The sequence below is a fragment of the Neomonachus schauinslandi genome, chromosome 7, assembly GCF_002201575.2.
Source record: "Neomonachus schauinslandi chromosome 7, ASM220157v2, whole genome shotgun sequence".
In the NCBI taxonomy this organism is placed as follows: Eukaryota; Metazoa; Chordata; class Mammalia; order Carnivora; family Phocidae; genus Neomonachus; species Neomonachus schauinslandi.
Genome location: NC_058409.1, coordinates 85,987,431 through 86,055,100, shown reverse-complemented (window position 1 = coordinate 86,055,100; position 67,670 = coordinate 85,987,431). Strand labels below are relative to the sequence as shown.

Here is a 67,670-nt window from a genome sequence, read left to right as displayed (position 1 = left end):
ACGGGGCCCCACCCGGCTCCTTCCCCGGGAGCCGCACTCGGCATCCGGCTCCAGGCCGCATCCCCGCAGCAGGCCGCCACAGCTCTGAGCTGAGTCTGTGAGCATCTGCGCTTCATCTTGATTTACTTTGTGCATCTGCTAGCAAGATGTGTCCAAAGGTACCAGAAAAGCCTACATGAGGTTATTTTTTGGGTCTGGGAACGCTCAAATTTTCTTCCACATAAATTAACAGTATTTGCTTCTTCACCACGCCGTTTTGGCTTGTGAAAGTTTTCACAGGAACGCTCTACTTTCAGAGAGCTGGGGAAACCTGTAGCACTCCTGCTTGCTTGAGCCCCTCTGAGCAGCACTTTGGTCATCGGTGAAGAGGATCTTGGCTAATGTAAAATGAGGCTAATATAGCATCCTGTTTATTAAGATGCTAAGGATCCAAAGGACTCCTGAGGGGAGAGCCCCCAGGCCTAAGAGTTCCTCCGTAGTACTCTTCCACGCCGACGGGGTCAGATTCGCCCTCCCCCCGCCCCCCACCAGCCCCACTCACGCCTGTGATCTTCTTCTTGCACTTGGCACAGCTGGGTGCATAGCGCACATCATAGCAGGGTGGGCAGAAGATGGCACCCTTCTCCTCAAAGAAACCGCCCTCTTCCAGGACCTTCCCACACTGGCTGCACACAAATTCCTCGGGGTGGTATGCATGGCCCAGCGCAACCAGGTAGCGGCCCCTGAGGGGGAGGCGAGGGCAGTGAGAGGGAGTGCACGCCTGTCCTGTGTAACGTTAGTGGTCACCTACTCTGAGGCCTGGAAGGGAAATTCATGCTCCCCGTTGTCCAGATAAAGGAGAAACAGGCTTGGGAGGTGACCCGAGTGATGACACAGTGATGAAGCTGCACCGCTCTGACGACAAGAAATTGTGACAGGCCGTGTTGGGAGGAGGAAGAGGGTTACGCTGGCTGGGGGCTGCTGACCTGGGCCCAATGAGACAAACCAGAGGAACTGGGGCCCTGGGGGCGGGAGGCCCAGAGTGCCCACGGGCTCTGAAGACCAGTGGGTACCTGAGCCGACCCTGGTCCCCACCTTGTCCCACTTGCCTGGTCCATCTGGCCTGGGGAGGGGCCTGCAGGTCCCACATAAATGTCTGAAGGGGTTCTTCGCAGAGCCTAAGAGCTGACAGGAGTCAAGAGCAGCGCAGGACCAGGGCTGAGAACTACCAAGGTTCTAAGGAGCCAGCACGCTGACTCTGGGGGCGCTGTGTGACCCTGCTGGGCCCCAGGGAACAGGGCAGGGAGGGAGGGGCCTCGGGCCTGTCTGTCCTGAGAGCAGAGGTTTGGCAGAGACCAAGTGAACAGGAGGGAGAGCAGAGGGGCTGGGAGGGGCAGGCCCTTCCCTGACCAGAGAGCGGCCTTTCTAGGGGTGCAGCGCGAGTGTGTTGTTGGCACTTCCTCCATGTCAGCAGGGCAAACGCTGATAGAGGCTGACGTGGGGTGCAGTGGGGGAAGGGATGCAGGATGCAGAATCTGAGGACCTAGGCCAGGTCCCTGCCCCCACCGCTACTGGGAACTGAATCCTCATCCTCCCACAGTGACAGCTAGATGAGTGGGGAGACAGTCAGGGGCGCAAAGGTCGGAAAGATGCCTGGGCCAGGCTTTAGGACGGGGAAGGCCAGAGTAGGAAAAGGAACAGGGCCACCCACCGGATGACCTTGTGGCAATGGTGGCACACGGGAGTCTTGCCATTGTTGCCACTGCCTGCTCCTGTGGCCCCTCCAGCGGCCGCCTGCACGATGGAGGTGCGGTTCTGCAGAGGCGTGGGCGTGGCTGGCTGGCTGTGCCGGGTCAGCACCGTGCTCGTCTTGTCCGGGGCGTAGCGCTCAGCAAATGCGGGGTCCACAGCCCAAGGTGGGCGGCTAGTGGGACTGGGGGTGGTAGGGCCTGCCGGGGCTAAGAAAAGTGGCTCCAGGGAGGTGCCCAGGACCCCAAAGGTCAGGGGGTTGAGCCTGGGGCAGCTTGGAGCAACCCCCCCCCCGGCATGCCCCTGGAGGCTACCCACCCTTCCCCAGGCCCAAGCCCACTCTCTCTCTCACCAGGCCAGGGTTCCTGGGGTGTAGCTGAGGCTGGGGCTGGGGCTTCTGTCCTGGGCACCTGGCTGCAAGATCTGCCATTCAAGGCCCTGTATGGTTGAGGCTCCTGGCGTGGCCCCACCCCCCAACCTTCTTGGTCCTGCTGTCCCCATGGGAGATGCCTGGGTGCATGAGAGCTGCTGGGCTGGACTCCAGGTCCCACGGGGGTAGGTATGGGTAGGGCAGCAGCTTCTCCTAGCCAGGTTCCAGCTGGCAGGTCTGTTGTACAGGGCTGGGAGGTGGAGCAGGACTCTCTCCCTTCTGGGGCAGTTCTCGGGGCTTCCTCATCCCAGAGATCTAGCTCTGATGGCAGGGCCCGCTTTGGCAGGTACCACCCCTCATTGAGACCCAGACTGGCATGGCCCACACTGGGTCTGAACCATCTAACACCCCCACACCCAAACCACAAACCAACCCCACAAAGATAGAAGGCAGAGGCAGAGGAAGCAGAGCTGAGAATGTTTATTTCCATGCTTGAGCCAGCACAGACCTGGCAGAGAGTAATACCACAGGGCAAAGAGGGAAGGCAGTGTCAGACAAGGCCAGCCCCTCTGCCAGGCCAGCAGGAGGCTCAGTCCAGGGGCAGGAAAGGAGGGGGTGAGGTAGGCGGAAGCTGCAGCGACCAAGTGGGGGGAGTTGCCCTGGGTGGGAGGAACAGAAAGAGAGAGGCAGAGAGGGCAGCCGGCCGGTGAGGGCCGAGCTACGACTGCACGTTGAGCACGTGGGCAGAGCGCTGGTGGTGCCAGTCCCGGAGGCGGGTGTAGCGTGGGCTCTGCAGCTCCAGGACATACTTTTCCCTGGGGGGCAGAGAGAGAAGGAGGAGGAAGTAGAAGGAAGGAGAGTTGCAAGGGAGGAAGGGAGGGAGGACGGAAGGGAGGAAGGAAGGAAAGAAGGAAGGAAAATGGAGAGCCCTGGCGAGGGACCCTGAGGAGCAGACACAGGGCGGTGGCTGGAATGGGCAAGGCAGGAGGTGAGAAAGAGGGGCTACGGCCCGTCCTTTTACCTTGACTTCTTCAGGTGCTCCTCATCCGGGTCTTGCACTGAGAGGGCAGAGGCAGGCATTGACCAAGAGAAGACCGAGGGCCACCCCAGCCCTGAGCCCCGGCAGAAGGTCACAGGGCACCAGAGCAGGCTCCCAGCAGAGCCCAGGCCCAGGCTGGGAGCCAGCAGGAGAGTCCGCCCTGCCCTGGGCTGGCACTTACTGAACTCGGTGCCCGTGAGGTGGGCAAGGATGCGGAAGGAACGGGACTGGCCTGTCCCGGGCCGAGGCCGCCAGTCCTCCGTGTCCTCCATCAGCCGCTGCTTGCTGGCGTCTGGGACCAGCGGCCGGAGGGGCTGTCTGTGGGGAGGGTGTGGCTCAGAACCTCATGCGGGGGGTGGGCAGTGGGGGCAGCCCCTCCCGGGAGTGGTGCATGTGGGTTATGGTGCTGGGAGAGTGGGGCAGGGCAAGGCCAGGGCCCTGCTGGGTGGTGGGGGGGAGGGTAGCTAAGTGAGAGGAAAGGAGGGCAGCTAGGGTGGGGAGGGGCCACCGCCCAGAATGCCAAAAAGAAGGAAGAAAGGGACAGGCAGAGGGGGCTCACTGACTTGTCAGGGGTCTGCACCTGTGAAGGAAATAGACAGATGGGACAGATAAAGGGACAAAGGGACAGACACAAGGAAGAAGAAAAATGGCAAGGGGTCAGAGTAGCCAGAGGCAAGGCTGCACTGAGTATCTAGGACTCAGTCGCCCGACACCACACCCCAACCCCGGGCCACCAGTTGGGGGGCGCTGCCTGGCTCAGAGCGCCCAGGTAGCGCAGCGCCTGGGCAAGAGCCACACCCTCGGAGGGGCCCAGTGCCCACAGCCCCGCCCCGGCCGCCAGGGGTCGCTGCCGCACGGTTCCAGCCAGGCTGGGGCGCAATGCAGACTGAGCAGCAGTGCGCTGCGAGGGCGTGGGGCCTCAGACAGATGGCGTGGGCGCAGGCAGTGGGTAGGCAGGACCGACGTACCCATTCTGCTGCAGGGCGCTGTCAGCGGGCAGGGGCGCCCCGAAGGGCCGGGCCGTCTTGTTGAGGGAGGCGCTGGGTGCAAAGGTGTACCGCGGGGGGTCCGCGGCGGGGGCCAGGGCCTGGGCGGAGACAGAGCCGGGCAGGGCAGGCAGGGGCGGGGACGCTGGGCCGGAGGGGGGTGCCCCCCTGGCGTGGAGAGGACAGCGGTGCTCCAGCCCCACACCCACACATCTGGCCGGAGGCATGGGGCGGGGGTGGGGTGGGGTGGGGGGGAACTCAGGTTTCAAGGGGCCCGTGTGGGAGGGATGATCTCAGCCCACGCGGGCCAAAGGGCAGACAAGCGCGGCTGGTAGCACAGGCCAGCGGAAGGCAGCGGACAGACAGGCAGACATGCGTGGTGCCCAGACCGTGCGGCAGCTCCCAGCCCAACTCCCAGTTTCCCAGACTCCCCCAGCTCTGGCGCCCACCCTCTGTTTCCGGCCAGGGATAGGGGTATCAAGGCTCCTTGCTGCGGGGGAGGGCTAGTCAGCTCAGCAGTCTAGTCCCACCCCTCCCACCGCCCAGATGTCACGTTCAGATGTCCTAGGCCTACCTTCTGCGGTTTGCTCTGAGCCGGCTGGGCCCTGGAGGAGAAGGAGAAGGGGTAATAGCAGGCCAGGCCTGGGGGTGCCCCACCCGCCAGGCAGGCCAGGGCCCTTGTACCTGCTGAGACCCAGGCTGAGGCGCTCCCCACAGGCACGAATCTTGTTCTGGGCTTCAATGTGAGTGAGGCCCCCGGCATTCTCTCCATCGATGCTCAGCACCCAGTCACCCACAGCCACACCGGCCTGTGCAGCTTTGCCTCCAGGAGTGAGCTGTGGAGAGATGGAAGGTCACGGCCGCCCAAGCCTCTGCAGACCAAACCGAGGCCAACATTAGTCAACCCTGCTTAAGCTGCCCTACTTCTCGAACCCAGAGGCCTCTTCATTCAATGTATTTCTGGGCAGCTGTGGAACACTAAAACAATCTGGGCGGGTGGGGTTCACCTGAACTTCACAAACACCTGAATCACCCTATTTATTTAGTCATTTGTTCACCTCCATGACCCCCCTCCCCACGGTGCAGAACTGCTGTGACATCACCAAGCAGCCACCTGCAGGTTAAGCCCCAAGCTTCTCAGCTCCAACCACAGCCTTTGAGCCCCCTGCCAGCCTCCTGCCCAGGCTGTTTCACCCACCGCTGGCTTCTGCCTATGGCCACTTCCTCCAGGACACCGCCAGGTGCTCCTACTGACCTCTTACACTCCCAGCACCCTGTCCTGGGGCCAGCTACAGGGATCTGCTAGGACCCTCTGAGAGCCAGGAATAGGCCCCCGGCATCTCCAGGTTCCCCGTGAAGTGACTGAAGGGGGCCCGAGGCATCAGTGTAAATGAGTGTCACCCCAAAGCCTTCAATTGCCACATTACCCTCTCCCCCAGTCCTTTGGGCTCTGCCCTGGGAATCCCTGGTTCCTGTGGCAAATGAGGGGTAATAGTGGGCTGGCAGTAATGGTCACCACCAGCATGAACTGAGACTGTCATGAAGGAACCAGGACTTGGCCTTAAGGTTAGGAGGGGCCATCAGCCCTTTGAAAGTCCCAGTGGGGTACTTCCCAGAGCCGTGATAGAGGTAAGCCTGACAAACCCCACTGGGCGCTCCCAGCCTTCTAGCCCCTCAGAAAGGGGTGACACAGCTGTTGTGGGTCTAAGCCCACAGAGCTGCCTGGGCATCTGGCAAGGGGCCTGGCATTAAGTACACTTCCATGGGGGAAGTGCTGGAAGGCCAATTCACATCCAGAGGTTGGGGGGTAGGACTGCAAGGTACTGGCTGCCCGTGGCCTCAGGAGACTCCTCAGGTGCGCTGATGCACAGACGAAGTTGGGGCAGGGAGAGGGGAGGTGGGAGGTTCTAGAGAGATCTCCAGAAGGCAGAGACACCAGATGCAGCCCTGAGGCAAGAAGGGAGAGCTGGCTCCATTTCATGCTTGGGAGGTTAGAAGGGCAGGACAGCTGGGTGCCTCCTTCTTCATCTGCTACATGGTAAGAAGAGTAGCTGACATTTACTGAGCACCTAGTACTGTCACATGCTAATATTGAATCTTCCAACAACCTGCGGAGTGGAGTCTGAGATTATATGCATTTTACACACGGGGAAAAAAAAGAGTTCATGTAACTTGCCTCAAACTGCTCAGCTGGTAAGAGGCAAGGCCAGGTCTGACCCTGACCCTAAGGCTCCACTACATGAGGCTACCTGTGCTGAGTGTTGGGACCCAACTCAGAGGTCATCCTACCTCGAACAACTCCCTAAACCCCTGGCTGGGTCTGGGGCCTAGATCTCCTCTCTAGCTTTTAGTTCAATCCAACAACCCCTTATAATGAGCATACAGAAGTGACACCCTTGAAAGGAAGTGACTTACTCAAGGTCATGGTGAGTCAGTAGAAGGGAAACCTGGTCCAGCCACTCCCTACCCACACAAGCTGGCTCCTGGGAGGTGTGGGCTAAGCCTGAGGTAGAGGTCGTGGGGGTGGGCAGGAGCAGGTGGCTCCCAGGGAGGGGTGGGGATTTGGGGACTACTTCCTTTCCTGAGCAAGGAGGTCAGGAAGCACAAGAGGGAGAGAGGAATGGTCAGAGAGGTGGAGAGGGAAGCTGGAGAAAACCCTGCATGTGGGGTGGGGGGCTGGAGAGAGAAGCAAGGAGGCCTGAGGAGTCAAGAAGGGGGAAAGCTAGAGAGCTGGACACTGCATAGGGTGGGGGTGAGTCAGCCTGAGGACTCCAATAGGCAGCCCAACCCCCAAGTCTCAGACATTACCTCATCTCCCAGGCCTGGGCCCACAGCCAGCCCTAGCCCCTCCCTCCTCCCTGGGGTCAGGGGAGAGGGAGGGGCTGACCCAACTCAGAAAAGACCACCCCACCCGCCCACCCACCAGGGCCTAGGTCCAACTCCAGTGCTGGGCTCAGCCTGTGGCCCCACCCACAGCGAGGGCTGCTGACAAGGGAGCTCAGACCCAGAGTGCCCCCAACAGGCCACATCTTAAAGTCCATCCCTCAGGCTATTATGTTGCCCATCCCCTCCAATGAAGAAACTGAGTCTCAGAGTCCAGCCAAGGCCTACAGCTCCCAGCCACACTGGCTAGCACTTTCGCAGAGAGGGGAACATAGAATACACTTTCAGGGCTAGCAAGGCTTGACAACTGTAGGGGTGGGTTTTTTGTAGTAGGCGGACCTAAGCTACCCAGCTAGCAGGGCAGTTTCCAGGGGAACCCCATGGAAAGGTCCCTGGAAAGAACAGTGACCAACCACCCGCCCTGTCCACCAAGCCCAACTCCTGTAGACAGACTTGGCCTTGGGGCCCCTCTCAGGCTGGGCAGTGCCTGGACAACCTGGCCCCCTCCAGGCTGTGCTTGCTTTGGGCTTCCTGCCAACAGCTGCCTGCCCGGTGGGCGCCTGGGTGGGCCTCTCTGGACAGGCGGATGTGCGGGCAGGAAGTCCCCGCCCCCTCCTGACCCCCTGGCCACAGACACCAGTCCCAGGGCTGGCCTCATTCTCTCTGGGCACCCTCTTTGTGTCCCACAACTGACCCTACAGTTGGAGCCATGTCCTCGTGGTCACCAGCTGAGGGGCCCACCAATGGCATTTAGGCGTTCAGGCCTCAACCAGCTTTTTTCAGCTCTGTGGACTCTAGTCACCAGCTGGCCATCCCAGCATGGGGTTGCATTCTTGGGCTTATAAGGCAATCCCCCTGCCACAGGGAGGAGCCAGCCCCCAGCTCCGCCCCTACCAGAGCAGGCCTTCAGGAGCTGAAGTTAGAACCTTAGAGGCCCAACCCACACCCCTGCTCTGGGTCAGAGGCCACTGCATCCTGAATAGGACCAATGGATGAAGATGGAGAAACCTCACAGAGGCTGGAAAGTGCCCCCACTCCCCACCAAACTGCAGACTATCCCAGTGCCTGAATTCAAATCCCTGCTTTGCCAAGGAATCGCTGTAAAGGCCCCTCTACCTCTCCGAGCCCTGAGTTCCCTCATCTGGAAAAACAGGATGACAATTGCTATTCCCTGGGTGGCAAGGAGGCTGAAGTGAGATCCTGCAGTCAAGAATGCCCTGGCTGGGGCTTGGCTCCAAGCGTTGCTCCTTCAAGCAGCTTAGATACTTCCCAGAGACCTCAGGCTCCCCTCCTGCAGAATGGGCATCCCCCTGGGGCCTCAGAGGTGGCCCCAGGAGCTTTGTGGAATGGCATCAAAGTACAGGGCAGTGCTGGGGAACTGTGGGTGCTCCTCTCCCAGTACCCACCTAGTTGGGAGTCTTTGTGGCAGGTGCCCACCACATCTCTAGACCTAGATACCTCCTGCTCTATTGAACCTGGCTCACTCCTGCTCAGACTCCTCCCATCACCCACCAGACACCTGAACACCCAAAGACTCCTGGGGGAGCCCCTCCCCCAAAGATGGCTCACCCTGGAGATGGAGAGGGGTACATTGAAGTCCTTGCCCCCCTGTAGCCGAAAGCCCCAAGGTGCGGGCCCCTCCAGCACCACCTTGAAGGACTCCATGGTGCCTGCTCCTGGGAGGAAAGAAAAGTTGAGTGGACAGCATAGTGGGTGTGCACGCAGGCCCAGCTCCGGACACCAGCCTTGGACTGGTGCCAGGCAGGCAGGAGCAGCCGCTAAACACAGCCAGGGCACCCGTAGGCGGGCACCTTGTCAGGTGTGCCTGGGTTTCTGCCTAGCAGACCTCATTCTGGAAAGGCAGGGGCAACCCCCCTCCCCCAGGGACTGGGAAGATGAGGGGTTCCCCTCATTTAATCTTGAGGTTCTTTTCATTCAGAAATGGGCCGCAGGGCTAATTTGACATGGTCTCCCCCCAAGCCAGCCTTAAGCCTCGCACAGACCGCGGGTGAGTCAGGGGCCGGCGCTCCTCTCCCCCGCCCCCAGGTCCCGACAGGCAGGCCGCGCTGAAGCCTGCTCGGACTATATAAGGCGTGTAAGCTGACACTGCGGAGCCAGCGGAGGGAGCACACGGGGGCTCGGGACGCGAGGGGGAGGGGTGGAAAGGGAGGCGGCTGGAGCGGGTCCTAGCCATTCCCGGACGGGTGGAGGCTGATGAGGACTCCTTTGGGCGCTGGGGGAGACCGGGCGGGGCCATGGCCCCTATGGAAATCGGTGAGGGCTTGGACCCCGAAGCATGGCCAGGTAGGGGATTCATTCTGGAGCCCAGCTGGGGTGGTGCCTCCCACACAGGCCTAGGACCATCCCGACGTGACTCAGTTTCCCCCGTCCCCCGCCCGGGCCCCATGCATTGGCAGAGTCCCGGGCGCAGGAAGCAGCGCAGGCGCCAATCGGCCCTGCCGCAGCCGGCTTCGCCGCAGGAAGGCGGGGGCGGGGGCGGAGGCAGGGGCCCAGACTCGCAAGAGGAAGCGCAGCGCTGGCCCCGACCCCGGTGCCCTCCGTGGTACCCAGCAGGCTCTTGCCCTCAGCCTGGCCCAGCCCGAGACGCCCCGCGCGGTCGCCAGTACCTGCTCGGCCCCGCCGAGGCGCTGCCCGGTGGCTGGCCACACAGAGCCGCGTTGGGATCGGCCACCCGTGTTCTGACCCCGCCCCCGCGGCCGCCGTCCGCTTTGAGCCCGCGGAAGGGGGCGGAGCCAGAGGCCACGCCCCGAGAAAGTCACGCCCGCGAGCGGCTTCTCTACGACTGGGAAGCCCTACCCAATCCTTCCGCCCCGCCCAATCACGAAGTCCCGTTTTGCTTGGAGCTCGAAGGCCTGGCCTGCCCGGGACCCCTTGGTGGGGCGGAGCCTGGGCGGGGTCTGGGCAGGGTCTGCGCTGCCGGTCGCCTGGTCTAGGAGCCAGCTAGCAGCTCGCCCAGCCCCTTGCCGCCTCCCTCTGGCCCAGCCGAAAGAAAGCTGCCTTCGAAACCAAACAGACCTGGACATCTTGAATCTCAGTTTCCTCCTCGGAAAAATGGGACAATAATACTCGCCTTGCAGGTCCATCGTAAGGATAGGCATTGTTTGGCGTAAGGTGCAAGCCATCGGCGTCTCCAGACTTTCTAAATCGGAGGGACTTGCGGGTGTGGAACACCTCAAGGTGGGGTCAGTTGAGGTAGGGACAGGGGATCTTGAAGCTAGGTTTGTAGAACCCTCTACAAAAGGCAGAAAATAATGGCAGGGGCAGACAGAGTTGCAGGGGGCCCCTGGCCTGGCTCTGAGCCTGACCCCAGGCGGTCAACAGCCCTCTGCCCTGTAACGACTCCACACTGTTAAAATGGCCTGTTGCCTGGTACCCCACTCCAGAGAGGGCAGCGCAGGCAGTGGGGATGTAACAGGGTGACTCTAGCAGGGGTGTCAGAACCCCCACTTTGTCCCTAGTGGTCATCCCGGGCAGCTAGCACAGATGGCAGGGGAAATTGAGCAGAAGCAGCAGTGTTCGGCTGAGGGAATAGGCATCTACCCCTCAGCTCCTTCTAGGGCATGGCTGAGGCTGTTCTCCACCCCCACCCCCTGCCCTCATCACATTTCCCTCTTGTTGTGCATTATTTCCCTGACTACACGGACTGCTGTAAGAGTTACCTTTAAAGAAATCCTCTCTTGACCCCACCTCCCCTTCAACTATTGCTCTTCTACTCTTTTTAAAATAGATTTTGCGGGGCGCCTGGGTGGCTCAGTTGGTTGAGCGACTGCCTTCGGCTCAGGTCATGATCCTGGAGTCCCCGGATCAAGTCCCGCATCAGGCTCCCTGCTCGGCAGGGAGTCTGCTTCTCTCTCTGACCTTCCCCCTCTCATGCTCTCTCTCTCTCATTCTCTCTCTCTCAAATAAATAAATTAAAAAAAAATCTTTAAAAAAATAAAATAAAATAAAAGATTTTGCTTATTTATTTGAAAGAGAGAGAGAGCATGAGCAGGGGGAAGGGGGAGAGGAAGAAGCAGACTCCCTGCTGAGCAGACTCCCCGGATGCAGGACTTGATCCCAGGAGCCCGGGCTCATGACCTGAGCCAAAGGAAGATGCTCAACCGACTGAGCCACCCAGGCATCCCCTATTCTACTCCTTTTGAGAGTAAAATTTCTCAAATGAGTTGTCTGTAGTCCTGTCTGCACTTGCTTTCCTCCTGCTCTCTCTTGAACTCACTCTAGTCAGGCCGTTGTTTCCACCAGTCCTCTGAATTATTTCCCTCTTCTCAGGGTCTCCAGTGACCTCCAAATTATCAAGTCAATGGTGATTTGTCAGCTTTCCTTTTGCCCTGCCTGGGAGTAGCACTGGTCCAGGTGCCTTCTCCCTTGCCCCTTGCTTCCTACCTCCTCCTGCCACTGGCTATTCCTTCTCTACCTCCTTTGGCAGCTCCTCATCTGCCTCCCAACATGGCCATGAAATGTTCCCGACTACATTCATTTGCCGGGACCCCATCTTGTCCTGTGACTATCAATAACACCTATATGCCAAGGACGCCCAGGTTATATGTCCAGTCCTGACCTTCCCCCCACCCCACATTCCAGACTCTAATATCCAACATCCTACCCAGGCTCTGTTTGGAGGTCTACTAGATATCTCAGCTCATCACATCCCAATTTAAACTTGTGATTTTCCACCTCCCTAACTTCTTCCTCACCTTAGTAAATGGTATCACCATTCATCCACCTGACTCAGTAAAAACTATGACGTTATCCTTCCTTTCTCTGTTATACCTTAAATTCTGCAAATTCCACCTTCAGAATATGTTCCATATCTGGTCACCAGCCAGCCATTCGTCTTGTGTCTGGACACCTTAACAGTCTCCTAACAGATCTTCCTGCTTCCACCCTTACCTAATCTAGAGTCTCCATGAAGCAGCTGTGATATTTTTTAAGCAGAAATCACACCACATCACCCTCAGCTTTTGGCATTCCAGTGGGCTCATGTTACGCTTGAAATAAAACTAAGGTCCTTAAGATGTACATGACATTAATAAGCTGAGTCTACGTCCCACTGCTCCCTTCCTTGCTCACTCTACTCCAGCCACTCCAGCCTCCTCACTGTTCCTGCAACGCATCTAGCATATTCCTGCCTCAGGGACTTTGCACTTGTAGCTCCTTCTGCTTGGAACAATTTCCCCTGCTACCTAAACAACAGGCTCTCTCACTTTGTTCAGATCTCTGTTGTGCTGTTGCCTCCTCCAAGGGGCCTTCCCTGATCACTGTATCTAAAACAATAGCTCCTTGACATGTCACTTGCATTGGGCACTTAGTCCCTTACGCTGCTTTATTTTTCCCCATAGCACTTACCACCATCTGACATTATATTAGGTGCTTGTTTCTTCATTGCTCTTTGTCCTCATTAGAATGTCAATCCCATTAGAGCAGGGATTTGTCTGTCTCATGCACCATTTCCCCAGTGTCTGTACACAGGGGATGTGAATGAAGAGATGAAGGAAGGATTGAGAAGGTGAAACAGCAAATGAGTAAGAGAACAAGTGGCGGCCTGGGGGTCCTGGCAGTCCTCCAGCAGAGGACACCAGGGTCCCATTCCTTGGCTTGTGCAAGGTTCAGGCCTGGATGAAGCCACTAATGTTCCCTGCAAAGGCAGCCCAAGGGGAGGGACAGGCCCCAGGCTAGGACACAGTGCCCCCTAGTGTCCAGAACATGTGCAGCTCCAGGGCGAGGCCCGAGAATCCTGGAGATTTGCAAAGACTTTCTCTTTTATAGACTGGTTGGAATCTCACAAAAACTGACATAGAGCAAAGAGGCTTAGATTTGTAATAAAAAAGCATGCCAGAACAGAGACCCAGAGTTCTAGGTTCCAGTTCTGGCCATGACCCTAATTCTCTAGGTAACCTTCAGTGTCCTGGGATTTGCTGAGCTGTCAAGGGCTGGTTTGCCACTGTGGGGTGGAGGGGTCCTTGCTGCAGCCAGTCGGACTGGGGAGCCTCTTGGCCTCAGCTTGCTTTATGGCCGGCAGCCTGATCGATCATGGGAAGACTTTCCCTGTCACAGGGAAGACATCACCCCCTCCCATAAGCGGGGCTGAAACCTACCTCCCCTTGCCTCTAACATCCTTCCAGGCTTTTCTCTCTGTGGCCAGCACTGCACAGAACCCCCCTGTCCACAACCTCCTTTCACACATTGCATCTGGAGATGTCTTTCAGACATCCAGGAGTGTGGTGTGCAGTTGGATTCTTAAATCTGGAGTTCAGGGGGACAGGTCTGTGCTGAGATGTACGTTTGGGAGTCGTGAGCATTTAGATGGTCTATGAGATCTGGAGACAGAATTGGCTCACTTATGGCAGTGGTTCTCCACCTTGGACTCCCACAGAAATCATCTGGGAAATTGAAAAACTGGACATTGGTGCCCACTAGACTGATGAAATCTCAGCCCCTGGGTGTAGGACAAGGCGTAGGCACTTTTAAAAAGGCTCCAGGTGATTCCGTGTGCAGCCAGGGTTGAGCTACACTGTGTCTGAGGCCAGAGCCCCAGGCAGAACTCTGGCAGACGAGGTGCCGGCCGAGGCTGGGAAGGAGAGATCTGTGACAAGGGAGGAGAACCAAGTGAAAATGGTGTTTTAAGGAGAGATGTCAGATCCTGCTGAGAAGCTGGGGAGACCAGGTTGCTTTTGTTTTGGGGAACAAGAGGTTGGTGACCCTAATAAGAGTGATATAATGGATCAGTGGGGCCCACGGGGAGACTTGAGTTGGCTAAAGGGAGAATAGGAGAAAGTGGAAATGAAAGTAATCAACAACACTTTTGAGGAGTTTCACCATGAAGGGGAAAAGGGAACGGGGAGGTGGCTGAAGCCGAATGTGAGGTCAAAGGTTTCCTTTAAAGATGTGAAATTATGGAGCGTGTTTGCATGTGGCTGGAAAGGATGATGGCGATGGTGGAATTCCTGGGTGAGGAGAGAGGATGGCTCAGTTTGCCAGGCTGGGAGGGGACGGGGGCTGGGGTCAGAGCACGCGGGTTGGGGAGCAGAGACTTTCGTCATCGCAGGGCAGGACGGAAATGGTGTGGCTGCTGGTGCGCTTGCCAGTGAAGTGCTGGGAGGTTGAGGGGCTTCGCTGCTGTCAGCTGCCATCTGTCCAGGATATCTTTGAGATGAGAAGGAGTGGGGATGGAGAGGAGAAGGTGAGAAGGTCTTGGGATGGAGGAGCTCTCCGGAGAGCCTGTCTATCTGAGCTTTGAGATCACATCGTGAGAGAATGTGGTCAGCCTGGTTGTGTGAATTTCTCTGGCCACGGGCAGCTGTCGGGGGACAGGCATGGAGGGGAGTTGGGTTCACCCGAGGCTGGGCATTTTGCCAGACAAATAAGATGGAAGAAGAGAGGAGCACAAGGGGGTTGCTCCATTGGCGGAGCAAAGAATCGAAGTTGGACAAGGATGGCGTTGTGGGGAGCGACTGCACAGATGGTGAGGAAAAGGGTCCTGTAGGCCAGTGTGGTTGGAGAGGAGCTTTATGGGCCATGCCAGAGGAAGTGGGCTGGAAGGAGAAAAGGAGGTGGCCAGAGGTGGATGCTTGGAAATAAGATTGCGAAGAGGGAGCATCACTGTCATGAAGAGGCGCAGGATGTGCCAATGGCATGGGCGGGGGAGGCAGAGTTGAGGTCAAGGGGCTGGGGGCAAGATTCTTGGGGGCATGATGCTTTTGTGCAGGGAGGCCTCAGGCATGGTGACAGGAGTAGCGTGAGGGCACCAAAGTCTTCAAGACACTTGTTTATCTCCCTCTGGAACATGAGATCCTTGAGAACGGAACCTCACTGAATTATGGGGCGCCTGGGTGGCTCGGTCGGTTAAGCCTCCGACTCTTGATTATGGCTCAGGTCATGATCTCAGGGTTGTGAGAATCAAGCCCCATGTTGGGGCTCCGTGCTGAGCATGGAGCCTGCTTAGGATTCTCTCTCTCCCTCACCCGCCCACCCCACACTCTCTCCAAAAAAAAAAGGAAAACAAAAACAAAAGGACCTCACTGTCTTGAACATGGCGGTGTCCCCAGTGCCTGGCACAGAGTAGGCAGGCAGTAAAACTCTAAGGCATGAATGCATGCCTGGTAGGTAATTTGACCTTTGTCCTCGACAGTTGAGGAGACTGAGGCCCAAGGTTCCCAGAAGTGTCTGCACATTTTGGAGTCTTATTGGGGAGCAGGTGTTTTGGTTGTGCAAATCTTTGAAGTCCCTTCCACCTGCCCTTCCCCCACCCCCCCCACCTATTACCTCCTCCCCAGCTCAGGCTACTTGGTCTCCAGTTGGGCTCCCTCAAATTTGTTTTCCGCACTGCTCCTTCTATAATCTGACTGTGTCTCTCTGCTGAGGATGAGACCAAGCTCACTGCAGGATGGTCAGGCCTCTCATGCTTGGCCACCAACTCCCTGTCAGCCCCATGCTTTTCCCTTTATCTCTGGGCCAGTGCAGACGCACCCTCAGCCTGGAAAGACCGGGGGCTTGCTGTCCACCTGGTAAGGCTCCGCCTGTCCTTCACGCTTAACTCAGAGGGCACCTCACGCATGGGCAAGCCCAATTTCTCCTCCTGCCTTACTGTCCCTGTCATTTTTGTTGCACAGGACTGACTACATGGGCCCTAATTATCTGCATCCCACCCATCTGCTCAAGTGGACTGGAGCCCACGGGTTGCAGAGGTCAAGTGCAGGCTAGGTGTGTCCCCGGCACCCAGCACAGGGTGCTGGTGTTTGCTTCAGGGCACGTGAGTGAGGGTCTGTGTGTCTGTGTGGCTCGGTGAGCACCACTGCCAAGAGCTGAAGGGAGGAACTGTACACTATGCGCTACAAGGTGGGACCAGGAGCAGAGCTGGGAGGTTTTATTACCAGCAAACCTGTACACTGTACACGGCGGGGGAGGGGGGACCGGTGGGGCACAGGAGGGGTCCTCCCCAGCCTGCCTGCCTTACCCCTGCAGGCCAGAGTGGATGCAGGGCTGTGTCCCAGATGTCCATTGTTGGCCCCGGCCCAGGAACAGCAGAGCACCTGTCTTTCCTCCTGCCACAGAGCCACGCAGGGCTTTCAGGGCCGGTCACAGGGGACTGGGCCCTTCTTCCGCTCACGGCTCAGCAGAGTCACCAGCTTGGCCTTGAAGCCCGTGTGAGCACTGGGGCGGCCAGAGCTCCCAGCTTCATCACTGTCGCCCAGCTCTAGTTCCAGCAGCCGCCGGTACTGGGCCTCGAGGCTGCTGTCGTGGGCAGGGCCCGGCCCGCCCAGGTCCTCGCTGTTGTGGTAGATGGGGCTGGCCAGGGGGCTGCGGCAGCTGGGACCCTCCTGCTCGGGGTCCCTATCCCTGGGCAGCACGGGGCCTGCCTCCAGCAGGCATAGGTTCTCATAGAGGTGCTCGGCATTGCCTGGGGGCCCACTGGCCCGCTTGCACACGGATGCGTAGAGCCCAGACACCGGCTCATCGTGGGGCACCGGGCTCAGCAGTGGGGGCAGGCTCTGAGGGCCGGGCTCAGCCAGGCGTGCCCTCCAGCAGCTGGGCGGCTCCAGCCCTGGGGGCACCACCCGCAGCTCTCCTGGCGGGTCCAGTGAGGGCAGGGAGGTGGCCCGAGGCAGGGGACAGGGCCGGGGCCCAGCCTGCTCTGGCAGCCGTTCCTGCTGGCGGGCAATGGCAGCGGCCACGGCCCTGCACAGGTCGAGGGCTCGGGGGCTGCTGAAGGCGAAGAGACCCTCGCCCGAGTCACAGCGGCGTCCGGCTTCAAAGGAGAACACGTCCTGGACACGGGGTTAGGGGGTGGTATGGGTGGGTTCGCGGCGGAGGGACCTGGGCTCCTGTCCACCTGCCACCCTTCCCAGCAGGGCACTCCTTGCACCTCACCTTGTCAGAGCCGAACTTGCGCAGGAAGCGGTAGGGCCAGGTGTAGAGGGCCTGGGGGCTGGAGGGTTCCCGCAGCTGGATGGTGTCTTGGCTTAGCACTAGGAGGTAGGGCCCCTTCAGCTGGCAGCGGGTGGCAGCCTCGGTCCTCTGCACCACCACTGGAAACTCGCCCACTGCAGGCAGGAGGGTGGCGAGGGCATCAGGGATAGCCTGCCTGGGTCCCCCAAAGGTCCCAGCCCTGGGTGGAGGATGGCTGAGGCTGCCCCTGCCCCTCCCTGGCTCACCTTCTTGCCAGGAGGAGTAGATGGAATTCTCCTCCATGGGGACCAGGCCCCTCTTGGAAGCTTCCACCTCCCCTGGTCCTGAGGAATACTCCCCTATGCCCTGGAGAATGAAAAGCAGTCAGAAGTTAGAGCCTTCCCCCCACTCCTCTTTCTACATCCTCTCCCTGGGGCCAGTAACCCAGGACTCCAGGCCAAGCAGGAACATCCAGGGACTGGGGTGCCATTTCCAGTTCTGCCCCCGACACACTGCACGACCCTGGGAACCCCTCTGTTTCCCCACCTGCAGCCCCCACGTGCCCCCTTAAGGGTGCCGAGAGTTGTAAAGTAGCGGCACACAAGAGGAGGTCCCCATTGCACTTGCACTTGGCCAGGGACTGGGCCTCCTGTGTGTGTCCCTAACAGCTTGGAGTGATAAAGGGGCAAGAGCTTTAGGGGTGGGACACGCAAGTGAATTGGCTTCTCCATCCTTCTCCAGGCCTCTTTCACCATCTCCCCTCACATCCTCTGAGCTCTGTCAGCACCTCCAGCACAACCACCTTGGCCCACGGTGGCATGGCCGGGGTCACATGCGACAGCTTCCTCACTGGTCTCCTTGTTCCTGTTCATTTCCTTTTTTTTTTTTTTTAACTTAAAATATTGTGGTGGGGATGCCTGCATGGCTTAGTCAGTTAAACGTCTGCCATCGGCTCAGGTCATGATCCCAGGGTCCTGGGATAGAGTCCCACATTGGGCTCCCTGCTCAACAGGGAGCCTGCTTCTCCCTTTCCCTCTGCCCCTCTCTGCTCATGCTCTCTCCCTCTCTCTCTGTCAAATAAATAAATAAAATCTTTTAAAAAATAAAATATTGTGGTAGAATACACAACATAAAATTTACCATTTCACCATTTTAAAGTGTATAATTCAGTGGTTTTAGTATAGTCATAAGGTTGTGTAATGGTCACCTTTATCTAGTTCCAGAATTTTTCTTTTTTAAAGATTTTATTTATTTGACAGAGAGAGACACAGAGAGAGAGGGAACACAAGCAGGGGGAGTGGGAGGGGGAGAAGCAGGCTTCCCGCCAAGCAGGGAGCCCGATGCGGAGCTCGATCCCAGGAACCTGGGATCATGACCTGAGCCGAAGGCAGACGCTTAACGACTGAGCCACCCAGGCGCCCCTAGTTCCAGAATTTTTCATCATTCCACATGGAAACCCATTAGCAGTTACTACCCACTGCCCCTTCCCCAGCCCCTGGCAACTGCTAAGCTGCTTTCTGTCCCTATAGATTTGCCTATTCTGGGTGTTTCACGTAAATAGACTGATACTAATGTGTGGTCTTTTGTGTCTGGCTCCTTTTACTTAGCATGATGTTCTCCAGGTTCATTTATTGTGTTAGCATGCATCACTACCTCATTTTTTTTTTTTTAATAGTCAGGTTATACTCTGTTGTATGTATAGACTACATTGGGTGTAACCATCAGTTAACAGACATTGGGGTTGTCTGCACCTTTGAGCTATTGTGAATATTGCTGCCCTGAGCATTCTCATACAAGTTCTGTTTGAACACCTGTTTCAATTCTCTTGGGTATACACCTACTAGTGCAATTGCTGGGTCATATGGCAAATCTATGTTTAAGTTTTTGAGGAACTGCTAGGCTCATTTCCTTTTGGTCCATCATAGACCCTGTGAAGCTTTAAAGCTCTCAGTCCCTGGCTCCCCAAAGAACCCCCCTCTCAAAGGCATCTCCTCTCACTCAGAATAAAGCCCCGAACTCTGCATGTGGCCCAGAGTAGTTTCAGGTGGCTCCCACCAAACTCTCCACCTTTGCCTCCTCCTGGGCTCCCTCCCACTCCTTACTCTCCAGCCACAATGGCCTTTCTGCCCCTTTAACACACCAAACTTCCCCTGCCACAGGGCCTTTGCCCATGCTGCCCCCTCTGTTCAGGACACTCCTCAGACCTCAGTGTCTGGGTCACTCTTGCCTCAGATCTTTGCCTGGTGGGCTCTTATTTGTCCTTGAGGACTTGGCTCACTGTCCCTTCCTATCTAACATCCCGCCATTCATGCCTGGTCCCACCAGCCTTTCATTTTCCCCACAGCATGAATGGCCATCTGAGATTCGTTCTGTGGACTTCGAGGCTATTCCCCCGAAGGCTCACAGGTGCTTGGCAGGTACTTGCTGAGTGACAGGATGGGAGTGAGCATGGAGATGAACAAGGTCAGGGGTCAGGTGGCCCACCTCTTGCCCCTTATGCTCACCTGGAAGGCCAGCTGGCAGATGGGGCCCATCCATTCCTGGCGATCCTGTGCGGCCAGCAGGTGGCTTCGCTCTGTGGTGGTGAGCAGGAAGGCACCAGTGTCCTTGGGGCAGCTCTCACCGTCAGCCGGCAGCACAGACACGCAGTCAGCCAGGCGGATGATCCGCCGTTCCCCACGCCGGCTGGGGCCTGCAGACCTGTCACATGCTGGCCCCAGGCCACCATCCCGGACCTCCCAGCTCTCCAGCCGTGCCACACCTGATGGGCTTCCTGCATACAGCAGACCCCATACCTTCCGCCAGGACTTCTGTGGGAGATGAGGATAGGGGAAAAGACCCTTGGGTGGCAGTTCTCCCTGTAGCTCAGCTCAGCACACACTGCTCAGCAAGTGCTCCTGGCCACCCTGGCTGGCCTCTGCTTCCCCCAGATCCGCAGGCCCCAGAGAAGGGGGCCCTGCCAAGGCCAGCCCAGCAGGGGGGAAGAGTCTGTGCTGGCAGGCGGTCAGCTGTGGGTTCAAGTCCATCCCACCAATTGCCTAACTGTGACCCCTATGAGCACTAGTGTCCTCATATCGCAAAAGCCCTGAGAACGCAAGGTTGGGGCTTCTATTAGATCATGTCCCTGACGTGGTTGAAGCAGACCACCTGACGCTACGATTGTATTGGTGCCCCCTACGCCCTCTCCCCAAAGAAAAGGTCACTCGGGCCATGGGACCAGGGCTGAGCAGGAGGGAGGCCTCGGTCTCATGATGGCAAGGAAGGAAACATGCAAATAGTGTAAAGCAAAGGAAACAGACTGTTTATCTGCCTTGGCAGCAGCTGCAGCTGAGCTGTGAGGGTGAAGGGCCTGCTGCCTGGGGAGAAAGGCAAAGCCCCCAGCTGTGTCCTGTAACAGGGCTAGGAGGAGCTGAGCCCTCCTCTGCAGGCTGGTGCTTCTCCGACTCAGCCCCGGCCTTGTCCACAGGAGCCTGGGTGCCTCTACTACACAGGGCGGAAGGCTGTTGGGTTAGCCAGCCTCTCAGCTCTGCCCTGCCCCAAGGTTTGGATTCTTAGATCCTCCCCGCGCTTGGCTTCCCCATCCGCAAACAGGACAGGCTCTCCAAAAGGCCCACTCAAGCTGAGAATGGGGCTCTGCTCTACTCCCCAACACCTTGGTTGGGTTCCCCACCCTGACTCCTTCCCCATTCTCCCAGGTCCCGGTGGGCTGAGGCTGCCACCTACTGTCCTGGACAAGCTGCCTGGCAGCCAGGGTCCCCACCTTGCCGAACTTGATGTGCTGCTGATAGAGGATGCCGTCCTTGATGGGAGTCTCCCGAGGCTCCATGGCCGCTGCCAGGCCCCGGGACTGCCACTCCGAGGGCCTGATGAGACTGGTGACAGGCCGGAGGGGAACTCCTCACACTTCCCCTTCTGGCCACTTCCCCCTCCCTCTGTCCAGAGAGGCAGCTGCAGAGCTGGGGGAGGGGCGCCCGTCTTCAGTAAAGGAGCTAGGATAGGGGTGGGGACATCACATATTTCTTCCTTGGGGTCCAGCTGGCCCAAGGCGCCCACGTGTGCCTGGCGGGGGCCTCAGACCCCCGGAGGGCGGCTGACCTCTGCCTGCACCTGGGTCAGCTGGCTGTGAGTCATAAGCTCCGACCTCTCCTCTGAGCAGGACAGTCGCACACCCTGGCACCTGACGTTCCCGCGGCCCTGTCCCTGTCCCAGGACCTCCTCTAGCCAGATTGGCCTGCTCCTTGCTTTCCCCACTCTTGAGCCCTGGTTGGTACCCTCTCAGTGCCGCTCTGCTGGCCTTTATCCTGGAAATATTTCTAATATTCACCTGCTCCCCTGTCTTCACAGTCCCTGTCCATTACCAGCCTCTCATCTCCCCTTTGAACCACTGCCTGACAGGGCTCATTGTGGTCCTTTCCACCAACCCCAAACCAACCCCTCTGACTACCCCCTGCCCGGGGGTGTAGCCTGGGCTCCTCAGCCCTACACTCAAGGTGCCCTGTCCTGGCCTCCACCTCCCCTTGGCCCAGTGCCTCCCAGGAACCCCTTACCACTGTGCCACTTGATAGCTGGGCTGCCTCTTCCCCTGGGGAGGCCCCCCTTGAGCACCCCACGCCGAGCACAAGGGCCCCACCAGTGAGCCCGTCCTCACAGCATGGCCCAGTCATGTGAGCGTGAGTGGCATGCCCCCATTGGGTCCCTGGAGAGATCACATGCTTTTTTTAAACTTTTCTTCTTGCTAGGCATTTTTTTTGGGGGGGGGGGCCTCACCTTGCTGGAGGCTACTACTGGGGCTCTGAGTGTGTGTCTGAATTCTGGGAACAGCCTCCTGTCACTCATTCAATGCCACCTTTAGGCAGGCATGTGTAACCAGGCTGAGCAATACTCTTTAGGGTCGCATATGGGGTGTGGGCAGAAGTCTTTTCCATGGGCCTCTCCACCCGGCTTTGTGTCCCTTGCAGCCTGGGCAGCCCCAAGCTCCGGCAGCCGGACAGTCTGTTCTTTGCATTCTCATTGCCATTTCAATGATGAGGAAATCGAGGCTCAGAAATATTAAGTAACTTGCCCAAGGCCAAACACCAAGTGACAAACATGACTTGAGCAACTGCTGTCCTGCTGGGATAAGCATGTGGTCTTGCACATGAAATGCCGGGCCCCGAGGACTTGCTGCCCATCCCTTGCCAGACGTGGAGATCCTGCGCCATCTGCCACCCCCGTTATTCCCATCTCCTGTCTCTCCCACTTACCTATGAGCCTCCCAGCAGGCGTCTGCCTGAATTGCCTGGATCCTGAGCCCAACAGACACCCAGGCACAGAGTGAGATCAGTGAGTGCTAGCTGCCTGAGTGGTGGTCCTGTGGCGTCTGCTGCCCCCTCAGCGAGGTGGACAGAGGGTTCCCCACTGGGAGTCTGTGCGGGCAGGCAAGTGGGCAGGGGGCCTGAGGCAGGAAGTCACCTCCCAAGGGGCTCCGGGAGCTTCATACAACTGACAGGAAGAGGGAGGCTGGGGCAAGTTTGGAGATTATAAGAGCCAACCAGAGACCAGAAAACCCAGCCATTTCCCCCGGGGCCCACCAATGCGGTCTCTCCCTGAGCCACAAATCCAGCTAGCCCAGAGGAGCTACCCAAAGCTCCCAGCAGAGGGCCCCAGGTACGTGGCTCTCTCCACAACCAAAACCCAGCCGGCCGTGTTGGCAGTAGCGGTGGGAGATGCCAGTTCCCCCGCCTTAGAGGGGCTACGGAGGTCAGAGGGTGAGGCCTGTCCAGGAAGCAGAGATCAGGGAAGGCGAAACACAGAGGCAGGGCTGGGCTGAGACCAGGGAGGTTTGTGCTTTAATGACAGCTGGGGTAAAGGGGAACAAAAATAGTAATTCTGGGGGACACAGGGAGCAGGCAGCCAGGCCCAGCCTGGCCCAGCCCAGGCCAGCTGGGCCAAAGATGCTGGCTTTTTGTCCAGGGGGCTGGTGTGTGTAGGAGGTGGCTGGAGACTGAGGTCTCTTGGAGACAAGGGATGACAGAGGGCTCAGAAGTCCATGGAACTGTGGGCCAGGTAGTCCTTGCGGCCGATGTTGCTAACCTGCTTGGTCTGCATAGCCTCGAGTTTGGGGCAGTCAGTGATTCGATGGCCCAAGCCCCCACAGAATGCACAGCCACGCTCTCCTGGGGGCATGGGGGTGAGAGTCAGCAAGACTGCAGGACCAGGCTCCACACCCCAGACCCTGGCTTCCCATTAGAGCCCTCCCTCAAGTCCTCTGATGTGCGGCAAATACTTGTTTTGTGGTGCCCTCGTCATGTTCCCCTGCCCCCCGCCCGCACCGCCCCGGGGTCTCCTGGCCAGCGGTCACCTCCAATGTCCAGCATGGACTCATCCCCACAGTGCAGCACCTGTAGCACAGGGGGCACCTTCTGCTTAGCCTCCAGCAGCAGGGCTTTCAGGTCCATCAGCACCGACTCGTCTGTGGGGGTAGGAGGGAACCATGAGGCCCAACCCTAGGCCCTGCAGCCAGGACCTGGGTAGCCACAGTCAGAGGACCCAGGGCACAGCTGGGGTGGCCCTGGTGGCAGCCTTACCACAGGCCTTGTTGATGAAAGTGGTGGCGATGCCTGTGTTTCCTGAGCGCCCAGTACGGCCGATACGGTGCACTGCAGAGAGGGAACAGAACCTCTGGCCCACTGCCCAGGGGCTGGGGCCCAGCCCGCACCCCTGACACCTTGCCCCCCACCCAAGCTCCCCACCGTAGTTCTCGATCTCCTCAGGCATGTCATAATTTATGACATGCTGGATGGCAGGGAAGTCCAGGCCCTTGGAGGCTACGTCTGTGGCCACCAGGACATCCTTCTTGCCCTCCCGGAATGCCTCGATGGCCTTGGTCCGTTCCTCCTGGTCTGGGGAGGGTTAGGCAGGAGCTGTTAGAGTGACAGGAGTCTGGGGAGTAGTGGCGGGCCTTACTAGGCAGGGAGAGGGATTAGGTGAGGGCAGCAATGGCAGCAAAATCCATGCCTACGTGTGCACTACCCCTGACCTTTGCCCCCATGGATGGCCACCGCCTCGACCCCCTTGAGCAGCAGGTACTCGTGGATGGCATCCACATCTGCCTTCTTCTCCGCAAAGATGAGCACCTGTCCAGGAAAGCCAACTTCAGTCATGGGGGCTGACCCCAACCGGGCGTGCCCGACCTTCTCCAGCATGCTGCCCCCACTCCCCCCTCCACTTCATTCCAGGGGTCCTCAGCCAGCCTGGTGGGCTGCACTTACGGGTGGGGGTGTTTTCTGTAGGCACTCAAGCAGGTATACCATCTTGGCCTCCTCCTTGACATATTCCACCTCCTGCCATCACAGGGGCCAGGTCAGGTGGGCCTGCAAATGGGCTCACCAGCCCTGGCCCTACCACAGAGCCTAGGTCCCCAATCCTGGCTGGGAGGAAACCAGAAGCCTCTTGCCATAAAGCACTGGCTGCCCTAAGAATGTTTCCTGCTAAGGGCTGGGGATTTGAATGAAACCCCCAGTGCCCACAAGGTGGCCCCTCAACCCTACTCCAAGAGCTTCAACGCGGCCAGATCCAACCCTCACAAGTGAGACCCTGCTCATCAGGAGTGCCTGCCCACCTGGATGACATCCAGGCTGGCGGCCCCAGCGCGGCCCACGTTGATCGTGACCGGCTTTACCAGGGCACTCTTGGCAAAGTTCTGAATCTTCTTAGGCATGGTGGCACTGAAGAGTAGGGTCTGCCGCTGGCCCTGAGAAAGAGCAGGGCTAGGACCATGGGCATGTGAGGCCTGGGAAGGCCGAGTAGCTGGGATGTAGCCTCCTGAAGCAGGGGCAGTGGGTGGGCAGTGCCAGGCCTCAGGGCCTGCCACAGTTGAACGGGGTGTGGTGGGGAGGGTGGCAGGAATGCCCTAGCCAGGCAGGGACGGGCACCTTGAAGTAGGAGAAGATGGTGCGAATGTCGCCCTCGAAACCCATGTCAATCATGCGGTCAGCCTCGTCCAGAGCCAGGTAGCGGCAGATGTCTAGGCTGACCATCTTCTTCTGCAGCAAATCCATGAGGCGCCCAGGGGTGGCCACCATCATGTGCACACCGCTGGGGATCAAGAGGACCCTGAGGTCAGGGCTACCCACCCATCCCTGCACCTAAGGGCTGGCATTCTGCTCATTCTGCCCTCTGGCCTCTTTCCTGTCTCTCCTCATCTGTCCCTTCATCACGTCCACCACCCTGCCCTACTTGTAAAACACGTCTCTTCTAGAAGGGGCTGCAACCTTCTTGACTACTGCTCTGCTCCAGAGCTCCTCCCCAGCCATGAATCAACCCTGCATACCCTTCCCTCTCTAGAAGGAGGGTGATCCTGAATCTCCACATAGGCCTCAGTATGTGCTCCCGCAGCTCCCTTTGTAGGCGTTGATGGGCTCACTTCCCTGGAATGCTAACTTAATCTTTTCTGTATCTGAATCTTCCCTGAGACCGGGAATGCCTTGGAAAGAAGGGCCTGAGTGTGGCCTGTCCGTGACTCCAGAGCCTGGTCCAGCGCAATTAGCATTGTCTGCTGCAGACTACACTGTGTGGAAAGGCCATGGATCTGGCCCTGCCCTAGTGTCTCAGCCTCCATGCTGGACCACACTGAATGACCCTGACCTTCCTGGACATCCTGGGTCCCCCACCTCTGTCCCTTCTGCCCAGAATGCCCTGACCCCTGACCTCCCAGATGCCCCCATTCCATCTGTCGTGCTCCCACAGTACCTTACCACATCCCTCTGTCCCACCCCAACTGATCTCCTCATGAGACAAGGAACTCCTTGAGGACAAGGAAGCTTCTGGAAGGGTCTGCAAGGGTAGCTAAAGCAAAGGGCCCTTTAGCTTGTCGAGGGGCTCTGGGGAGGCCCACAGGGTGGGGGTGCTTATGCTCACTGTCGGATGGTTTCCATCTGCTCTTTAACAGACATGCCCCCGATACAGAGAGCGCAGCGCAGGAGTGGGGAGCTGTCCTCCTGCAGCAGGCGGCAGTAATACTCCAGGATGCCATGGGTCTGCCGGGCGAGCTCCCGCTGTAGGAACAGGGCAGAGGTTGGTACCAGAAGGCAGTCCTGTCTCTGCTCTGTCTCCAGCCTAGTCTGTCTTACCGAGGGGCAGATGATGAGTCCATAGGGCCCTTCACGCTTGGAGAAAGGTAATCTTTTTTCTTGTTCCAGGCAGAACATGATGACAGGCAATGTGAACACCAGTGTCTTGCCTGAACCCGTGAAGGCGATACCTATCATGTCACGGCCAGATAGACTGTGGGGGGAGGAGAGGCCTGAGGATCAGGTTCAGCAGGATGTAGGGAATGAGTCTCCAGATGGACACCTACTGACTGCTCCTCCCCATCACCGCCCTCTTCAGGGCCCCCAGGTCCACACTCACATGGTGGGGATGCCCTGGATCTGAATGGGTGTTGGGTGGTGGATGCCTTTCTTCTTTAGGCCTCTCAGGATGGCTACGGAAAACAATCTCAGTATCATCCTTGTGTCTCACAGATACTTTATCAGGCCTCCCAAAGCTGTAAAATTGGCACTACTCCCACTCCCTTCAAGTTACAAATGAGGCCCAGAGAAAAAGAGAAAAAGAAAGACTTGTCTAAGATCTCTAGGATAACTGGAGGGAGGATTTACACCCAGGTCCACTTAAGGCCAATATCACTTGCCCACTGAAGCTCTCTAATGGCAGAAGACAGTGAACAGGTACAGCTGGGGCAACTGAAATTCAAACCTAAGTCCCTCCATCTCCACTGGCTAGACCCATCGCTGCAGATGCTGAGCTCAGCGGGGGCTGGGACACAACCTCACAGTTGTTTGACTACCAAAGTTCCCAGGTACCTGCAGGAAATTTCATTTCCTTGAAGCTCTTGATGGGTGGTGGGATGCCATCTCCTTCCACCAGAATGTGGTACTTCTTCCGTACGCGTTCATGCCGCTCTTCAGACATGCTCAGGACATAACGGGGGGGTGTCCAACTGTGAGTGCGTGGTGGGGGTCAAGAGAGGCCCCGGGCACAACTGGCTGTGGGGGGCACCTGCCAGTCTCAGCCACTACCATTCCAAGTAAAAGTGACTGCCTTCCCACAGACTGAAAAACATACCTGGTTTTGATCGGATCATCATATGTGATTCCCTTGGCCATTTCCTTCACTGACATCAAGGCTGAGGAAACAGACGAGGCTCAGGGCTGGCTCTTGCTTCCCAGAGGCCAGGCCCATGAGATATAACATGCCTGGGGTTTGGGGAGGAGGCTCGGTCCACCTCCCCCTCTGCCCTGGCTACAACCATACCTCGGCCCTCAGCCACACTCTCCAGGATCTTTTCCTCTTCTTTCAGCTGCTTCTCCTTGGCAGACTCCTTGCGGGCTGAGGAAAGTAGCAGATGTCAGACACCAAAGCACTGTACCAAAGCTGAGCCTCCCCGCTGCTTTCCAGCCCACCTTCAGCCTTCTCTTTGAGGTGCTGGTGCTGATCCAGGAGGCTGACGTTGGACTGAGGGCCCAGCGGGATATCGTCCTCATCTCCCCGGGGCTCGCTGCCGCTGTCCTGCTGCTCCTCCTCCGCAGCTCCTTTGCGCCTTCGTTGCAGTAGCTTCTGGAGCTGAGGTTCCACCAGCGCCCCTCAGAGCCAAGCCCAAAACAGAGCGGAGCATTGGGCCCAGGGGGCCTGCGTCAAGATCTTGGCTTTTGGTAAAGGGATCTGTACCCTGCGACCTCAGATCAGGTTGCCCGTCCCTCGTTCGCCAGACGGCCACTGTCCCGAGTACTGGCAGCTCGCTCCACTGGCGGCCACCTCTCCCCAACCCCGCCCCCCGATCCCACGCCCTCATTCCTCTTCCGAACCGGGGCCCTCACCAGCAGTTGCCGGCGCTGTCGCAAAGGCACGTAAGGCACGTAGTCTTCATCATCCTCATCCTCCGTCTCGGAGCGGCTTCCTGTGGCAGTCGCCTCGTCGGTGCGAGCCCGCTACAAATACAAAGAAGTCAGGCTCAGGCCCCCCGCTTTCACTGCCGCTCGCCACAAGCGCGGACCCCTGTCTCGCTCCTACCTTCCGCTCGGGTTCCGAGTCCTCCATCCTTTGCTGCACGCATGCGCGCTACGGCAAAACCCCGCCTCAACTTTTGAGTGAAATCCAATCAGATGTGAAGAAGCGGAACGTGGGCGCCTAGCAACGACCTCTGAATGCCGGATCGCGCAGAGGGACAAACTTTCTTCTGAGACCCTGTCAGGCAGCGCGGCGTCAAAGTCCCTTGGGCGGCTGCGCATTTGTTGCCAGGGGCGAGGGCAAAGCGTCAGACAATGCATTATGGGACGCTGGAGGATTTGGAGCATGCGCTAAAGGCTCAAACGAAGTCCGGTGGAAGAAGGTCCCTAAAGTGGAGACCGGGGATCCGGAAGAGGCCGGCTGGCCAGCTGCCCAGCCTCGCCCAGAGTATGACGTCATCAGGCACGTTCCGGGACCGGGCCAGCTGGGATCCCGCTCGGGCCTCCATCCCGGGCACGGGCGCGGGGACGGGGTGTGGCTTGCGGAAAAATGAATCAACTTAACTGCAGCTCTGACTGGCGTCCTCATCTATATAAGACAACACGTATGTTCAGAGTGGTGAGGGATAAATAAAATGCTGGTGACAAGTGTTTTTTCGCCGAGGGTCTGTACATACATATGGAGCGATTATTATTGTAAATGCTATAATAGAGCTTAGAGTAACTCACTGGGGAACCAGAGAAGACTTCAAGGAGACCTGAATCTGAGCTTCCACAGGTGTAGACTCTCAGAACAGGGAGTGGAGGAAAGAGAAGTTTTCTGATTGAGGGTGCTGTAGGAGTGAAGGCCTGGCCATGTGCAAGTAGATTCTTCAAAGAACAAACAAACCACGTGGCCGGCTCCTGTGGAGTGGGGGTGGCCAAAGCTAAAGCTGGATACGTAGGCTGGGTGGCCCAGAGCATGCAGGGCTGACTGTCAAAGTAACTTAAACTTCACTGAGTACTTTATTTGTATTTATTTTTAAAGATTTTATTTATTTTGAGAGAGAGCTCGAGCGGGGGCGAGGGGCAGAGGGAGAGGGAGAGAGAATCTCAAGCAAACTCCATGTTGAGCAAGGAGTCTGACATGGGGCTAGATCCCACTATGCTGAGATCATGAACTGAGCCGAAATCTAGAGTCAGAGGACTGAGCCACCCAGGTGCCCTGCACAGGGGACTTTTAAAGAGGAGTGATGCGTCAGTACTATTTTTTCCTTCATTCATGTATTTAGTATCAGCACACGCTGGGCATTGTGCACAGTGCTGAAGCAGATAAAAGATGAACAATATACAAACCTGGCTTGTGAGTTTATGGATTAGTTGAGGAGACAAAAATATAATGGGTCTTGAGGTTAAGGAGAAATATTCTAAGACAGATAGTTGTCCGTTTGGAGGCATCACAAGGCAGGGCAAACAGATTCTCCTAGTAAAAGTGGCCTTTCAGCTGGAATGTGAAGGATAAGCAGGACACAATGAAGGAAAGGTAATCTGGGAAGAAGGAAATGTGAGCCAAAGTTGGGAGACCTGAGGGTGCCAGGCCTAGAGGGAGACTGAGGTCATCTGGTGTGGCTGGAGTGAAGTGCTAGGAGGCAGGGGCCAGGCATGGAAGGCTCTGAATGCCACCCACAGGTCTTTCTCTGTAGGTAAAGCAGCTCCTTGATCAGACAGGCAATTTTTGAATGATGAAGCAGAATTTTAGGTAGCTATGCCAGTTCGACTCCAGGGCAGGAGCCTGGTGCAAGACTTGAAGGGAGAGAGGAACACAGATAATATGTATAGAGACAGGTTTCACAGGGGCATATGCAGACTTCCTTGGGGATTAGGAAAGGCCAGGGACCAGGAATTGTGAGCCTTGAGCCTGTGGCGATGCTTTTTAACTTCTTTAGAAGAGGAAGCTGGCACTGACTGCCCATGGTGGGGTTCATCCTGGGAGGAGGTGGAAAGGGGAGGGAATGGTTTCTTTTTTCTTTTTTTTTTTAAAGATTTTATTCATTTATTCATGAGAGACACAGAGAGAGAGAGGCAGAGACAGAGGGAGAAGCAGGCTCCCCAAGGAGCAGGGAGCCCAATGCGGGACTCGATCCCAGGATCCTGGGATCATGACCCGAGCCAAAGGCAGACGCTTAACCATCTGAGCCACCCAGACGCCCAGGGGAATGGTTTCTGATCCTGCTTCCCAACACTCTGTAAAGGGCTCTTAGTGACTGTGTGGCCACAGCCTCCACTGCTCCCCACATAAGCTCAAGTGTCAGTTTGAGAAAACGACAACAGGGACAAGTTGGAGCACAAGTGTGTGTGAGGCATTTTTTTTTTTTTTTAGCAAACCTGTAATATTAAAATCTGAATTTATGAACCAGATCTGCAGGGGGTGGGAGATAGGAATGAGGTAGTTTACTTTACAGAAGGGTTCATTATTTGCAACTCTGAAGTACTTAGGCTGTGTCATTCCCACTGGAAAGTCAGATCCAATTTATAGAAACTCCATTTACTCCACTTCCCTTGACAATGTCAATAACCCAGGCTAAAGGTGCAGTCTGTAAAGGCCTCAAGCCTTTCCCAGACCCCTTCTCACAGCAGCTGCACAGAGACCGAGTCTCACTCCTGCATTTCGCAGAGGGGGAAACAGGGCATGGGGAAGGGGCTGTTCCAGGTCACATACCAGAGTCCTGCCACTAGGAGAAACTACACAGATGCTGCTGTTATACAGGCCTAGGCTCTAACTCTGCTCAGCCAGACTGAGTGCACTAAAGTCACTTTCCTGCCTTAGCTTTAATTTCCTCATCTGTAAAATGGGATAACAGCCCCATTTAGAACAGTTGCGGAATTAAGTGAAAACTGCCAAACTGTTGACACATAATATCTGCTCAGTGAGGCTAATGACCAAGGCAGATCCCATGCTTCTGAGTACATTCCTCACCTCACCCCCACCCCAGACCAGCAAACCATCAACACACTGACTCTGTGTCCAAATGTTGCTTTATCTTTCTGCAGGAAAGATCTTCACAGTATCAAAAGTAAAGAATTGAAAAACAAGAACAAAAACAAAACCAAACACAAAGAGAGCAGTGTTGGGCCAGCAGTACCATCAGCCCCCGGCCCACAGGCCAGTCCAGCCCCCAGGCTCTGAGTGAGGAGGCTGGGTAGCACCAGGAAGCGGCTCTGCGGAGGTCCTGAGGGGCCCCAGCACGGCACAGCATCCGTTCAACTTTTGGTTGGTCCAGGATGGCGAGGAGCAGGGAGGATCGTGGGCAGGTGGGTAGGGATGTGGAGGAAGAAACTGTAGACCTTCAGCTGGCAGTTGGGGTCTCAGGACACCCTGAAGCAGCTCGACCCGGCAGGGGGCTGAGAAAACAGAGCATGGCCATACCATGAGCAATCCTTTGCCTGAGCCTCCCTGCGCTGGCTCTGGGTTTCCATGGATCCCCATGGGTAGGAACAGCTGCCTGCTATTTTTGCTCCCTGGGCTGAAAATACTGAATAGACTTCCTTGATTACCTTTAGCAGAGGATGCAGGTTAAGACCCTGCCAGGGGACAGCTCCCCTGGCACACATCTATCCAAGCCAGGGTGGTGTAAGAGCCCCGCCTCTGGCCTTTGCTGTCCTGCTGACAGGCAGTGTACGCACTTGGGCTCCGGGTACACAGCCCAGGCTAGGTCCCGAATCTGCGCCTGCACTGCTTTCTCACACACTCTCCGGGCTCCCAGTCCCACTCAGAGGAGGGTGGAAAAGGTCATTGGAGAGCCCTTAGAGTCGGGTGGGGCAGGGAGGGAACATCTCCTGCTTTGGGAAAGAGCTCAACCAAAGAGGGGGTCCCTGAGAGATGGCCGAATGAGGTTTCCTGGCTGAGAGGGGCACTGGGCTGGGGGAGGGGTGTGCCCCTTTTTCTCTAAGAAGAGGCAACAAATCAAAGTGCCTGGGGTCCCCATAACTCCTGGATCCTGTGGAAGTGGACAAAAGGGGCAGGAGAGTACCCTGGTCCTGGCAGAAGCTCCTGAGGGTGTGGACATTTCAGTTTGGCAAAAGATGAGGGAGCCTAGCCCCTTCAGAGAGAGGGGCTGAGGTGAGTCTAAAGACAGTCCTGACTCCAGGCAGCCCAAGGTGCCATAGGGAGCCCAGCCCCAAGGGTGGGGAATCCTAAAACCAAAAGAGGACAAGGAGACTCGGCTGAGGGTCCAGGAAGTCTGCTGCCCGACCCAGAGAGGCGCTGTCCTGGCACTGAGAAGAGAAGGAGGAGGACAGGTGAGGACATCCTCCCGGGGTTCCCTGAGTTCAGCTCACCTGCCCCAGTTTCCTGTTGCTTTAAGGGCAGTTGTGTGGTTGCCAGCCAGAAAAGGCCTGATCCCAGGGACAGAGCACAGGGTTATGTTCTCAGTCCAGAACATCATCTGATATGTCAGTATTTCACACAAAAGGACTTGTGTAGGTGGTTGGGAGAGGAGCCCTGAGCCCAGCTGGGGGCCAGGTGTCTTCTTCAGGAGGCAGCTTAGCTATTAATTTCTTCATGGGGCTTCCCCTGTTTGGGGAGAGCACTTACCAACTCCTCCATGCCTAAATGACCTCACTGAGGCCTTGGTCTAGCTCATCTGCCCTCTCACTGGTCCTTTGGGGCTACCCACATCTTACATGGCTTTAGCTGGGAAGCACCTGGGTAGCCTACCAGGCTGGGCAAGTGAGATTCAACCCTGAGGCTAATATTGTCAGGGGTGGGGGCAGTCCTCTGGGGATTAAGGCTGCCTAGGCACTTGAGAGGCAGCCAGTAAGGGAAGTAGAGGCCTGGTGGAGATAGCCCAGGGATGGAGATTCAGGAACATAGGCAGGAGGGCTCCCAGGAGGCTCTGGCCCAGGAGGGAGCAATGAAAGGACAGAGGCCTAGGAGTGAGTGGCCACAGGAGAAGAGATGGGGCCTGTGTCTGCAGAGCGCATAGCTGTCACTGTGGAGGTGCAGGGGCCCAGGGCTGGCAAGCCACTAGCCCAACTCCGTGCCCCAGAGCATGAAATGGTCTGGTGGGGACACAGAAGGTGACAGAACTTGGGGAAAGGGAGTACATGCAACGCTTGGGGGTCTCCATACCTCACTGAGCTGTGCTGGGAGTGGTTTTCTTGAGGCTGAAGTTGGTCCAGTTCACAGCAACTTTCTGGCGAGTTTGCTTTGCAGAATCCAAACAGAACCTATTAGGTTTGAGAGACAGCAGAAAAGCATAATCAGAGGTACCCCTCTCCCTGCTGGACCCCACTTCTAGACCCATGTGTCTTGGTCACTAAAGGAACCAAGTCAGCTCTGTACAACCCCTGTGGCTCCAGGGTATTGGGGTCTAGCAGGTTATGAGAGCTTTGCTGGCTTTCTGGACAGGGTGCCCATGAGCCCAGGGAACAGCGTATGAAGAGAGTGACACTGCCTCGGGATACAGGGTGGCTCCTCACGCTGTATTTCACTCTGGCTACACTGGGCGGCCTTCTGCAACCCTAAGTACTGCGTGTTGTTTTCAGCCTGAAACCTCTGTGCCTACCAGCTCTGCTGTCACAAAGGCCCTGTTTGACCTGGCCTATTGGTTTTTACTTCTCAGGTCTCAGCTTGGTTCCCACCTCTTCTGGGAGCGCTGCCCACCCCTACGTCTCATGGGTCTGCAGCCCCATGCCCTTACTCCTCCAACAGCACTTATCACTGGACTGTGTGTTTATGGCTCTCTCTCTCCATCTAGACTATATCTCATTTACCTCCAGCCCAGAGCTCAGCCCAGGCAGAGCAGAGGAAGTGCAAGTGAACATACAAAGGGAATAAAGCTGGAGAAAGCCCCGGTTCTTGGGGCCTGACGTGCCTCCTTCTCCCTGTCCCTTACATTCCCAGATGGCCTGTCCTGCCGAGCGGCTACCTGGGTTCCAGCAGATAGACTGGTGGGAGAGAGCCTGGAGAGGCTCTCCTTCTGAGGTGTCAGGCTGAGGGTGAGCCTGAGTGAGGGTGGGCGAGAAGGCATCCCCACACCTACCTCTTGAAGTACTCCACCTCCCGGTCAGTCTCATCCATCTCCACCCCATCCATGTCCTTGGGCAGGAACACATCGTCTAGGAAGACACAGCCAGGAGGGCTCAGTGCCCACGGCCAGGCCTCTGGGGTCATGCTCTTGGGGCAGCACTGCCCACACCGAGGACTACCCTCCACCCTGTGGCCTGGCGGGGTGGGGGGCTAACCACTCAGTTCCTGGTGCACTCACCCAGGGAGGCGGCCGTCTTCTCCTGCTTGTTGCGGCTCCGGCGGCTGCGGCCCTTGCCCTGCGGCAAGCTCTGTGGCCTCGCTGGGCCTGGGGGCTGCATGGACTCCTGCTCCAGAGGCCGTGCTTTGGCCTCACCTGGCCAGTTTCGCCAGGAGCTGCCCTTCTCGTCGGCTTTGGGGCTGCCAGCCCAGCCTGGTCCTGGCTGGCTCCCCCGGCTCCCCTCTCCAGCCTCGGCACAGCTGCCCACTTTGGGAGGCTCTGGGGCCTTGCCTGGCTGCTTGGAGCTGGGGGTCTGGCCCTTGGCACTGGGAGCCTCGAGGCTGGCTGGGGACTGGGGGGCTGGGCTCGCCTCGTTCTTCTTGGCCTGACTGCCCTGTCTCTTGCCCTTCCGCGGCTTCCCACTTGAGGCCATAGGCTCGGGCAGCTCCTGCTTGCAACTGGGAACCTCCTTTGGGCTTGGCTCCTCAGGGCTAGGGTTGCCTGGCTTGGGTGTCTTGACCCAGATCACCCGGGAAAGGTTGGGCACGGCGTTGAGTCTCCTCACTAGCCCATTCTCAGGGATGATACCGGGAGGGGGCCCCCTCACCTCTGTCCATGGTGGGTGAGAGCCTCTCATTTCTGTCCACGGTGGGGCTGGCTCACCTGGAACTCGTAGCATGTGGTTCTGAGAGGACCCCAAAGTCAAAGGGGACAGGTCAAGGTTAATGTCAGGCCGTTGCTCTGAGGAGCCATTGAGGTCTGAGGGGGATAGGCTCTGGGACTCTGACTCAGCAGCCCCCTCCTTAGAGAATCCATTGCTGTCCATGTTGAGCTCACACACACTGAAGCTGGCACGGATAGAGTCCTTGACAGTGTTCTTGATCTCTTGCAGACGGCTGCTCAGGAAGCTGTTGACCCGATCCAGCTCCCGGTCAGGCCACTCCAAGAGCCTCTCCCTGGCAGGCCTAGGCTCCCGGCTTCCAGAAACACTACGATTCACCTGCTTTAGAGCTTCTGCTGCCAAGTGGGCCTTCTCCTTTTCCTGTCAATATAAGCAGCAGTTTCAGCTAGGGCCTGGCACCTGCCAGGTACAATGTGACACCTGACACATCAGCCTGGGGCCCAGCTTTGCAGCTAACTGGCTAGAGGCAGGACCTTGGCCATCCAGGCCTGCTCACCCACCCTGCAGGAGTGAGGATGAAATGCAATCAGATGCATGTTCTGGGGATGGAGACAGACCCACAGAGAATAGGTTTTTATAGCTTGTTCACTCAGAGCCCCAGTGTGAGTCCTAGGGCCCAAGACCCACTGGGACTCAAAGGGATAGGAATGCAGCTAATTGCACCTTGCCTTCCAGGCCTGAACTTAAGCAATTCATTCACTGGCTGAGTCTCAGTGGACTCATCTGCAAAAGGCAGACAAAAATTCTGGGGTGAAGACCAAAGTGGGGATGCAAAGCGAGGGAGACGGCTGCTACAGGGGCATTCTCTCCAATTCTGCTGGTAGTAGGGGAAAAAAGCTGTGACATCATGGGAGGCCTTTCAAGAAGTGAGACGGGGCTGTGAGACCACCGCGGTAGGTCAGACTACTCTGGGTGGCAGGAATTGCGTACGGGTGCTATGGGACAGGGAGAAATTCCGTATAAAAGCCACTCACCACTCAGCTGCCTCAAGTAATCAAGGCCATGCCTAAAGCGTGCCCAATGGATAGCTATGTGGGGCCCCACAGCAAGATGTAAAAGCAGCCCCTCTGCTCAGGTGAGAACTGGGGGGCTAGACTCTGTCAGTGTTAACACACCCGGTTCTGGAGAATGAAAGTGAAGTCTGTGGGCTTCGAGTCACTCCATCCCTCTGCCCAACCTCCACACACCTGCAGACCAAGGAGGCCTTTAGAGGGAGACGAGAGACAGATGTCAAAAGCCCACGGGAAGGAGATGGTGGTGCTGGGCCAGGGGTTGGATGACTTCCACCATTTCACATATTTCTAGCTGATTTGGGAATGGAGGGGGAGAAACAGGAAAAGGAAACTGGGGAGAGAAAAAGAGGGCATGCCACCACCTTAGAGTCAACTTAAAGAGGGTGACCCTGTGCCCCAGTAGGGCTCTGCGATGGACTAGGACCACCACTGTGGGACCTTGGACAAATCACTTACTCTCTCTGAACCTTACCGTCCCCCTTGGTGTATTTGGGAGAAAAACTGCCTACGTATACCTCCCGGTGTTGCCTGGACACCTGAGAGGGCACGTGTCCCTTTCCCCAGGTGCTGACGAGGCTCTGACTTGGCACTGTGGTGCTCAAGTGGGGAAGCAGCTCGATCTGGAGCAGGGTTTCCAGCCTTGTGCCATGGAGGTCAAGGCCATGGGGATGAAAGAAGGACTGGAAGGCCCTTCACATCACTCCTCCCCTGTACCAGCACAGCTTTTTTCTGTTAGGAACGGAGATTCCATGCAGGACTTCAATTGCAAAAAAAGAGTTCTGCTGCTAAACAAAGAAGTCTGAAAACAATGAATTAGAGGGAGTAACATGGAACCACGTGTGATTTGGTAGTGAGAGGAGAGCACAGAACACAGGCTTTCTGTTATGTGCCACGAGCCTGATCCTTTCCACACGTTGTCTCTTTTAATCCTCACAATTGCCCTTGTTGCGCCATTATCCTCAATTTGCAGATGAGGACACCTGACTTTGGCACAAATAGGGAACTGGCCCAAGGTTACACGGCTAGAAAGTGGCAGAGTTGGGACAGCACACCGAGGTGTGATCTGCAGTTCCTAGTTCTTTCAGTCCTGTTCGACGATCACTTCTTGACCAGTTTCTATAAGGCACTGGGCTGGGCTCTGGGGGATTCAGCTGTGCATGAGAAGTCTGCTTGCGGACTTGAGTCTGCTGGGGGAGACGGACATGCAAACAAGCTGTTTAATTCTGAGTGACAGTGACAAGAACTACAGGGAAGAAAGCACAAGATGCTCTGGGAACTCAGACTGGGCCATCAGAGGTGCTTCCCAGAGATGGCAGTAGCTCACTGGGCACTGGAGGGTGACTGGGATCATCCCGGAGAGTGAGACTAGCACTTTTTAGGCAGAAGGAAGAGCAAGTGACTGGGGAATGCGCACATATAATCTTTACAGGATGCAAACATTCACAGGGAGAGCTGGGGCCCAGGTTTCTTTTAGGAGTGGTGGGGAGTGGTAGGCGGGAAGGCCAGGGAGGAGAGACGGAGAGATGAAGCGGGCAAGCTAAGCAGAGGCTGAAGAGCCCTGCAGGCCAGGTTCAAGTCTGGGCTTGACGCTGAGGGCAATGTTTGGCCATTGACGGCTTTTTCAGTAGCAGTAGTAGGGTGGAGAGAAGCGGGTAGTTTGAGCTGTTTGGGAGGTCTCATGGCCAGGACTCGGGGATAGGTGGGGAGATGGGATGAGCCACAAGAACAATACTGACGACCCCTAGCGCGGCCACCGCTTCCCTGACCAAGCGCACTCTGTTGAGCCTTTCTGTGCATCACTTTGTTTCATTCCCGCAACCATCTGAGTTAGGTTCTACTATTATTCTCATGTTGTGGATGAAGAAACTGAGGCTTAAAGCTGAAGTGATTTGCCCAAGGTCATCCAGCAAGTGTGGCAGAGCCAGGTTTCAAAGTGAGGTCCGATTCCAAGGCTCGCTGCTCCCGATCACCACGACGCATTCCTCCCAGGATGGCACCCTGGGTTCTGGTTCAGGCAACTGGGTGGATGGTGGCGCCATTAACTAGACAGACAATGGAGAAGGAAGAGCAGGCCTCCTTGGAGAAAGAGAACAAGCTCAGTTTTGGATGTGCTCAGTCTGAGTACCAGTGGGGCATTTGTGAGGTGCCCCGTAGCAGCAGGAGTTGTCAAGGTGAAGTGCAGGGAGGAAACCGGTAGACCTAGTGAACCAGGAACACTATCTAGACAGCTTCTCTTTGTCAGGGGGGTGGCCTTGAGGTTCCGGGAGGGTCAGAGGAAAGGAAGAGGAGTCCACAAAGGAGATAGAAGTCAGAGAAGGTGAGAAATCTAGAGAACACGGCATTCCCATTGTTCTTCCCCTCCCCCACCTGGCTGAGGACAGGGGAGCCAAAGAGAACATGTTTGAAAAGGAAAACCAATACAACATGTGAGATATTGCCTAGTGGACAGAGATGAGACAGGAGGGTATGATTTAGCAACAAAGACGTCACTGGTGGTTCTGTGGAGGGGAGGGAGAGGAAAACAGTTTGCAATGAGCTGACAGGAAAGACAGTGAATGCAGACAACAGTTTTCAAGAAATCTGACTGTGATGGGAGGAAAGAGATGAGGTGAAGGAGAGAGAGAGGCTGTACACTCAAGGCAGTTTGCTTTCAAAAGAGAGTATAGTGGGCACAGTGAAAGGCTGATGGGAGCCAGCCCAGGAGAGGCCAGAGCCAGAGCAGGAAGCCAAGCTTAAGACTGAGGCAGCGGGAAAGAACTGCACAGCCTTAAGCAGAAGGGGTAACTCTTCCCTCATGACAAGAAGAAAGTCTGCAGGTGGAATGGTAAGATGTCTGAGGGAGTGCCTGTTCACTGGCTTTTTTTCCCTTGCTGAAATAAGAAGTGAGCTCATCTAACAACTAAGTGGGGTGGGAAGAGCCTGGGGATTTGAGAAGAATCTGGAGGTCTGACAAAGGGTCTGTGGTGAACAGAAGTGATGAAGAGCAAGTGGACTAGAGGCCTGCTAGGCAATGTGAGGGCTCAGGCAAGAGGGAGATCACGCAGCCTGGGTGCCACAGATAGATGTGATCCAGTGCTTTCCTAGAGGTGTGGAAGGGGAGAGGCAGGGACGGGTCAAACCCAGGGCTACGATTTTTCTGAGTGGGTGTAAATGGAAGGGCAACAGGGCAAGGAATTGAGAGTATTGGTAAGACAGTGAGTGAATGATGGTCAAGGGATCTCTATGGCCTGGGAAGAGGAGAAAGGGGCAGGTGACAACCTTCAGTGGATGAAGAGGAGTGGCCAGGAGACTGTAGGTGACAGAGCCAGTGTCAGTTTCAAAGTAGGGTTTAGTACATGAGGGACAGTCACGGTCTGGAAATGGTGTAAGGGAGCAGAAAGATACTCAGCTTTATTGGTCTCCTGAGGTGGGAGAGAATGGGCAGTCTCCACTGGATGGCTCCCAGGGGAAGCTGTGTTTTTGGTGGACAGCCAGACTGTGGTTACGTCTGAGAGGTAGAGGAAGGACACTGGAGAGGAGGTTGATGCATAAACAGATAATGACAATGACTGCCTATCACATGACCTTGCAACTGTCTGGTGCTGTGTTGTACTCTGGCCTCTAGACTGGACTGGGCAGACAGAAGCTGTGCAGCAAGTTTCTGAATGAGTGCATGGAGTGTGCGAAATGGCAGCTGAGAGAGATGTGCGAGGTACAGTGGCAGTAACGTGGAAGGAGTTACCTGAGGAAGTCTGAAGGAAGTTGCCAGGAGGAAAAGGAGGGGAGAGAAGAGTTGTTACTGGCATTACCAGCAAAGGGGTAGGGATGTGTGGGCACAGATTTATGGAAAGCACACCAGGCTTGGGAACTTCAAAGTGTGCCTGCTCGCTGGGACCTAACTGGGAACCACTGCCTTAAGAAGCCAGGGAAGGCTAAAGAGACCGCTGTTGCCCACTGGACACTTCTGGTCAGGCAACACTGGATGGGAGAAAGAAAGTGCTGACCACTTTCTGAAGGCAGCAGTGGGACCCCTTGGCTCACTACTTCAGGCTGCAGGGAAAGGGTCCTGATTTGTCCTTTGGGCTGGAAAAAGATGTAGAACTGCTGCTGCTTTCCAGAGCACCAGGGCTGTTTGACCACCCAGGACCTGGAGCTAGCTGGTTGTCAAACCCAACTCTTCCGCTGCTGGGCTCCTGAGTGTGGCGCTGTGCAGACGCAGCTGGGGGCAGGCAGGTGAAGAGGTAATGAGGTGGCAGGGGACGAGCTGCCAAGCCCTGGGGCTTGCCTGGGAGAAGGGCTGCCCAGGAATAGCTCACTGGGTTCTCTCCTCAGCCCTCTGAGCTCACTCAGCCCATGGGCTGGGTCATTCCCATGGCTTCAATTACATCTCCAAGCTGGCAACTCCCAGCCCCACACCTCCATCTCCACCTGGAGGTCTCCTGAGAATCTCTGAGTCAATGTTCCCCAACTGAATTCTGTTGTCTTCTGCCAATCCCATCCTTGCTCGGTGAAGGGCACACCATCCTGCCAGTCACCCAAGCAAACACCTGGAAGATATCCCTGACTTCTTCATCTCTGTTCCACAATCAGATCACCAAAGCCAGTCATGTCTGCTTCCCTTGCTCCAGACCCACCATCAATCAGCTTTCCCTGGGCCTCAGTATCCCTTCCGGGAGTGTCACCCCTCCAGGCCACCTTCCATATTGCCACACCGTCATAGTGGCATGCAGATTTGATAAAAGCCCTGCAGTGACTCCCCCTCAGCTATAGGATCAAGTCAAAACTCTTCAGTGGGACCTCTGAGGCCCTTTCGCACCTCTACTAGCTGTCCTGCCTCTCCTCTATTTGAGCTTTGGCTACGCCAAACCGCTGTGAATGTGCTATGCCTGTTGCCAGAATGACTCTCCTGATGAAACTGAACTCACTCCCTGCAACTCAGCTCTCAAGTCAGCCTCTTGGTGAGCCATTTCCAGCGTGCCCAGGCAGGATGGGGGCTTTCCTCATCCCAGGGCTTGTCACATGCTAATGAGCTCGTCCGGTTTTGTGTCAGTCTCTCCACTGGACTGAGCTTCTCCGGGGTAAGAACTTAACTGCATCATGCTTTGGCTCTCAGTATTTGCAGAAGTGTTTGCTGAATGAATAAATGACTGACTGACTGAAGCAAGTCCTGTGCTTTGAGGAATCCAGCAAGCAGCTTCTGAGGCCAGGACTCGTCTTTCCTCCAATCACTGGCCCCAGGCTCCCTGACCCTGATGCCTCCCAAACGCATTCAGACCTTCCCATAGCAGTGAGCTGTGCCAAGGCTTCTGGCAGCCAGCACTGTTCATGCCCCACAAGTCTTGGGGGGTTGGGGCGAGAGATTCCTCAGGGAGGAGAGGCGGTAGAGCTAGGCTCCCCCCCCACACCCACCTTCTTTTTCAGCTTGTGCCGGGCCCGCTTGGCGGCCCTGGCGCTGTTGGGGACTTTGGGCTCCGTGCTGTTGATGAATTCCAGCAGCTCATCCACATCTCGGTGGTCCACGGCGGGCTCCCCAGGGATCCCGCCCAGGGCGCCCCCCTTCACGGGCAGCTCCTCTTTCCGCCTGGTCAGCCTCGAGCGGAGCTTCTCGCGGATCTCTGTGTAATTCCGACTCGTCGGGGCAGCGGGTGGCTGGGGGAGGGGAGGTGCTGACGTTACACCCTGGGCCTGGGAAGCCCGGAGCACTCCCACCCGCTGGCACCGAACGTGTGGTGAGAAGCCAGACAACCGTTCTTCCTACCATAGCCACAAAGGCCAAGTGGCTTCAGCCTCGGCCAGGCCCAGAGCTGAGGCAGCTGTGGGCGGAGGGAGTGGGAGATACGTAACAGCATTGTGAGCACACTGACTCGGGAGCGAGGAAAGCAGGTTTGAGCCCGGGCTTTGTCACTTGGAAGCTGTATGACCTTGGGCAGGTCACTGAGTCTCTGTGTGCCTCGATTTTGTCATCTCTAAAATGAGAATAATAACCCTTAGCTTAAAGGTGACTAACAATGTAATTACGTTCATTTCTTCTGTCCTCAACTGCTCTACCCTAGCCGGCGGCCCTTTCCTCTTCACTTTATGAGACTTCTGAGCTGCTTTCGCCCTCTGTCCAGAGACAGCACGTACTCTGCCCTGAGCCTCCTGCCTGGTGCCGTCTGTGCTCATGGCCCGTCCCTCGCTGGCTCACGCCTGGGGGACCGAGAGCCTCTGCTTCCACTCTGCCTTCATCACGCACAAGTGTTCGCTTCTCTGTGATTACACACGTATGCATGCTCATCAGAATCATAGCTTTCTCTCTGCCATTTCCTTTCCTTCTGCCTAAGGAAAAAAAGTCAATCTTAAGGAGAAACCATGAAAGGAGCAAAGGTAGCAAGGTGTTTAAAAATCCCTACCTCACAAGTGTGCTGTAAGGATCAGGCGAGCGGACACAGGCTGTGAGGACTCAGAGGGTCCCGGTGTGGTTACTATACCCATGGGCGGGGGGGGTCTCTGGGGAGAGCAGGTGCTCCTTTGGCTCACCCTGACTGGCCCCAGCCCTCTCTGGCCTGGGTGGGCTCACTCACCGCATTGTGGCCGAAGAACTCACAGTAGCAGCAGTCACAGAACTTTCCATCTCTCTGGTGAGTGGAGGAGGAGGTGCAGGAGCTGCGCTCTGAGCTGCTGTCCTCTTCCTCACCCAGGCCCTCATCTGCCTCGCAGGGCTGGGGGAGCTGGCAGGCCAGGCCGCTGTGCGGAAACCTGTGCCCCTTGCACCCAGGGTCCCTGCTGATGCGGGAGAGAGAGAAGCCCACAGGTGAGGGAGGGCGGGAGCAGGCTGCAGCAGGAGACGCATTGCTTCTGATGACCACTGCTGCGCGGACTACCCTTCATCTGCCTCATCCCATAAAAGCCAAGGCAGTCACACCATATCGGTGCCTCTCACAAGAACAGGGCCAACACGGTCACTGTCCCTCAGGGCCCAGCTCAATGGCATTATTCTGGAAAGGTAGGAACCTTATGTCTCCCATGCCCGCACCCACTGTGTGACCCTCCTGGACTCGGAAGGAGGGTCAGAGTGGGTGTGTATACCTCCCTATCCTACTGTAGATCACACTTTACTTTGACGGTCTGTTTGCCCACCTGTTTCTGGGACCAGATTGTGCATTCCCTAAGGGCAGGGACTGTTACTTCTATTTTTGGGTCCCAGTGGGCAGCGTAACAACAGTGTATACAGCAGGTGCTCAATAAGCAGGTATCCGAAAAGATTAGTGGGCTGATGGCTCTCCTGGAGCATCCGAAGGAGGCTGACAAGGTCAATTTCATCATCTAAGGTTCTTAGACGGAGTCTGCCTCCATTGGTGGAGCTGCCTTAGTGTGGGGCCTTAAAGTTAGAGAAGTAAATATGCTTTGTGGGCCCGACTCTAAGAGCTACTTAACTGTTTGGGTCTGGTACTCTATTTAGCATATCATTTCTAAGTGTCTCCCAAGTCCTGCAAAACAGATGTTGCTATCCCCATCCTGCAGTGGAAGTAACTTAAGGGTCAGAGTGCTTAACTGCTTTGCCAAGGAGTATCTAGGACTCAGCCTGTGCCTGTGTGCAAAGCTCATGCTCTCCCACTGTACTGCTTTGCCTCTGGACTTTAGGAAGCACTGGGGGCATCATGTAATATAGCTTATTTTTCCAGGGTAAGAAAAGACTTGGGCCCACAAAGTCCCGTAACTGGAGCCAGAAGAGCAAGAGCCCTGGGTTGGCCATCAGAAGCTGGAGTGCCCTGGGGCTGGGGACATGGGGTGGGAGCTGGGAGAAAGGGCAGGATGAGGAGCAGTGAGGCGGCTTGGCTGTTGAGCAAGGAGTAGAAAAGGAGGGGCAGGAACCATTATCAGTGGTACTCAGAGAAGCTTAATCCAAATTGACCATTCTTCACCCACATTAGCAAAATTAAAATACCCACTGCTCCTGAGAATATGAAGAACCTAGCATCCTAATATTGGTGGTTACATCAATTTGGAGCCCTTTGAAAAGCAATTTTTCATTTGTATTAAGAATCCTCAAAAAAGACATCCTGACATCCTTTAAACTGAGAACTTTTTCATTCTGAGGGATCTATTCCAAGGAGTAAAAACCCAAAAGAGGGAAAAAGCTTTAGGCAAAGACATCTTTAGAGAGATTATTTACAGTGTTAAAATACTGGAATGACATAAATCATCAGCAACTGGAAAACAGTGAAGTACACTATGGAGAATATTCTTCAGCCTTCAGCTGAGGTCCAGAAGACCACATAGGAACCAAACAATGAATGCTGAGTGAAACAAGACAACAAAAAACTGTAAGCTTTATAGACACCACCACTACTGTGTGGGAAAGACCTGCAGGGAAAACTGCCAACAGTGGTGGTATTGGGGTGGTGGGATTTTAGAATAAGAAAATATAAATGCATACTAAACACAGATCTGATTTATAATACAAAAATACACATTTATCTTCTCCAAAGAATTTTATCTTCCACATCTACATTAATAAACTTCTTCAGTTTCTATTAGAGTTACTTCAGGGAATCCTTAAGCCCGTAATTCCAAACTCAAATACAGATTTGGGTGCAAGGATGTTTATTACAGCCTTGTTTTTAGTGGCTAAAAACTAGAAATGCCCGGGGGTTCCTGGGTGGCTCAGTTGGTTAAGTGTCTGCCTTTGGCTCAGGTCATGATCTCAGGGTCCTGGGATCAAGGTCCGTGTCAGGACTCCCTACTCAGCGGGGAGCCTGCTTCTCCCTCTGCCTGCCGCTCTGCCTACTTGTGCTCTCTATCAAATAAATAAAATCTTAAAAACAAAAACTAGAATGCCCCAACGTCCAGGAATAGGGAATGATAAATTTATGCTAGAGGTATACAATAAGACATTTTGCAGTCACTTGAAAGTTTTTTGAAGAATTTTAACTGGGAAAATGATATATAATGTTAAAAAATAATTACCACAAGAATGTATAAACATGGACCTAATTTATATACAGAAACATCAGAAACAAAATATACTGCAGTGGTAGAAGTTTATCGTTAGGGGGACCTGGGTGGCTCAGTCAGTTAAGCAACCAACTGTTGATTTCGGCTCAGGTCGTGATCTCAGGGTTGTGAAACTGAGCCCTGTGTTGGGCTCCGCGCTCAGCGGGGAGTCTTCTTGTGTATTTTCTCTTTCTCCCTCTGCCCCTCACCTTGCTTGCACACATGTGCTCTCTCGCTCTCAAAATAAATAAATCTTAAAAAAAAAAAAAGTTTCTCTTTAGGTCATGAAATTTTTTCATTAGACATCTCTGAATTTTTCCAAGTTTTTAAAAAAACAATAAACATTTACTTCTTTTATGATTGTAAAAACTATACAAAAGACCAAGTCTACCCTTTTTTTTATTTTCTAAGATTTACTTATCTATCCTACAGAGAGAGAGAGCGTGAGTGGGGGGGAGAGGCAGAGGGAGAGGGAGAGAGAGACTCTTAAGCAGACTCTGTGCTGAGCACAGAGCCCGATGTGGGGCTCCATCCTGGGACCCCGAGATCATGACCCAAGCAGAAACCAAGAGTTGGATGTGCAACCGACTGAGCCACTCTGGCGCCCCTAGAGTCTCCCCTTTAATTTCTACCCCAAAGTTATGGTTTGTAAAGTTTCTCCGAACTCAAGGTTGAAGTTAGCAGGGAGTACGCCCCTCATGCCACTTACTTACCTGTGAGTGCTAGGGAGTTGCTGAGAGCTGGGAGGTGGGAGGAGAGGCCCACTGCAGTGCCCGCTGCAGTGCCCGCTACAGGGGTGGCTGCACCCCGAGAATGGTGGAGGCATCTTCAGGAGTGGCATGCTGGTGGAGGGCAGGTGGGGGGTCTGACATGCCCCTGGGGTGTGGGGGGCGGCAGCAGTGGCAACAGGGCATTCTGAAGCCTGGGCAGGGAAAGGCGCTGCCGGGGTAGCAGGCAGCAGGTGCGGGTGGGGTGGTGAGCCGAAGGATCCGGGCTGAGATGGGCTCAGCGATGCTGGCTGGGGGTGGTGGCCAGTGGGGCTGTTGGGTGGAGCAGTGAGGTCTGAGTGCCGGTGGTGCTCCGAGAGAGAGAAAACCTCACCTGTGGATGGTGAAGAAGGGGGTCAGAGTGAGAGCCAAGACCCTGGGAAGGAAAGCCCAAGGGCTCACTGTCACAACATCCTGCTTACTGTGATCAGAGGGAACCTGCCTGGGGACAGCCTCTCAGCACTGCGGACCAAGTCTAGCAGTACCTTGGGCTGGAGAGTTTTCCCTGCAGGGAGCAACTTGGCTGGACAGACCTGAGGACCCCAGATCTGAGAGAAGGACCCAGGAATGCCCACCCCATGGAAGGCCACACCACCTCTGCTGTGGCACAAACAGGGGCTATGTGCTCTGTGTCTTGGGGTCTCTCTAGGACTTGCATGCTTGTAGGCATTCCTCAGGCCCAGGAAAGGGTCTACAGAAGCCAGTGGAGCAGCAGACCAAAGCTCTGCCTCTGGGCCATGAGGACTGAGGCAGCCAGGGTATGCCAGACTCCCAGGTGGCCCCAGATATCAGAGAAGTGGGAAAAGGCTCTGATGAGTCTTCTCTGGCTTATGCATCAAAATAAATGGAATTCTACTCAATTCTCACAACTCAACTCTCACAAAGGGGAGCAGTACCCCTTTGGAGAACTCAGGCCCTCAATTTTTTTCTTCTTCTTATGTATTTTAATTCCAGTATAGTTAACCTAAGAGTGTTATACTAATCTCAAGCCCTCAATTTAGAAATAGACAGTAATGAATATTTACATAGTACCTCACTAACCTAAGACTTTTTCTTTGGGTATCTAAGGGTTAACTCAGGGTGTAAAGAAGGCTTATATAGCTGTGAACTTGGCTAATAATCCTGGCAGTTTGTGCCACCAACTTCTTGTGCTTTTTATACGTGTCCCTTAGGTGGAGAAAAGGCGGCCTAGGAAGACAAAGCACCCGGGTCCTCTGTGCTGCTGCAGGGGTCAGGTGTTAGGTGGCTGATGTCCAAAGGAGCACTCAGGTGGCTGAGTGTCCTAAGGACCCTCCCAGACTCCACTTTCTGTTCAGCTGGTGTTTACCACGTCCCCTCCTGAATCTGAAGGGAAAGCTATCAGAGCCAATGACAATATTTTTCAACTTCAGAGCTCTGGGGAAAGGAGCGCCATGGAGACAGCCAAGGGCTAGGTACCCCCTGCTTCCATCAGAACAGTTCCTCTTTTACTTATTTTAATAACTGACCTGATTTGTCTATCGAAGTGGTTAGAAAAACATAGCTCTCTACATTTATGTGGCCTGGCTCTCTCCCGAGCTCAGAGACTCACCAGGGATGGTAGGAGGACTCCCGAGTGAGCTACCCGGCACGGCCCCACTGGAGTGCGGAGAGTTCCAGAGGCCTGAAAGCTTATGTGCTGACAGGAAGGAGCTGGGATCCCAGTCCCCTGAGTTCCCATGGCAGGAGGAGGAGGACGAGGACGATGAAGAGGAGGACGAAGAGGAATGAGAGTCACCCCCACAAGACTGTGATTTGCAGGATGTGTGTGACAAGGAGATCTGGAGAAGGGGGAAGAAAAAGGCTCATGGTAAAACAGCAAACATGAGAGCCGACCCGCTGCTGCCTTAGCTTACTCAGGAGCACCTCCTCCTCCAGGCCCTGTGCCATGGCCAAAGTACAATTCCCACAACTACAGGTGCACGGGCAGACATGGATCAGGCCTTTGCCGGGAGGGGCAGTGATGCTCCCAGTAAAGTGAAGTGTGTGGATACTGGTGAGAGAGACTGGTAGAGATACAGACTGCCTGTCAACTGTGGGCCTTTGGGGAGTCCTGAGAGCTGCCAAGGAAAGGAAGGGTCTTTAAGTCAAAAGTCCTGAAGCTGACATGATCCTGGGGTAAAAGAGAGGGGCTGGAGGGGAACAAGAACCAAGGAAAGTCTGACTGCTGTGATTCAGGAGATGCCACTTAGATGGCTCCTTCTAACTGAGGTACATGGTCGACCCTCAAACCAACCTTTGCCATCCGTCACATACTGGTTGGCTTTTAAGCTGTCACAGGGCTGAAGGTAGCACGGTGACACAGAAGGGGCAGAATCTCCATCGACAGTACCTACAAGCAGGCACTCACACCGCACAGGCTCTCCTCAGGGGCAAGGGGGCTGCCTGCAGCCTCTCCGTTCTTGCCCCGAGTGTGAACCCAAGCCGCTACTGCTGTGCGGACACAGCCCAGCAGCCACTCAGTGCCTGGGTGCAGGGGCTGCCGGAGGAGCGCCACCTGAGAGGGCAGGGAAGGAACAGCTCAACAGCCTGATGCCTCTGGGCAGGCAGCCCACCTGCATTCAGGGACCCCCTTCTCAGCTGTTACCTACCGCCACTGCATGCTCTCGACCTGTCTGCCTTTCATCTTCCTCCATGCTCTTTCGGCAACTCTGGCAGACCCATAGAGGCATCTCGCCTAGGAGATTCTTGACAAGCTTTGGCATGAAGTCAGGGGGCAGCTTCTCACCCTGCAACACCAGTCCGTTTTGGGAAGGGCCTTCTTCCCAGCCTTTGCGTTCCCGATGACATAGCAGGCAGCAAGTCTGCACAGACTGGGTGGAGGTGGGGGGGACCTGTCCAACAGACAGAAACAGGGTTTCCCAGGAGGGGAAAGGCTCTGCTTAGAAATAGTATTAACCATACTAATAACTTCACTTATTATATGCCAGGCACTGGGTTAGGCACTTTCTATACATAATTTTAGTCCTTGTAATAGCTCTGCAAACTAGGTGTTATTTTATTTTTTATTTTTATTTATTTTTTTAAAGATTTTATTTATTTATTTGAGAGAGACAATGAGATAGAGCATGAGAGGGGGGAGGGTCAGAGGGAGAAGCAGACTCCCTGCTGAGCAGGGAGCCCGATGTGGGACTCGATCCCGGAACTCCAGGATCGTGACCTGAGCTGAAGGCAGTCGCTTCACCAACTGAGCCACCCAGGCGCCCTTATTCTATTTTTTAAGACGAAGGAACAGATTTCGAGAAGTTAAGTAACTTGCCCAAAGTTATAGAGCTAGTGAGTGGCTGAATTAGGAGTTGAACTCCGGTTGACTTCAAAGCTCATGCTCAAATGCCCTACAAAGGTTAAAGGAAGGTCCCCTTCCTTCTCTGGTATGTCTAGGAGAGGCCACAATTCTTGGGCTGTCTGTGCAGTCCAGAGACCAATCCCCACCTGGGGGTTGGGGAGATCCTTTCAGTTAATGTTGAGTTTGGGAGAACGCGTGGCTTTCCCGAAAGCCACACAATTCCATTACGATCACAGCAGCATTTTGGTGGAGGGGTTTGCATAATTCATCAGAAAGCATTAATTCAATAGAAAACTGAGTTGGAGAAAGGGTAAAACACACCCTGGTGCTTCCGAGAGGCAGTGAGGTATGGTGAAAAGACCTGGGCTTTGGGGGTCAGACTGAGCCACATTCTAATGCCTGCCTGAGCACACATTAGCTGGGTGACCTTGAGCAAGTTATTAGACTTCCTGAGCTCTGACTCCCTACCTACCTTGCAGAGTTGATGCGAGACTCAGTGCATAAACAGGGAAAGTGCCTAGCCCCGTGCATGCTCAAAGCATAGGCCCAATACCCAGTAATTATTACTTGGACTTTTTTTTTTTCCTTCTAGGACAAATGACATAGAAATATAAGTCTACAGGTTTTTATGTCATATTGAGGGGTACTGACTGGGAGACTGATTACATTTAATGACCCCAATTAGTGGCTTTCCTATTTTCTGCAGCTTTGGAAGGCAGCTATGCTCACCACTATGCCACGAATGCCACGGCTTCCAGGGCTATTCTGTAACTTCGTAGAACCCTCTTTGACACTGGGGTTGGTCATGTCACTTTCTTTGGCCAATGGGATGTTAGCAAATTTGCTGCCAGCATAAGGTTGAAAAGTATGTATGCATTTCTACTTGCTTCTTTGCATGGCTGGGCTTGCTCCCTCTTGCACCTCTGCCTGCCATGAGAGCATGACGGGGCTAGCTGCTGGAGGGATGTGAGAGACGTGTGGAGAAATCTGAGTCTTCCTCGCTGATGGGCCAGTGGATCACATACATGAGTGAGCCCAGCTAAGATGAGCCAAGCCGGCCCCGATCGACAGAAACACCCAGTCAACCCGGAGACTCATGAGAAATAATAAATAGGGTTGTTTTAAGCCACTAAGTTTTGGGGTGGTTTGTTACATGCAATAGTTGTATTAACTGATATACCTTCCAAACTTACCCACCACTAGGTAGCAGGTATTTGCAGAGGCCTAAGCAAAGAAATAAGGGTACCATCCTCATCCTACCATGAAAATAAATGCCATCATCTTTCTCGAATAAAATCACCTTCTCACAATAAATTGGCATCAGGGTATCCTTAAATCTGTAATGTTACAATTACACTGATCTGGGTCTCTGGTTTCTAGAAAAAGAAAGGAACCAAATAGTACCAGAAGCATAATGAAACATCTGGGGAAGAACAAGGACGTTGGAAAAGAGTACCAGAGAGAGAGAAATCCTATATGTGGAACCTATGTGAGATACTGCCTAAAAAGTTTCTGTCAAGGGAACGTTTCAGTGGACAAGGCAGCTGCTTAACTGCAACTGTAAAAAGACAGAGCTTCTAGCCCACTAGTGGTATCTCATGGAAAGGGTGGGAGATTGATGGAGAAGGATGGTATTCAGAGAAGTCAAGGAGGCCTTTTTGAGAAGTGTACCCAGGAAACTTTTCATACTTATTAGGTGCCATAGTAACTCCAGAGGGAGGAGATGAGGCCAACATCCAAGTCCCTTTCCCTATGCTGATGGTGACCACATTCTTAAGGAAAACACCAGGACGTGTAGTTTTGCTATAACAGAGTTTCATTTCATTTGGGTATTAGGTTCTAAAGTTACTACGTAAGAGGAAAATCTTGTTTGAGTAAAATTATTCTGAAATTCTTTGTATGGCCTGTGATGTACAGTATATATAGTTTTGGCACAACCAAGATATCAAGTGTATAACATATATGGCAATGTTCACTAAGTGTTTTTTTTTTTTCTTTTAAAAGGATATACAGAATTCTTTATAAGTTGAACGTGTGATCAGTGTGATTGTACCTAGTGCCAAAATACTTGTGGGAGGCACCGGGTGCAGTGGAAATGACATTGGCTTTGGCACTCATCTTGGGCCTCCACCACTTACCAGCTATAGGATGTTGGGCAAGTTCTAGTCTCTGTCTCTTCATCTGTAAAACGGGATTAAGTCCTACCTTGCAGGGTTGGCTGTGAACATGGAATGGACAAAGCACCCAGTCCAGTGCCAGGCCCATAATATGTTGCCTCAACATATGATACTAATTATGAATATGATGGGAGTGATGGGAAACATTTAAAATCAGGACTAGGCTTGAAAAATATAGAAAATATGGTCACTATATTTTATAAGAATGCAACCATCTTTCATGTGGAATGCATTTAAGGTGACTTTTAGACATCTTAATCTCCGCCCTCTACCCCATAAAGTCAGTCTTTAAGTTCCCCAAATATTCTCTGTACTCTCCTACCCCTACCTCATGCCTTTGCTAACGGGGATCCTCTGCCTCAAACCCAACCTCATCCAAGCTTTCCCAGGGAGTCCCTCTTGTAATTCCTCTCCCCTCCCCATATCTCCACAGCACATTATGCCTTGCTTACAGCATCTGTGCCTTCCACTTTATTTATTTACCTGCATTTCCTGTCCCTTCTATTAGGTTGCGCTCCTAGAGGGCAAGCATCAGGTCTGATTCTTGTCTGGATCTCTCACAGTGTAGCACAGGGCATGGGATCAGCTGGGCACATACTGGCTAAATCAGATTTGTTAAATATCACCATGGCAGTACAGCTTAGCAAGACATTGCTTGAAATTTTGAAATTTTTGCTTCTCACAGAGAAAGGCCATCTCCCTACCCTGGATCTTCACCTGGATGGTTCCAATCTCAAGTGTGGAAGAGTGGAAGATCACATTCCTTGGGGATTACAATGAGATGGCCTCATTCATGGAAATAATGTGGCCCTTCCTAGAGCCAAACTTGTCCACATAATAAATGAGATTAGCCATCAATGGAAGCAAATTTACAGGACAGGCTGTCTTTCCAGTTAGAGGGAGAAAACACAGGGCCTGGCAAGCTAATTAGGTCCTAACTGAAGCAGGGATAATACTACCTACACTGCATAAGGCTGCTCAGAGAATTAAGTGACATTAGAGATGCAAAACTTAGCCCAAGGGTTCCATGCAGTAGACAATCTATTACCTAGGCCCTTTGGCCATTCTGTTCTTAATAAAAAGCTACGTTGGAATCTAGTTATTCACTGTCCTGAGTTTGGTATACCTGAGCTCTTTCTGGGCCGCAATTCTTGGGGCTACTCCCAAAGCTGTTTTAATCCTAAACCTTGGTGTCTGCCCCTGAATACAATGCCTGGTGGGGCCTGGGGAGTTTTTTCTCTGACATTTTCATTTTTACTGCCAGAGGGTGGTGAGAATCCCGAGACCTGGAGATGTTATATTCAGTCAGTACTACCACTGTTCCTGCAAATTTTTGCTTTGGCAGAGAAAAGCTCTTGGTTCAGAATTCCCTTTGACTGCAATCTCCTGCCATTTTTCAAATTCCTGGCAATCATGATCCCTTATGCCCCGAAGTCAACTCAGGCTTTCAACTAGCTATTCTCAAGCTGCATTTTTAACATCAGGCACAGTATTCCCACACAAGAACATGAACAATAAATGTTTATCGAATGAATGAAACACCCAACCATTTTTCTTCATCACAAAGCCTAGGGAACTGATCCTTAAACCCAGCAGCCCTGGGCAACAATTATTCCTTCTCACTTCAATTTAAATTTCAGAGCCTCTCCAGATAAAGGTCTAGTCCTAAGTATAAGATGGAGGAAAGAGCAAGGAAAGATTCTAGGGTTTTCTAGATTTGGGATCTGCTCAAAAAAGCTCCAAGATTAAATTCTGCTTCACTCTAGGCAAAATCAGAATCTCTGAGAGTGTGGGATTACTCACACAGGGGATCCATGTTTTAGCAGGCACATCCCCAGGGCAGTCAAGGAGCCAGGTGAACCCTGTGGCCACTCCCAGCCCAGGGGGCTGGCATGTGCAGTCATTAAAATCATTATCTTTGCTCCCTCACCTGACCAGGCCCAAGACCTTTCTGTCTTGGCCTGAGAAACATACAGTATTCTAGATTTTCCTGGATAAGAGTAGTTAAAATCAAAGGAAAAGGAAGCCAGTTTTTCTCATGGAACATCATTTTTACTTGAAAGAATGACTGACAAACTGGTTATTCAGACTTGGAAACTGCCAGACATTTTCTCAAAAAATGAACAAAATGAGCCTGTCACTTCAAGGAAAACATCTTTTTATTTGTGGCCAATGACAAAATACAAGCTTTCAGGCAAAAATCAGAATTTTGGAAATTTGAAAATTAGAATTTTGTATCCTTCATCATGAACTTAACAGCTTCCCAATATTTAAAGACTTTTCTGGTGAAAATGGTGGTGATGTTAACAAATGTAGTCTTTTAATATTGTAAAATGAAATGGAAAAACACTTGGGAGAGCTGCATAACTCAGTGAACCTATTTTCCAAATGAGCAAAGCATGATGTTTTAGAATCATGCATTGGTAAAAAAAAAAAATCCATTCAAAGTGCTAGATAAACGAACAGATTTTTAATGTAAATGAGTACAAAGACTTCATTGATACAGTCTCAGATTCCATATTGCAAAGAATATCAGCAATCACCTGGAAAGGCTATTAAAATACTCCTCCCTTTTTCAACTACATTATCTGTTTGGGGCTAGATTTTTGAAAAATATACTTCAAAACAATGTACTGCAACAGATGGGATACAGGAACATACATGAGCATCAGCTTCTTTTTATTAAGCCAGACAAAGAAATTTGCAACAATGAAAATGAGACCATTCTTCTATTATTATTTTTTTTGGAAAATGTATTTTCATTAAAAAATTATTCATGTTAACATGATAGGCTTAATACTGTTATTCTTAAATGAATTAGTCAACAAAATATTTTTAAGCTTTCTCAGTTTTAATACTTAATTTGGTAAATATCAATAGATAAAATCAACAAAAGAAAGCTCTTTTGGGTCCTCAGTAATTTTTAGGAGTATAACAGGGCCTCAGACCAAACACTTTGAGAACTGCTAACGTGAAGCCTCTAATGGTGCCTGTCACCTGGCGGGGGCACAGTTAGCAACAGTGATTGTTAACAATGATACAGGTCATGGCATATGTGGATAGCTCTTTGGGGGCATGAATAAATTTTCCATCTCACCTTTTTGTCCACAATTTGGGAACTGCTGGGGAATAATCCAGGTCACCAGACCAGGCATCTATCAAGGTCTGCTCTGAAGCTGGATCTAATATCCAGCACTAAACTTGCTCTTATTCCTCTCATGGATTCCTTTTAATCCCAAGAGTGTGTATGTTTATAGAGGATTCCCCCAAGACATACGCTGTATCTAACCAATGGCCCTGCAACAGCTTCCAAATTCTATTCTGAAATGACCCCATTAGAGCACTCTATTCTCAAGGCACCCAACTCCAAGAGCCTCCCTATCACCAAGGCAGACAGAGGACAACAGAAGCAGCCAGAATTCCCTTCTAGAAGCAGAGAAAAATGATTAATACCTAGCCTAGCAAAACTCATCAGTCCAGTCATTGCCACTTACTCTTCCATCCACCCATTCATTTCCTCATTCAATGAACACGCTCAGAGACCATTCTCATTGTGCTAGGTGCTGGGCAACATCAAACGATATAGAATCCCTGCCTTAAGAACACATGCTTAAACCATGCAGGTTCATGCATGGGGTTGGCAATGCTCCCAAACTCCTAGACGCCTCATTTTGGAGAATCAGGCAGGAACACAAATTTAAAATAACACGCAATTAAAATTAATATAACAAAATAATACACAAATTAAAACAACCGTCCAACCAGGACAATAGGCTTCTCTAGTTCATGTAAGCTTATTATGTGCCTTCTCACGTACTTAACCAGTTTGAGGATCTCCTTCCTTTAGCTCCTCTTCCTACCTTGGTCTCTCTTTAATCTCCTGGCTCCTTTCTGGTTGAGCTCACTACCATGACACCTTCTGGCTCCTGCGTTTCATGACTTGGCCCCAGTTGACCTCTCCATGCTTCATTTCCATGTGTAACACCTGACAATCTTAGGTTCTATTCATACTGCTCCTCCGATACACCTTGTCCTGCAAACCTCAGCATCTCAGTTCTACTCCTCAGCAAATCTGTACTCATGCCCTAAGATCTTGATCAAAGGTTAATGAGATTTTTGCTGGACCAGGGTAAGCAGAACTAATTCTTTTAGTATAGCACCTATTACACTGTGCCACAGACATATTCGGTCTGCCCCAAACCGCTGGTGGAATGAGAACTCCTTGGGGGCAGGGAGTGCATCTTAGTCATTTGAGTGTGCCCAGGAACCTAGGCTTGGCATGGACCTGACACAAGGTAGGCATTCATCGAATAAATGAACAAATGCTTAAAGCCCACCTGGCTCCATTTCAGTTGCTCTACACAAAGGGAAGAATCTAAAGACAGCGGGACTAGCCCTTTCCTGGATATGCCATGCTAACGGCATAGCTCTGTCACTCTGGGTCACTGATGAAAGGGTATCAGTGCTAAAGTTAATTCTTAAGGATGTGATATAACTGCACCTCAGTGCCCTGGAGCTTTCACCCAAACTCACACTCAGGCTGTTGGCTCAGTTCCTTCCTGAAAGAACAGCTGTTTTACACCAGCTGGTTTGTGCAGAATCCTCTCTGGTTGTATAAGCTCAGTCAAGGATAGGGCAGTGAGTCTCTCTGACCCCAGTGGCCTTCCACCCCCCTCCCCCCAAGGCTGGCTCATCTGTTGAACCTACTTCCTGGGTACAATCAGCCACCGGAAGGCCTAAACTACTGTTATTAACCTAGAACTTCAGGCAAACCATATTACCTACTCGGTCACCCCAGTACAGATTTCTCATGGGTGGAAGAGTATGAACTTTGGAGACAGACTGTTGTGAGTTCAAATCCCAGTTCTGCCATTTCAGTATGATCTTGGATTATTACTCAATTTCTTTGAGCCTCAATTTCCTCATTTATGAAATGAGAATAAAACCATACTTCACAGAGTTGTGAGGACAGAAGGAAATAAATTATGTAAAGTACCTGGCCTGGGCCTGGCACACAGTAGGTGCTCAATACCCGTTAGTTTCTTTCCTCTTCTGTCCTGGAAGAAATGACAGGGAAACTTACTAAGTGAGACGTGCCCAATCCAAAGTTATTACTTGAAGCACAGGACAGAGGACTAGACAGGTGACCTTCAAGGCCCCTTTATACCCCCCCATCCACAATCTCTGGCTACAACTTCCTAGTAAGACCCTTCAGTATTTTAGGGCCCTTCTTTCTGCCTTAAGTTTCCCTTTATCACTTCTCAGAGTAGATGAAGAGGCCTATTCATTTCAGAATGGAGGGGGAACCACAAAGGGAGCTGGAGAGCTGAGAGCCTTGAGGAGGGACTAAAAGGAGATGGCCTAGGACTGCAGCATGATCATCCACCCACAGGTTGAAGGATGGGGGGGGAGCATGGGCACAGAACCAAAGGGTGCAAACACAGGGCCTTTCCTGGGATGTAAGACTTCCTCTTCTCAGTCCTTTTCTGCTCTGCACATTCTGCCAGGAACAACCATTAACCATTTTTTCCCCTAATACCCATTTCTTTCCCCAAATACATAAAGCACTCACACCTTCACTCATGCTGTTCCCTCTGCCTCTTCCTTTTTAGGCACAGTTTGGGTGTTACATCCTCCTAAGTCCATAGGCAAAATTAACTGTGCTTTCCTCTGGAATGTCCTAACATTTCTTACATATCTCTTGAATAGAGCTTATCATATATGTATCCCAGTTTTTGAAATCCTGTCTTCTCCACAACACTAAGAACACTGAATGGCAGGACCTGTGCCCCATGACTAACTGCATCCCAATCGTTCAGCAGAGATGGCAGCACCAAATGGGCATGGGTAAGCCTTTGGATACACAAAGGAAGATTAGCAGTTGGAGAATATCATTAATGGGGCAACAACTGGAGAACGGGGAAAGTCTGTTTTTTGTTTTTAAAACTAAGGCTGTTTCTATTCCTGCTTATGGAAAAGCTCCCCTCTCTGAGAAGCCCCATTCTTTGAAGAATATCCTAGGCTTCCGCTAAGCTTCCCCACGCCACCCTCAACTCAGCATTTCCCAGACCCAGCCACACAATAGAATCACCTGGGGCAGTTTAACAACCACAGATTCCTGGGCTCCAGACCTAGAGACTCTGATTCTGTAGGTCTGGGACAGGGTCCAGCAAAGCACTGGGGATCTGATGATTAGTTTGGCTGGGGTGAGGGAGAGGTAGAATCAAGCAATCACAGCTGCTTCGTCACTGAGATTGCTTTCTCTCATGCTATCAGAGAATACCCAAGAACATCATGTTCACTTTCTTATTTAAAAGCTTTCATTGATGGGGCACCTGGGTGGCTCAGTTGTTAAGCGTCTACCTTAGGCTCAGGTCATGTTCCCAGGGTCCTGGGATCGAGCCCCACATCGGACTCCCTGCTCCATGGGAAGCCTGCTTCTCCCTCTCCCACTCCTCCTGCTTGTGTTCCCTCTCTCGCTGTGTCTCTCTCTGTCAAATAAGTAAAATCTTAAAAAAAAAAAAAAGCTTTCATTGATTCTTCACTATCTGCAGGATAAAGCCCAAACTTCTTGGTGTGGTTTGCAGAACCCTGCTAACCCCTCCAGCCTGACCTCATGCTACTCTGCCGGAGTTGGGCAGTTCTCACCTCTGGGTCTCTATATTGCTTTTTTTGTTCAGATACTTTCTCCCACCTCCTCCTCTAAAGGAACTTCTACTCAACCTTGAAACATCAGTTCTGAGAAGTCTTCTCTAGGCTATCATTTCTGTGCATCTTCAGTACCAAGTATCTGTAATAATTATGATTACCACTTGTGCTAAGTGCTTGACATGCAGTACTTGCTGCCCTAATGGGAGCCTGGCATCACTGTCATACATGTGAGAAAACAAATTAAGAAGGCTAAAACTCTTCCAAAGGCCACATACTAGGATCTGGACTTGAACCTTAACTCAGAGGAAGTGATGCTCTTCTAGCCTAACTACAATTAATATATAACTGTGGGCAGGGACTGATTCACCTCTGCATCCCCAGCTAGCCCAGGGCCTGGCACAGATCAGGTGTCCATTAGTGTTTGCAGAATAAATTAACACCAGGTCAGGTGAGAGGGAGACTGGGTGTGGTGTGTGCATAATGGGCCTAAATGAATGAATGATGGCCAGCCTGGCCCAGCAGTAGAGGCTGGTAAGAAAAAAGTGGAAGAAACCTAACTTTTACTTCTTTTATTATAATTTGGTTTAACAGCCACTTATTGAGCACCTAAGGACCATGCAACAATAAATACCCCACAAATGAATTAGAACATAGCCCCTGCTCTCAAAAATTCTAGGTTCAGTATATAAGGTTGTCAGGATCTTAACAGACTACCAGGTATTAAGCTTATAATTTTAGCAAGTAAGTCTTCATCTTCAAAGGCCTTTTAGCATTTCTACATTGTGAATCTCTATTGGCTTACAGAGAAAAACCAGAGGTGGCAGGGATTCCCCCCCTCGGTATCATCTCCTACTACTTGCAATGAAAAGTGGCCAGGCTGGGTGGGCAGTGATTTTAAGGGGGAGGTCCCCCGGTATAGGGACTATCTTATTCATCTGTGTGCCCAAAATAAAGGCCGTGGCACAGAGGTCAGAATGCTTGTTGAGTGGATTAAACATAATGAGATGGTTTCAATAAAGATACTGACTGATCCTCTGTTCCAGTCTCTTGAGGGAGCAGGTTTAACTCTGAGCAGTGGGGAACCAGGTCTCTAGAGTCTCTCTAAACTGTGCTGGGCAGGACTCAGCAGGTGCTGTAGAGAGATGAGAGATGGGAAGGGCAGGATGAGCTCAAACAGTTCCAACTGCTGGTTTACAGTCTGGCAAGTCTCCTGAGGGTTTACTGAGTATGCACCTGGACTGCAGGCTGAGTGGTCCAAGAGAGACTAAAAGACAGACAGCAGAATTGGCAGGTGAGAACACTCAGGCTTTGGATGGCCATCTGGCAGTTCCCACTATCTCTGACTCCTGCTCTTGCCTCAGGAGCCTCGATGTACTAGGTGCTACGTGGGTTGCTCCACATTCTCTTACGATGTTGCTGATGAGGCTTAGAGAGAGGAAAAAACATGCCCAGGGTCACAAACCCAGAGACTGAGCTTGGGAGTTCACCCCAAGTCTGGAATACTAAACACTATTTCTCACTACTGCCTTATTCAGCTGCTTTAAGTTTTTTTTTCTTTGCTAATAAGGCAGTAACTGTTTTAGTCTTATTTAGAAAATGAGGATTTGGATTGTTAGCGAACAGATCAAGATAGTTTAGTGACCTGAAACAAATGGAAGTAGGGACTTTTGGGATACCAAATAGGCCAGCTCAAGGTCCTGCCTTTATATGTGAACAAGTTATGCAAATGAGCAAAGGGGACTGGATGGAAGCAGCATGGCTTCAAACCTGAACTCAGGAATCACGGCTCTTCCAGCCTAACTGCAATTACTGTATACATGTTCTCTGGACCATGAGCCCTTTGTGGGCAGGGACCACATCTGATTCACTTCTGCATTCCCAGCTAGCCCAGGGCCTGGCACAGATCAGGTGTCCTTCATATCAGGGGGAGACACTATTCAGAGACTGCAGATTACTGCCTTACAGCAATGTGGGCCCAGCAGCACCAGATTTTGAGTTTTAAGAAATGGCACAAGTCCAGTTTGTGGGAATCTTTTGTTTTTTAAAAAATTGGCTTAAATCAAAACAAAAACCAAACAATGTGTGACTTGGGACTTTAGAACCTGTCTGTGGACTACAAGTGGTCCTATTTGCTATCTTTGGCTTCAGTTTGGCCTGCAACACTGAGTTTCCCCTTACGTACGTACCCACTCTGTGTACACAGAGAATTTTAAGTGGCAGTGGGAGACACAGATCCTCACCAAAGGCACGCTAGTGGGCAGAACAATGACCCCAACCCTTTCAGCGGGTGCTTTTCACCAGGGCACAAAAGCCTGCTTCTGGCATTGAGAAACCCCCTCCCCAGCAAAAAAGTGGGGTACAATCAGAAGAGAGTTTGTCAGTTTGTTTCACCTCTTTGTGGCTATAGTATTAAAAAAAAAAAAAAAAAAAAGCCTTGTCAAATCCAGCACAGTACAGAAGAATGTCCTTTTTTGGAGGGGCATGAGGCACCTGAGACCTACAGTGGGAGTTATTTGAGCAAATGCTTGCTCTTTCTGTTTCTTCATCTGAAAAATGGGGAAATAGTATTTATATCCTTCAGTTCATTCATTAAACATTTGTTAATCACAGGCACAGGGGTACAATAGTGACTGACGTGGTTCCTGCACTCTCAGAGTTTATGTAGCAAAAGCAGACCAATAATTAAACCAATAGTTAACTCATCACAATTGTACTAAACGCTGAGGAAAGAAAAGGGGTGGTGGGAAGATTAGAAGTATGGTATATAAAGTGTCTGGCATGAATAAATTAATGGACTGGCAAGTCAAGCAGTGGAGCAGATAATGAAGCTTATAGCTCTTAGGAAAGCTGTGTCCTAAATAAAAACTAAATAGTTAAACCATTATCCAAAATTCTCGCCATGAATACTATAGCCTAGCTAAGTGGCAGGGGACCCTAAAGTGTTGCTGGTGAGTGGGAAGGAGAGAAGACAACAGCTCCCCTGGCTCTCCCTACCTTAATGCTTCCCTTTTGGATAACAGCATTCCCAGGGTGGCCCAGAGAAGAGAAAGAGCAAAGCTAGAGGGGGAAGCAGGTTCAGGGTCTAAAGTCAGACCAGGCAAGGGCGGAGTCCAACCTGGTGAGTTGTATCCCAGGGTAGGGGGTGGGGGTGAAGGTGAGGCTTCTGACACTCAATAAGTGGTGACATTTTCATTAATTAAAAATCTTATTGTGATATGAAACACAAAGGAGAACAGCATCGAAACTGGGTTACAATAAGCACAGGTTCTCAACGGATTCATTCTCTCTCTCATTCACCTAGTTATTTCTACTCAGTGTCAGCAAGGCCCAGGGCTAGGCATGGAGGATCAGAGATAGATGACATAGTCTGTGCCCCCGTGGAGTTCACAGTGCAGTGCAGGGAACAGATACATCAACAGAATGTCTTGAAGAATGGGGAATGCTACCAAAGGAAGCACAAGGGGCTGTGGGCACAAAGAGGGCACCTCACGCAATTGGGAAGGTAGGGAAGGCTTTCTGGGAATGGTACCCCAAATGGCATCCCCACTCACATGCACAATTCCAGAGATTCTACTAGAAGGCTGTCAAGAGCCATGCCTTCTGGCTGCACCAGCCTCCCAGAGTCCCCTGCTGCCCGATGCAGTGTCTGCAGAGCCAAACGCATCTTCCGCCACGCCTCATCCTCATCCGGCGCTGCATCCGACCCTCCAAGACTCCTGCAGGAGCCTGCCTTCCTTGGCAGGCTCAGCCAAAAGACCAACTCAAAACTCTTTTGTCAGAGCAAGCTTAGGGCGAGCCACCCAGCCCTCCCAGAGCAACTGTGGCTCATGCCACCCCGGGCTCTCAGTGAACACTAGCAGGGTACCTCCCATTATCTCCTTTGCTCAAAAGAAAGTGACCTTCTTCCAGGTGATAAGCTGGAAGCTTTGCTGAGTCCTGCTACTGCTCACTCTCAGCAGGATTCACCAAACCCAGGGATCTGAGGGTTGGGGTGGGCCACCTTGTTGGTCAGAGGTATACAGGGAAGAAAGAGCAGGCTTTGCTAGTTTACGCTTCAGTGCAGGCGCCCCACCAAATAGTCTTCTGGGCAGGGAGAGGCGGGAGGCCACAGGAGACATATGCTGGGGGCACACAGCTGCTCAGGGGGCAGTGGCTGCAGGCAGTGAGGGGAAAGGGTGGGGCCGCTCCCAGGGTGGGGAAAGGGAAGAAGCTGCAGCCTTCCAGGCCACAGCGCCCCAGGCTGGCCTGTGGGTAGGTGGGGAAGCAGGTGGGCCCAGGGGGAGGTGAAGGGCAGAGGGCTGAGCTGTGGCCTCAGGAGCACAGCCTAGTCCCAGTGTGGGTATACGACCAGAAGGTTTAGCCCCTGCTCCAGCCCGGAGGCGGCGGGAGAGGGCAGGCAGCCCTGGTAACAGGACAGGACGGACCATGCTTCGGCTTGGAGAGAAGGGTCCAGCCTCCACTCCCGCCTCAGGGGAGATAGCCTCAGCCCCAGCCAGTGGAGGATGGTCCATCCCCAAGCTCACCCCGGCCCCGCTCCCGGGAGGGGAAAGTGCCGGAGCAGCCGGACTCTCCTCGCTCGCTCCTACCTGCGGTCCGGGCGCCAACTTGGGCTCGTCCTCCTCCCTGGGGCCGTCGCGGTCCGGCTCCACGGGCGCCGCCGGGGGCCCTGCACCCGCTCCCGCTTCCAGGCTCGGCGGCGGCGGGGGCTCGGGAGCCTGGGGCTTTTGCTGCCCCGCGGCCCGCATCCGCTCGCGCCGACCCGCGCCGCCGCTCGGCCTGCTCCGCCTCCGAGTCATGCTGCTGCTCGCGCCGCTCCCTCGCTTCACTCGCGCCGCCGCCGCCGCCGCCGCCGCCGCTCCCCTCGCAGGACAACAGCCAATATGGCGGCGCCCGGCTCCCCCCTCTGCTGCTGCCAGCAGGTCATAGGGCGCGGCGTCCGCGCCGCCGCACTAGCCCCCGAGGCTGCCTGCGCCATTTTGAATAAGGTCACCACTTAAAGTTCTGTGAGAGTAAGAACCTGGCGGACTCGCGGGATGCGACCTGCGCCGGGGAAGGGTGGTCGTTGTGGTAACCACGCGGCACAGCCCTGGGCGCTTAATAATTGTCTGTTGAATGGATGAGTGAATTAATTAACTTCTAGAGTACTCTCACACCCACCATCTGACTCCTCGCACTCACGCGGCGAGGCGGGTACGGTCGTTCCCATTTTGCGGCGGACAAAATCGAGGCTACGGAAGGCGAAGGGGCTGCTCAACATTAGCCAGCCAGAACTCGTGGGTTCGTGGATGGCCTGAGGTGAAAGGGGTGGAGGAATGGTCTAGGTCTTTATTTGCAACGTATGGTCGACTGGGGAGTCCAGTGTTCTGTGCTTGGGACAGCAGAGCTCAGACCCCGCTCCTGCCGCAGTCTGGTGGAGAAAGTGGACAGTTAAATACACAGTTACAACTAGTGTGATGGTGAGATGACTGGGGCACACACTAGGTCAGTGTTTCTGCAAAAGTTGTATGTGCAGGAGAGGATTTTGAGTGGTACACAAAGGAACATTTAAAAAATGTGATAATTATGTATTTAATTGTTAAAATGAGCTTCCCCCTCTCTTTTTTTGAATATACGAGACATGCGCATGGTACAACTTTTAAGTGCAATATCTCATGCCAGGGCCAGTGGTACCCTGAAACTGTATGGCGGTTATATGTAGAGTTGCTATGGGTATCAACAGGCCAGAATTATGACATTAGCCTAATTAATGGGAACAAGGGCTATTTTGAGAAGAAGGGCTACATGGCCCTGGAGCTTTCCTTAACTACCAAGAACGTAAATGAAAAATACTTCATCTCATTATAGGGATTAGTGCCATCCTCAAGGATTTGAAGGATTCAGGGTGATTCCCACTACATGAACATTACTTCTTAGTTTGGCCAGAATAGAAGATAGATAGTATTTTTTCCCATTTATTTATTTTTATTGTGTTAAAATATGCCTAACATAAAACTTAACAATCTTAACCATTTTTAAGCATATAGTCCAGTGGTATTAAGTACATTCTCATTGTGTGCAACCATTACCCTCATCCCTTTCCAGAACTCTTTTCATCTTGCAAAACTGAAACTCCATACTGATTAAATAACTCCTCATCCTCCCTTCCCACAGCCCCTGGCAACCACCATTCTACTTAAAAACAAACAAACAAACAAACAAAAACCCAACCTCTTTTTCTTCACACCCCAGCCTCTGGTACCACTATTCTACTTTCTGTTACTATGAGTTCAGCTTTTTTTTTTCCCCTTTAATATTCCATATATAAGGGCGCCTGGGTGGCTCAGTTGGTTAAGCGACTGCCTTCGGCTCAGGTCACGATCCTGGAGTCCCGGGATCGAGTCCCGCATCGGGCTCCCTGCTCGGCAGGGAGTCTGCTTCTCCCTCTGACCTTCCTCCCTCTCATGCTCTCTATCTCTCATTCTCTCTGTCAAATAAATAAATAAAATCTTTATAAAAAAAAAAAAATATTCCATATATAAGTTAGATCATGCAATATTTGTCTTTTTGTGACTGGCTTATTTCACTTTGCAGAGTGTCCTCCAGAATCATCCATGTTGTTGGAAATGGCAGGATTTTCTTCTTTTTTAGAGATGAATAATATTCCTTTATATATATTATATACATATGCTTTGCATATAATATATATTCTTTTTTTTTTTTTAAGATTTTATTTATTTCTTTGACAGAGAGAGACACAGCGAGAGAGGGAACACAAGCAGGGGGAGTGGGAGAGGGAGAAGCAGGCTTCCCGCTGAGCAGGAAGCCCGATGTGGGGCTCGATCCCAGGACCCTGGGATCATGACCTGAGCTGAAGGCAGACGCTTAACGACTGAGCCACCCAGGCGCCCCCTTTGTTTTATTTTTTTATTTTTTTATTTATTTTATTTATTTATTTTTTAAAGATTTTATTTATTTATCTGACAGAGAGAGAACAAGTAGGCAGAGAGACAGGCAGAGGGAGAGGGAGAAGCAGGCTGCCCGCTGAGCAGGGAGCCCGATGCGGGGCTCGATCCCAGCACCCTGGGATCATGACCTGAGCCGAAGGCAGACACTTAACCGGCTGAGTCACCCAGGCGCCCCCCTTTGTTTTTTTTTTTAAAGATTTTATTTATTTATTTGTCAGAGAGAGAGCACAAGCAGGAGGAGCGGCAGGCAGAGGGAGAAGCAGGCTCCCCGCTGAGCGGGGAGCCCGATGCGGGACTTGATCCCAGGACCCCGGGATCATGACCTGAGCCGAAGGCAGCTGCCCAACCAACTGAGCCACCCAGGCATCCCATAATATATAGTCTTATACTAATGTATTTTATATATATTTCTTTCACATATATATATGTATATATATGTGTGTGCGTATGCCACATTCTCTTCATTGATGGAGAAGACAGATGGTCCTGAAGAACGACAGAGCATTATGGCAAACTTATTCTGGTAAGGACCCCAGGTGTGGGCACTTTTTCAGAGTGGTCATTTTTGGAGCATATGGGTGCAGTTGTTGGCCTGTAATAGACAACTATAGTTCTAGTAAATGCTTTTCCTTCTATACCAAATTTTAGGAATAGTTTGTGTTCCTCTGGCAGGGGCAGTAGTAAACCTTTACTGTCTTTTGGGGCGCGTGGGTGGCTCAGTCGGCTCTGCCTGCCTCTCTGCCTACTTGTGCTCTCTCTCTGTCAAATAAATACATAAAATCTTTAAAACAAAACAAAAAAAACACCTTTACTGTCTTGCTTCAGGGGTATGTCACTCTCTGAACACACTTATTTTATAGGAAGTTTTGACCAAATCACCATTCCATTGGCTACCAGGCTAATCTACTGTGACACTGATGACATCATCCTGATGGGCCCCTTTCTCCCCTTGAGTCTTGGAGTTGGGCCTCAGCCTAATTAAGAACTTTCTTTTTTTAAAAAAATTTTTTCATTTTAAAGATTATTTATTTATTTGAGAGAGAGAGTGTGAGTGAGAGCACAAGCCGGGGTTGGGGGAGAGGCAGAAGAAGAGGGAGAAGCAGACTCCCTGCTGAGCAGGGAGCCTAACTCGGGGCTCCATCCCAGGACCCTGGGATCATGACCTGAGCTGAAGGCAGACACTTAACTGACTGAGCCACCCAGGCACCCCCTAACTAAGGACTTCCTTAACACTTTTTGAGGGAGGTAACCTTTTTGAGGGAGGGTCTCGTTCCTTCTCCCTCAATCCACCTCCCTCTAAACTTGAGAATGGGCTTGCACCTTTGGGCAGGAGGGCCTGGGACTGACTCTCCCCACTTCCCCTGAGAGGGGGAGAGGGTTTAGAGGAGAAGGAATAAAGTTGGAGAGGATGAGAGATCAGATCCAGCATGAAAAGGTCTTGAATCCCAGGTTGAGATTTGGACCATCCGTGAGGGTGGTGGAGCCTTGGCACAGAGGAAGAATGAAATAGGGAGGTCCCAGAGGAGGTGCTCTGGGAGAGGAAGTGCGTTGCTGTGACCTTTTCCAGGCCCTACAGGCCTCATTGTTAGAGTGACTATAGTAGAGTCTGCATGGTGCAATTCTAACAGATACTTTTTCTAGGTAGTAAATAGAAAATGGCTAGTTAAGTAGGTGGCTTTATTAGAGCAGTTGGTTATTGTTCCTAATCATTAATTGAGTAGGCAAGAACAATTGAACCTATGTTACAGGGCCCTGGGAGAAGACCATTGGGGAAGGAGGGAAAACTTTGCAGACAGTATTGAAGAACCTGAATTAGCCTGGGGTGTTTGGGAAACAAATCTCTCAAAAGGAAGAGAGACTTCCTCCTCCTCACCACCCTATCATCCATCTGACCTCCAAGTCTTGTTGATTCTGCTTCCAAAATATCTATTCCAGCAAGGAGGAATCTCTCATTGTAAATTTATCTGTGTAAGAAATATAATTAAAGTTTTTTAATAACTCAACTTAATTTCTATTTTGAACTCCCATTCTGTTGGAGTGGCAGAAACTTCATCTCAGCTAATGGAGGGTTTTACCCCTTCCCTGGGGCTTGTGTTTAGCCTCTGGAGCCTCATCTAGTACTCGGGTGTGAGTGTGTGTGTGTGTGTGTGTGTGTGTGTGTGTGTGTGTTAGGGGATCTAGCTCTCAATGTCATCTGTCTACACAGATATTTGTGGAGATGTCATTGGTCCCACTGGTTGCTGTTGAGACCTGACTGTTCTCACTCACACATCTGCTAGAGACCCCAACTCTCTTCCTGCTGCGTGCCACTCTTGCCTGTGGGAATCTTGCTGAGCTTAGCTAAGGTCTTTTTTTTTGGCTGGATGCTCCTCAGAGCCATCTCCATGACAGGGGTTGCTGCTTCCCTCTCTGCTCCTGGGTTTTCTGCCCTGTACTCCAGCCTCTATGAACTCTCATCACTCCCCTCCGTCCTCCTCTTCTACACTCCCTTTTCTCCAGACCTCAGAAACCCTCGTTTTGGAGTCTCTGGAGGACCCCCAAAAGTTGGCACTGTCTCACTGACGAGGGTTCTAAACATACTGGAAAATGAAGCAAAGGAGAGGCAGGTGAAGGCCAGGACATTGCCTTATTGCTGACAAAGGCCAGGGTGGAGCATTCACCCAGTGTGGGCAACTGAATCCCTGAGCTCAGTAGACACCCCCTGTCCCCAGTCATGGCAGTGCTCAACTGGGTAGGCCTCCCTCCAGAGCCCCTGTGGGGCAGTGGATATGGCAGATCTGAAGAGGAAGAAGAGAAGAACTGAGCAGAGCATGCACTGTATTCTTCCCAAATACACAAATCAGAGGAGTTTTTCTCCTCAGCAGAAGTATCCTGCTGGCAGAGCCTCCCTATCTCCTTTAGCTCATGTAGGTTCTTGAAACTTTTCAGCTATGTCTGAGATGTCTCTCGTCCCTAAGTCCTTTTTGAACCCAAATCTAACAGTACTTAAAATTTTTTAAGTAAAACTTAGAAACAAAGACAAATGTAAACAATTCTATAATGAATCCCTTGCA

General features: G+C 53.1%; 4 protein-coding genes across 13 annotated transcripts in view; all 4 read right to left on the bottom strand.

The window, feature by feature from the left end:
- Window positions 1–9,697, bottom strand: part of PDLIM7 (PDZ and LIM domain 7) — a 16,156-nt gene extending 6,459 nt beyond the window's left edge. The window contains exons 1-10 of one of the 2 annotated variants that reach the window (XM_044917092.1): window positions 9,634–9,697; window positions 8,576–8,682; window positions 4,808–4,959; window positions 4,698–4,728; window positions 4,106–4,224; window positions 3,319–3,455; window positions 3,120–3,156; window positions 2,081–2,142; window positions 1,691–1,928; window positions 542–722 (exon numbers count right to left, since the gene is read on the bottom strand). In XM_044917092.1, coding sequence (XP_044773027.1) covers window positions 542–722; window positions 1,691–1,928; window positions 2,081–2,142; window positions 3,120–3,156; window positions 3,319–3,455; window positions 4,106–4,224; window positions 4,698–4,728; window positions 4,808–4,959; window positions 8,576–8,671 — 1,053 coding nt within the window. In that variant the 5' untranslated portion in view covers window positions 8,672–8,682; window positions 9,634–9,697. Of the gene's footprint in view, window positions 1–541; window positions 723–1,690; window positions 1,929–2,080; window positions 2,143–2,205; window positions 2,914–3,119; window positions 3,157–3,318; window positions 3,456–4,105; window positions 4,225–4,697; window positions 4,729–4,807; window positions 4,960–8,575; window positions 8,683–9,633 lie in introns of those variants that run through there. The other variant, XM_021701375.1, reaches the window with a different exon arrangement.
- Window positions 9,698–15,903: 6,206 nt separating this feature from the next.
- On the bottom strand, window positions 15,904–20,806 carry DOK3 (docking protein 3). 2 transcript variants are annotated; one of them, XM_021698892.1, is made up of 5 exons: window positions 20,673–20,806; window positions 19,417–19,722; window positions 17,179–17,278; window positions 16,895–17,067; window positions 15,904–16,791 (listed from the first exon to the last, which is right to left on the bottom strand). In XM_021698892.1, exons 1-5 carry the CDS (start codon window positions 20,736–20,738, stop codon window positions 16,093–16,095), a joined length of 1,344 nt encoding a protein of 447 aa, XP_021554567.1. In that variant the 5' UTR covers window positions 20,739–20,806; the 3' UTR covers window positions 15,904–16,092. The 2 variants fall into 2 exon arrangements, with proteins under 2 accessions (XP_021554567.1, XP_044772844.1); XM_044916909.1 differs by having other exon boundaries at window positions 19,417–19,719.
- Window positions 20,807–22,713: 1,907 nt separating this feature from the next.
- Window positions 22,714–28,550, bottom strand: DDX41 (DEAD-box helicase 41). Of its 6 annotated transcripts, none has more exons than XM_021698919.1 (17): window positions 27,962–28,056; window positions 27,769–27,879; window positions 27,355–27,514; window positions 27,206–27,280; window positions 27,017–27,077; window positions 26,755–26,891; window positions 26,303–26,375; window positions 26,023–26,176; window positions 25,811–25,947; window positions 24,826–24,988; window positions 24,513–24,644; window positions 24,163–24,234; window positions 23,931–24,027; window positions 23,644–23,793; window positions 23,479–23,550; window positions 23,253–23,363; window positions 22,714–23,067 (listed from the first exon to the last, which is right to left on the bottom strand). In XM_021698919.1, the coding sequence occupies exons 1-17, from the start codon at window positions 27,986–27,988 to the stop codon at window positions 22,931–22,933; spliced, it is 1,869 nt and encodes a 622-aa protein (XP_021554594.1). In that variant the 5' UTR covers window positions 27,989–28,056; the 3' UTR covers window positions 22,714–22,930. The 6 variants fall into 6 exon arrangements, with proteins under 6 accessions (XP_021554594.1, XP_044772741.1, XP_044772742.1 ...); XM_044916806.1 differs by having other exon boundaries at window positions 22,715–23,067; window positions 24,573–24,644; window positions 27,962–28,550; XM_044916807.1 differs by having other exon boundaries at window positions 22,715–23,067; window positions 25,811–25,890; window positions 26,122–26,176; window positions 27,962–28,550.
- Window positions 28,551–30,895: 2,345 nt separating this feature from the next.
- On the bottom strand, window positions 30,896–62,529 carry FAM193B (family with sequence similarity 193 member B). 3 transcript variants are annotated; one of them, XM_044917089.1, is made up of 10 exons: window positions 62,260–62,529; window positions 48,151–48,393; window positions 47,112–47,340; window positions 45,488–45,875; window positions 42,362–42,563; window positions 41,208–41,447; window positions 34,146–35,166; window positions 33,921–33,996; window positions 33,008–33,105; window positions 30,896–31,278 (listed from the first exon to the last, which is right to left on the bottom strand). In XM_044917089.1, the coding sequence occupies exons 1-9, from the start codon at window positions 62,467–62,469 to the stop codon at window positions 33,009–33,011; spliced, it is 2,706 nt and encodes a 901-aa protein (XP_044773024.1). In that variant the 5' UTR covers window positions 62,470–62,529; the 3' UTR covers window positions 30,896–31,278; window position 33,008. The 3 variants fall into 3 exon arrangements, with proteins under 3 accessions (XP_044773024.1, XP_044773025.1, XP_021557067.1); XM_044917090.1 differs by lacking the exons at window positions 48,151–48,393; window positions 62,260–62,529 and adding an exon at window positions 56,019–56,052 and having other exon boundaries at window positions 30,902–31,278; XM_021701392.2 differs by lacking the exon at window positions 62,260–62,529 and having other exon boundaries at window positions 30,902–31,278; window positions 42,362–42,560; window positions 48,151–48,337.
- Window positions 62,530–67,670: the final 5,141 nt, after the last annotated feature.

Bases quoted from the DNA above. Each gene is read 5' to 3' on its own strand.
- DOK3 (XM_021698892.1), bottom strand. From the start codon at position 20,738: ATGGAGCCTCGGGAGACTCCCATCAAGGACGGCATCCTCTATCAGCAG. The intron at 19,723-20,672 runs GTGGGGACCCTG...CATCTCCCACAG, and splicing joins AGCACATCAAGTTCGGCAAG to AAGTCCTGGCGGAAGGTATG. The intron at 16,792-16,894 runs GTGAGGTGCAAG...CCCCGTGTCCAG, and splicing joins GCAAGTTCGGCTCTGACAAG to GACGTGTTCTCCTTTGAAGC.
- DDX41 (XM_021698903.1), bottom strand. From the start codon at position 27,988: ATGGAGGACTCGGAACCCGAGCGGAAG. The intron at 26,376-26,754 runs GTACCTGGGAAC...TGTTTTCCGTAG, and splicing joins GGAAATGAAATTTCCTGCAG to CCATCCTGAGAGGCCTAAAG. The intron at 24,989-25,810 runs GTGAGCATAAGC...CTTGATCCCCAG, and splicing joins CAGATGGAAACCATCCGACA to CGGTGTGCACATGATGGTGG.
- FAM193B (XM_044917089.1), bottom strand. From the start codon at position 62,469: ATGACTCGGAGGCGGAGCAGGCCGAGCGGCGGCGCGGGTCGGCGCGAG. The intron at 45,876-47,111 runs GTGAGTCTCTGA...CACCATCCACAG, and splicing joins GAGTCCTCCTACCATCCCTG to GTGAGGTTTTCTCTCTCTCG. The intron at 42,564-45,487 runs GTAAGTAAGTGG...CTCCCGCATCAG, and splicing joins CAACTCCCTAGCACTCACAG to CAGGGACCCTGGGTGCAAGG.